The sequence below is a fragment of the Lonchura striata genome, chromosome 15 (assembly GCF_046129695.1).
Source record: "Lonchura striata isolate bLonStr1 chromosome 15, bLonStr1.mat, whole genome shotgun sequence".
Classification (NCBI taxonomy): domain Eukaryota; kingdom Metazoa; phylum Chordata; class Aves; order Passeriformes; family Estrildidae; genus Lonchura; species Lonchura striata.
Genome location: NC_134617.1, coordinates 11,752,713 through 11,824,801, shown reverse-complemented (window position 1 = coordinate 11,824,801; position 72,089 = coordinate 11,752,713).

Genomic DNA, 72,089 nt, shown 5'->3' with positions numbered 1-72,089 from the left:
GATATCTTTGCTTAATTGAAGTAGCTGCCTCACAAGCACTCAGTAGTCAAACTGCATGTCTTATCCTGGTTCATTATGTTAATTAACTTTCTAAGCATTGTAAATGTACCTTCCTCAAAATATGTTTAGAATGAAAGCTGTGAGTTTTTGATTTACTGGTTTTATTTCAGGAGGGGACTTTACAAAGTAAGAGGGATTTGACTTCTGTTTTGTTCACATTTCTGGGGCTACTCTCCAGTTTAAATATCAACTCTGGTTGAAGAGGCATCTATGCATACTCTGGTTGATTACCCCCAACCTATTCTGCCACAGAAATTTTGGAGGAGAGTTGTCTTCTCCTGTCTGCTGCATAGGTGTGCACTTGTTTTACAGTGAGAGGCAGAATATACGTAATTTTCATGCTGGTGGAGAAACTGGATAAGAGAAGAGACCTTTAGCTCTTGTTGCAGCTGAGTGGCTCAAGCAAGCAAGACTGTTTCCCTCTGAGGACACAGCAGACAATCAGAGGGAGCAAGAAGAGCTCAGTTACCAACTGCTGTCAGCTCCATCTAAGGGACCCCAGCAGCCTAACAGTGCCTGACAGAAGTAGCTTACTTTACTGCCTTGTTCCAAGAGATGTCATGCCATCCTATATTTATCCCATGGGCTGGCAGTTCAGTACAGCTTTAGCAAAGAAAATGTTTTCTGGATCTTCTTTTTCTACAGTACCTTGTACAGAAGCATCCTACCCCATTCCTGGGACCCTAAGAATTATCTTAGAACAAGAATATAATAATGCATCTATTAGAATATAACAATACACCTGTTTTCCAGGCTTGCTAAGATGGCTTTATTACCAAACCCATCTGCCTTGCATGAGAAGGCAGTGTGTGGTAGCCTCTTTCAACACTGAGGAATAATTACTTTTTGTTGTTGTGAAAGTAACTTCTCTCTATGATCATATAAAAAAGATAACTGTTGGAATGGCTTAGAAGTTTTTATGCCTTGTAGAACTGATAATATGCTTTACAATACAAACTGAATATAATAATACCGCTTTAGTATTAAACTAATGGATAATTATTGATTTCTTAGTGTTTTTCCTATCTGCAGCTGCTGTGTCTGTAGGGGCTCCTCTGTCTGTATCTGTAACTCTAGAAAATATGACACTAAATATATGTCCAGTAGACAGGAAGATTTGCCAGTGCCATATTGTGTTCATGTCTCAGCTTCCTGGCTCATGTTTACTTCTTTTGACCATAACTTGGTGTGCTTTGGTTCCCTCTCCCACAGAAGGCTCCCTGCTCCAGGAGACCATCCCTGTATGATAACACAGCGTGTTTCCCCCCTTGGCAGGGTTGTGAGGAAGCAGATTGAGCACTTTTTGAATGTGTGGAACTGTTTTAAGGAACGTTATCTTTTTAAGAACCATGACAGTAATTCATACTGTTAATGATTCAATACAGGGAAATAAGTTTCCCAGATTGTAGTTGGAAGGCAAGAGGAAATTGTCTCCTCAAGATCTTTTAATAGCCCAGTTATCAGATTAGCAATCTGTTAGCAGCCTGGACTGTCATGAGCTGGAACCTACGCACAATATGAGTTGTCATTTATTCTTAGAAACAGAAAGAAAATGAACGAAAAAATGAAAAATTTTTGTCTCAAATAGTATTAAAGTTACCTTGTAATACTAGAACTATGCTCCATCATCACCAGGATCCAGGAGGGACATAGATAATTGCACTGCAAGAGGAAAGCTGAAATAAAAGAAGGCTAAATAGAATCCAAACCAAAGAGCCTAACAAAAGAAAGGAATCCTTTGTCATATCATTGAGCTCCTGTAGATAAAACAAAAGAAGTAATATGTACTGTACTTTCAGAGACTTAGGGTCCCCAATACTATCAGAGTGAACACACCAGAGAAGTAGCATGGAATTTTTTTAACTTTATTTGCCTGAGAGCACTTAAAATGCAAGAATCTTGCTACTAGCACAATCCTGTTTTTTAGAACTGTATCTTACTTTCTATGGGTTTTTGTTTTTTTCATTTTGTTTCATTGTTGTTGTGTTTTGTTGTGTGTTATTAATGGTGCCAGAACCCTGACATGTTGATTTTATGTCACATCACGGTGTGACTTGAGTAGAATGTGGGGTTACTGCTTAACTCTGGGGGAATCATTCAAACTATGTCTTCAGCAGGTGAGCCTTGCTGGAATATTGCCAAATATCTGAAATGCTTGGTACAGCAGCTGAAAAGTGTTTGGAATTGGAGACTGTCAGTAGAGTCCCCTGTATTGTTCATTTATTTCTATCTCAAAATTTTCTCTATAAAATGAACAGAGGTTCAGTAACAACTTCTGCCTCTGTCAAAAGTTGACATTGATTCTTGTTTCTAGAAACTCCATCTCACAAGTGCTCTTGTGTTTTATTTAAACTTGTCAGTCTTGGCTACTCCCTGCAGGTCAAAAAAATAAATAAGATTAATTTATAGAATACTTATTTTTCTATTCCTACATATTCATTGTGAACAATCAGTTTATTAAACACTTGCAGAAGTAATATGAAAATATTTTTCAAAGTTCACAGTTTGAAATAAGACACTTTGAGAGTGACTCTCTGATCTGCTGGAAAATCTGTATTAGGTCTATGTTTCTGATAGCTACCAGAATTATTCCATAGGCCGTGTAATTGATCCTTCTTCCCAATTCTTTGAAGATAGGTGAGATTGTTTTATTTCAGAATTGCTTTTTGGCAAAATAAAATCAGTGAGAACTGTAAAAGCTGTAAGAACCTTTTACAAAAAGGTTTTCTTTATCAAAATCTTTTTGTCTGTATGCTGTCACTCCATGTGGCTGTCACAGCAGAAGGAATTTTCTTTAAATATGATGGTGTTGCATTTTGGCTGTGGTGAGATTAGGTGTGCACTGACACAGGTGATCATACAGAGCTCTGTGTGCTAGTGAGCAGTGCCTAGAAAGTCAATTTGCTCTGCTAGTTTACAGCTGAATGGTTTTCCTATATCTCTGGAAACAACTGATATGACAGAATGGGACTGAAATGAAGCAGTGTATATTAATTCCTAAATCTTCTTCATTTCCTCAGCCTCCCATGAGAGGTTTCATATTAGCTCTGTGGTTTTCTAAGCTGTATTTTCACAACTCTCCATACTGCAAAAAACTGCATGAGATGGATTGTTGTGAACAGGGAATGATCTGGACACATCACTGTCCTTTTACCATCAAATGTGACTAAGATAGGTAATTGAAAATCAAGGCAGATGAAAAATTTAAGGATTCTTTTATTTCCTGAGAAACAGAGCTCATATAAATTTTTTTATTAACTTATATTTAAGGCGAATACTCCAAGACAATGTTTCTGAGTTGAAAACTACATGATTCTTCTTTAATTTTTGTTATCTATTGAGCATATTTAAGCCTTCAATATAAATTTGCATGAGCGAATACTTTTAAATGGATGGAGTACTTTGGATTATGGAAAAGCATTGAAATGGTCTGCTCTAAGTTGCCATGCCTGTGATGTCTCTAGCAGGGAAACAAGAGCAAACACCTGACACCCTGGGATGTGGTGATGCAGAATGGTTTGAGTTGGTGCCCAGTGTATTCACCCTTCTCAAGCACTCCATAACATTTTGTTTTCTTGTGCAAAAAGCAAAAATATTCTCCCTTGGATGCTTCATGCAGCACGTTTTTTGATTAGTCTGTTCATTTCTTGTGTAGCTGTTAGATAACTAAGAAAATTCTCTTGGTAGTTATTTTCCAAACTTCTGTGGTATTACAATTCAGTCACCCAGTGACTGAAAAATTCTGGCAGAAGACTCATTTCATTACTGTAGGCTTAGAAGAAATTAAATGAAAGATGTCAGGCTTTCATTGACACATGTAAAATATGCATGAGCCTACTGAATTTAGTAAATATGGAAATTTACCCAAGTCAAAGTGAAATAGCCTGTTTTGATGTTTGTTTCATGGTCTTTAAGTCTATTCGTGTATGGCACTGCATTCCTGATAGCCAGACTGTCATACACACTGTTAAACATAGAGGTCAGGATTATTTGCTTGTAAAAAGTGACTCAGTTAAATTTCCTCTCCTAATGCATTTTTGGTTTGGCATTGTAAAATTCTATTCAATATCAGGAAAACTGCTTTGTTCTCCTGGTTGATACTATCATGATGCCTAATTTTATTTATCTGTAAGCATTTCTCATATTTCCAGGAGATATCTGGCAAAATTTCAGCCCTTCTTTACTGCATTTTAAATGTCAGTGAGGCAGAGACTGAGGTAAGGGACTGAGTTTGGCAATGTGACTGTGTGAGGATCTGTCTCCAGCCAGATTGCAAACTGTTGTTTATGTTCAGTGACTCTGAAAAAGGATGCAGAAACTGCAGTCAGTGGGGAAAACAGAAAAATAAAACCCCAGCAAACAACCTGGAAGCCATTATATGCATTATTGTTAAAAATTGCATTTCTTTAAGAAAGGGTCTTTGGTCTAGAACACTAAGAGGAGAAAGACTGCCGGGAAAAGCCTGCTGCTGTCTCCTGCTCAGTAGCAATGAATGTTAAGTTGTTTCACCCAGTGTATAGTTTGCAGTAACCAGAGCATCTCCTAGGGGCAGCATTTGAACAAAGTCAGTAGTTCTCCCACTCTGAGGCAGCTCAACTGAATGTTACATAGCTCGGAATGTAAACCATATTGTATTTATGAGCTCATGGCATAGATGACAAAGTAGGTGTTGTCAGAAGGTCATTCAGCTGCAAACCAGACAAATAATAAGTGATCAGACCAGACAATTTTACCAGACAACTGTGATTTTATCTACAGATTTGCTGTTCATTTAAATATTTTAAAGTGTTTTTCCTCCAAGTGGATGAGCAAGAAAATAAATGAAGAGTGAAATACAGATGTTCAAATATATATGGCTTATTAATTAGGGATATTGCAACAGCTTTCAGTGGGTCTCAAATGTGCCAATAACAACTTAAAATGAGGATTGTATTTTAAAACAAAATTTCCTGTTCTTTAAACATGACAGTTTTGTTCTACATCATTTAATTCAGTAATCAAAAATCTACATTTTAAAAATCATTGCTCTTCTCACTTCCCATGAGCAGAATGCAAGATTTTCTTTTCCCATTTAAATTTTTTAATAAGCTTTACTGCAAAATGTAACACTGCTCTTTGATTCCAAATGAATGGATCCCTATATTATCTCAACTTTTAATGAGAAGGTACTCTGTGATTTTGACAAGAAAATTTCAGTATGCATGTGAGCTTGAAGAAGAAGGAAAAACAATTAAATGGGAAGGTTAGAGGAATCTCAATAAGTTTGTCATTAAATCTTGAAAAGTGAAACACTGACTAGGTTCCAGCTGCCTGTTTGGCCATAAATGTACCCAACTGTACCAGGGTGTCAAAATGTCCTTTCAAGGCTGGAGGAGGCTGCAATTCCTGAGCAAGGGCAGGGGATGAGTTACCTTCCACTTCCCTCCAGAGGGAGAAGGAAGAAAAACAGGAGCTCACAACACTCGACTTGCATAGGGCTGGTGTCTGACCACTGACACTGAGAGAATTTAACAGCAGTGGCCCTTTTCCCTGGGAAAGAAAACTTACCAGTCCAGGTTCCTGATGTCAGTTTGTAGGGCTCCCTTGGGACTGTCAGAGCAGCTGTGTCTTTGACTTTACTTTCCCAGGGAAAAGGACCGGAGTTTGTACTCAGCACTTCCTGGCCCTGAATGGAAAAATAACTGCAAAAAATCTGAATAGTGAAGGATGTGTCCCAGACCCCAGCTGCCCCCACCTCAAACTTGTGCTGCCCTGACAGTCCCAAGGGAGCCCTACAAACTGACATCAGGAACCTGGGCTGGTGAGTTTTCTTTCCCAGGGAAAAGGGCTGCTGTTTGTGCTCGGGCCTGTGGCTTGTGGTCACCAAGTCATCCCAAACTGCCAAAATTATCCCTTTAAGCAACAGTTCTTTCCAAGAGATGGCCTAGCAATTCCCCTCTCCAAGTGAAATCTGGCCAAGGTGGGACTTGGAAGTGTGATGTGCTGCTGACCAAATTGTGGCTGAGCCCGTCCTGCTGAGAGTGGCCACAAATACCCACCTGCCCTCCCAGCACTGTGCCTGTGGGCAGCAGCAAGAGGTGCAGAAAGCCATGGCACTGGTGTGCCAGCTTGGGATTGCCACTGGGTGTTGGCACTGGTGTGCCAGCTTGGGATTGCCACTGGGTGTTGGCACTGGTGTGCCAGCTTGGGATTGCCACTGGGTGCTGGCACTGGTGTGCCAGCTTGGGATTGCCACTGGGTGTTGGCACTGGTGTGCCCACATGGGATGGCCACTGGACATGGCACTGGTGTGCCAGAATGGGATGGCATTCATCTTTTCTTTTCCAGGCAGGGCTCCCACCTTCCTTGACATACATCTATCTTTCAAACTAAACCAGAAATACATAAAATATATACATGTATATATACATATACATATAAATATATATATATAAATAAATTGTAGAAAAAGCAAAAATCGAAAGAGAAAATAAACCCCCTACTGAATAAGCAACCAACCAAATCAAATTTAACTGCACTAAAGCAACCCCACAGCACTAAAAACCAACCGTATTGAAAATATCCATTAAAAAATTCAACTGTAATGTAAATCAGAGTTTAAAAAATAATTTATATAAAACACAAGAAGGTAAAAAGTCCATTCTGTAAAGCCCAGTCATATAAAAATGCAACCCTATAAAAGCAAATGGTATAAAAATCCAACAATATAAAAACCCAATGTAATATAAAACCAGGGCATAAATCACCAACAATATAAAAACTAACCATACCAAATAGCACCCATATTATTAAAAACATCCATGTAAAAAACACACTGTAAAAGTTTCTATTAAAAATAACAGGTTTAGAAACAACTTTATAGAAGCCAAACATATTTTAATCAAGTGTGCAAAAGCCAATAGTGAGGCGGGAAAAAAAGGGCAAAAAACTGGGGCCAAAAAATAATCTAAATCCATCCATGTAAAAATCCAGCTATACCAACCCCAACTGTATTAAACCAGACTTTCAAAAAAGCTTGCAAAAACCAACTTTCTTAAAACCAAATGTGCAAAAACCAGCTGGGTAGAAAACCAACTGTAGTAAAAACCGCTGTGTTAAAAACAATTGTGTAAATTCCAAATATAAAAACCTGATAATACAGAAGCCCAACCATATGAAAAAGCAGCTGTATGAAAAACTAACAGTATAAAAATGAAGTGTATTATAAAATGAAAGCATAAATAACCAAACACATTAAACAGCCAAAGCATAATGAACCATCTCTACAAAGAAGGCCAACCAAAAACCAATTGCATAAACCCCAAAAGTATAGAACACACTAGTGGTAGAAACACAACTGGATGCCAAAACCCAATTATATTACAGCCTAACTACATCAAAAGCCAACAAAACCAACTACCAACTGTATAAAAGTGATCAGCTGCAATAAACAACCAAGGTAGAAATGCCCAACTGTATTTGAAAGCCAAAATGTAGTAAACAAAGTATTTAAAACCCCAACCCTGTTAAAAAGATACACTGCCATAACAACCACTGCAAAAAAAAGACATTTTTTAATAAGCTGCCTTATATAAGACCCCTACTAAATTAAAACAAATTAAGTGTAGGAAAAAAACTATTTAACTTACAAAAGTTTTAAAATAAGCCACATAAAAAATACAAAAGTCTAACAATATTCAACCATAGGAAGAATTTAAAAATATAAAAAACAACTGTATAGACAGTATAAAATAAAATATTAAACCAGTACAAAATATTAACTCCAGAAAAATCCAAAGTTAAAAAAAAAATGATCTCATGAAGAATCTAATGTATAAACACCCAATTTTTCATATAAAACAGTATTTGAAAAACTATATAAAACTGACTCTAAATTGAATCATTAAAATCTCAAATGTATAGAAAACCAAAAGTATTAAATTAACTTCACCTTATAACTACATTAAATAAACCTTCTTAACTACCCCAAAAGTATAAAACCCCACCAACAACACAGAAAATATGATGTTCTCTGGTGTTCTTCTCCTCTTTCTGTTTTTTCCAGGTCAGAAATGAAATTAAAGGTGTGTTAATTTGACATTCACCTCATGGTTTCAGTATGCTTAAAAATCCATTCACAGCCTGTTGGATTCTTTTAATACTGTCTGTCCTGTTTGGCCTCCCTCTGCTGTTTGATTATTGTTTAATCAATTACAAACTCGTCTTCTGTGTGCAACAAAAAATGCAAAAGCTTGTGTAGAAGAGCAGTTGTATATCTATCAATTAATCTATAGCCCAGACTTCATTTAGTTATGGGACTTGACAAGGTCAAATTTTTATTTAGAATATTAACATGGTAATGTATTTATGGTAGGATGTCAAAACTGACGTGGAGTTTGTGAGGGATTTTTGACTAACTGCTTTATTGGTCTAACACTCTTTTAACGCTTTCAATCCAGCTGAGTTTCATTGATTTACAGAGATCAGAGTGAAATCTGAAGAAGACATTACTAATAAAAACAATTCCAAAATTAAAATTGCATGCAGCTGTATCTTCTAAGAGGATTGTACTGTCAGGCTTTGATCCTGTTCTGAGTCATGGCAGAGAGGCAACTGGCAGAGCTATAATTTTACTGCTGAAAATACTGATCCAATTCATCTATGGGATCATAACAGAATCTGAGTGTATTCCTGCTACTGGTAAATGGATACTCATATACTCATGAGCTGAAGTGGTGTATGATTCTAATCTCTAAAAATATTCTAACATTTAATAAAATATTTCCATATGCACATTCAAACCTCTGAATGTAGGTTTCACATGGATGCTTGTGATGTATCTGGCTTGGGGATTACAAACAGAAATGGTCATTAGGTAGCAGAGTTTGAAAACCCCTTTCTCTCTAAAAAGCAAATTTCTCAAATTGCCTTCAGCTTCCTCAATGACCAAAGAGTCTGTGGAGTCTGTGGAGTTGTGAATCAAAGCAGAAGTCTGTACTGAAACATGCAGTGAGGGTGCTTGGTGGATTAAGGAAGATTCACAGATTCACTAGGCTGTTTTTACAAATAATTTTCTAAATTGCTTTTAAATTGCTTCTGTTCAGGACCAGTTATTTAAGCTGTAGCTGTGGACCTGCAGCAAGGGCTTGCCTGGCCAAGCTGTGGAAGGGTGGTGAGGGGTGAGGGTTTGGCAGATCTGTCTGAGTATTACATTCATGAAAAAATTTCTGTACTGTCAGTTAAAATGAAGGTGGAAATTTAGGGAAAAAATTATCTGTAGTTTGAGAAATATGATACAAGTCAGTCATCACAATGTCATGTGGCAACCTGATACCAGTTTTATAAAGTAACTACTCAGCAGAGCCATACTTTACAAAATAAGATGCTTTTTAAGACAGAAGCAGGACATGTCATTTCAGATGATGTAATGCAATGTAACATTTAATTTAACATTTAATACCCATGTAGTATCATTGCTTCATGTCAGGACACTAACCCTTCGTCTTAATAGACTTGGCAAAGAAAAGTAAAGGTGTCTCCAGCAGCAAGTACTGATTGTGTGGGGAGTAAATTCTGTAGTGACCTGTCATGCAACTCAGTAGTGTCAAATATATAATTTTCCTTAGCAGACTGTGTCAGTGATTTAGGAGCTAGTAGAGCATCAGAAATAAACAGAGACACCTGTCCCTACCTTAGCCCTGCTTTCAGAGTACTGACATAATGGGAATGATTGCACTTGTGTGGGGATTATGTGTTGGGACATAGGCAAAGGTTCACAATACACATTTTATGTTATGTCATGTCACTTTCTTTAAAAACAGTCATGTTTATTTCATTGCTGCATAATTACATTCAGTGAGAGAAATGTCCAACCTCCTTCTCAATGCAGAAATATTTTTTTTTTTTCAAGTCTCAGGCAGACTGTTCCCTGATTACATAAATAGATAAAATGTCTCTTGGGAGAGAAAAGTCACTTTGTCAAACAATAATCTGATGGTGTGTATGTACTCTCCTGCTATAATTTCCATATTACATTTTCTCTCTTTGCTGATCACAATAAGTTCAGTTAGTCATCTCCATGCTATAATACCCTCTTAGTTCCTATAATTCTCCCTAATTCATGTAACTGAGGTCACTGGCAGCTCTAGCTGGTTTTGAATGGGTTTGCCCTTGAGAGGTTACAGAGTCCATGGAGATATTGAAATCCAGCTGGTGTGCTGCTGCTCCTGCTTGAGCAGGGGGTATAGGGTACCTCCAGAGATCACCCCAACCTCAACCATTTTGTGATTCTGTTTTTACATCATGACTTTGTCAGCTTGGGTTCCTCTTAAAGCCTCATGAACTCAACCTGAGATCAAATCTAGTATCCAACTGTAGTTGTGAGACCTTGTTGAAATCTTTACATGTTTCCTTATTTCTAATGGGAGCTGTATTTTCCTCAGGAGTAAAATTTTAGTTTTGAGAAAGAGCTTCTGTGATCCTTTTCTGTACGGAAAAAAAAAAAAAAAATCTACAAAAATTTGGTTAGGAGCAGATTTAGATACCAGGAATACTTGTTGGGGGAGGCAGGGGTTGAACATTGATAGTCCATGTTCAGGGGGCTTCTGACTGTATGGCAGTCTCCTCTTTTCACAAAATGGTTCTCCCCAGTCTTCTCCAGTGTTAGAAGTCAGTTTGGAATAATTCCAGACTTTGAAACCATTATTTTAATTTCCCAGATAATTATTTCCATTTGACATACTCTTTAACCCTTCAGCCATTTTCTAAGCCGTGGTGCTTCACCTGAGGCATAGGAAGGAGCTTTCTCACCTCGCCCCCTAAGCAGAGGAATACCTTGCCCACGTATGTTCATTGTATTTCTATTTGACTCAGGAAGATCATTGACATTTTTTCCATACCATAAGCCACTCAACTGCAACTATTTTCCAAATAAATTTTCTTCTAAAACCATTTTAATGAGCTGAAAAGTAGGGAGTGGGTCTGCTTAGGAGTTAAGACTTTGTAATTACTGAAGGAAGTTAAAGCATTGAGCAGTTTTATCACATTTCCCCAAAGAAGAGGTTTAGTTCTTTCTATTTTGCACTTGACTAAAGTGGGCATATTTTGTGGTGTATCATAATGAGAGACAATTTAATTTATTTTTCCCATTTACTTGTAGTAATGTCATGAGCCTAATGTGTCTCCTTCTATCCTCCCAAAAGCAGTAATTGAGAGCTGACAAATTTTTCTCACCTGGGGGTGGTAGCAGAGCAAATCAGGAGGAGAGCTGTGCAGCACATACAAGACTAGCAATTGTCCAGGTTAGAAAAATGCTATCACTTCCTGTATACGAAAATAAATCTTTTTTCCTGTGGAAGGCATATTATACCTTTAATCTGTATGTGGCTAATGGTTTGCTTTGTATAAAAATGACAATTATTATAATGTGGAATATGAAATTTTGCTAAAGTAACATTTTGCTGTGCACTTTGAATGTAGTATTTTAAGCAAGCCCAAGGCTTTTGGATGCAGTCAGTCTGAGGTACAGTATAGGAGTTCTAGTCTGCAGAAGACATGCTTTAGCAAGATGTGGGCAATGTTTGCTTCCAAAAAGATTCCTCCGAATTAAATTAAATATGATAAAAACTCAATTTACCATGATACATTTTGTCAGTGACTCAGTGATAAGGGCAGCAGCTGCAAGAAGGTAGGAGATGAGCTTTCAGGGAGTGCTGTGTGGGTGTGTGAGGCTGTGTTAGGGGAATGGTTTTATGCACTGAAGCTTCAAAATTAAACAGAACAGTGGTTCTTTGCATAGAAAATGCTGATAATGAAGTGCTGTAAAAATATTTAAAAGTTTATTTATTAGAGACTCTCCAGGTTTATCTAGAGCATAATTCTTTTCTGGATTATAAAAAGAAATTGACAGTGTATTGTTGAGGAAGCAAAGAAAAACACTTTGGAAAATTCATTGAGAATGTTGGGATGTTGTTTTAAATTCAATTTATGTGAAAGACTTCATACTGTTTGTTTTTTACTTTAGGTAAATTTGATGAGAGCTTCTAGTAGTTTGTGTTGATTTGTCATGGCCTGATTTTTTGGTAGTAGAGATGGTCCACAGAGGTGGCTTCTGTGAGAAGCTGCTAAAAGCTTCCAGCATGTGCAACGGGGCCCTGCTGGCTCTGAAGATGGACATGCTGCTGGCCCAAATAGAGAGGTTGGTAACACCTGTGTGACAACATGTTTAAAGAGAAAAATCAAACAGCACACATGCAGTTTTCTCCCAGGGTGGTGGGGCGCTGCCCCCATTGCCACAGGCACCACCATGTCAATGTGTCGCTGTGGCGAGACGCAGCTGTGGCTGCCACCATCGCCTGTGGTGAGCCTTGCCCTGCCTGCCCGCCACACCTGCCCAGCCACGCTGCGGGCAGAGGGGCAGGGGCAGCAGCGCTTCTCTTCCCCGTGCCCTGCAGGGACGAGGCGCCGCGGCCACCACTGCTGCTCCATGGCGGCAGGGCCCGGCCGGGGGTGGGAGCGTGGCCAGCGACTCCCCAGAGAGGAACCGAGACAAAATCGACCTCTCAGTGCTGTGGGATCCTGCAGCAATCTTTGAATTACTGGAACTTGTTTGCGATGGTACCTATGAACAGCAGCTTTTCTTCTAGTCAGAGAAGAGGAGGAAGTGAGGATGTGTGAGGGAAAACAACGTGGCAGCACCAAGGTCAATGCCAAAACAAAGAGGGGAGGAGGTGCTCCAGGTGTTGGAGGCCGTGGTGAAGCCTGTGATGGAGCAAACTGTCCCCCTGTAATGCAGGAAGTCCATGGGGGATGCAGAGACCCACCCACAGCCCATGGGGAAAGTGCTCAGGGCAGAGTGGGAGGATGGCAGAGAAAGCCCCGAATGGAGCGAGGGCTCCTGCTGCCAGAGACAGAGAGAGGGGCCTCGCTTCCAAACCAGAGCAGCCCGTCCTTAGAGGACTGCACCCCGGGGACAAGTGACCCATGCCACAACAGTTTGGGAACACTTGTTTGTCCATGGGAGGGACTCACAGCATAGCAGAGAACAGACTTCACTCCCTGAGCAAACAGAAAATCTTGATGATGAACAGGCTAAAACTTCCATGCCCTGTCTCCCTGTGCTGTTGGTGAGAAAGAGGGAGGGGCTTGGAAGAAAAATGGTGTTTTAAAGGCTTATTTTACTTCTCGTTATCCTCCTCTGATTTTGTTAATAATAAATTTACTTTATACTTTTAAATTTAAACCTGTTTTGCCTAGTCCTTATAAAACTTATAACACTTATAGAGTGTTTTCCTCCTAGTCCTTATCTTAGCTCATGAACCCTTTGGTAATTCTTTTTTTCCCCTCTCCTCTGCCCAGCTCTAGCAGAAGAGGGTAAGCAAATGACTCTTGTGGGTGCCTGGCCTTTGACCAATATCAAACCACAACATATTTCCAGTATAACACCATCACAAGATGTGATTAATTTAATAATTAAATGGTAATTAAAAGTAATAAAAAAGTAATAAAGAGTATACTCTAGAAGAACTATAAGTAGATTTTGCATTTGGAACTGTTTCTTTAAGGAGATCAAGGAGAAATTTCAGCAAGAGCCACTTGAATCATATGCTTAAACCTGTCTGAATTAAGGAGAGAGGGGGATAGCTTTCAAATTAGACATATGCTGAAGTGCTACTCTGATTCTTTAAAAATTCTTTTCAAAATCAGGCCTAAAGCTGACCATACAACAGCAATTGTCACAAAATTGCACAGACAAATAATTCAGATTGTGATTACAATCTGTCATCTCCTGACTGGCATTTAGAGGAAAAAGCAAAAGCATTTATTTCAGCTCTCACTTGGGTAAATTTGATAACTGAATCAGGGAACCAGAATAAATGTGTATCTCCAGTGACATATTCACAAAGTCTGTTTTGGAGTAAAGTAAGCCTTTTTGAAAGCTTGAATGTCATTTTTTCTGGGTATTCACTGAGCTACTTGAAGACATTAAAAGTGAGGGGTATAATAATACTCAAAAATTCATTCATTGCACTGAATATGGGGCTGTCATGTCTTGTTCTCATTCACTGTGAGTCCAAGTCAGGGTTGCCTGGGCTTTCTCAGAATTCTGATACTCTGATGCACTTTCTAAATAAGTGAATTGATCTAGTTTCAGCGGACAAATAACCATCACAGAAATTATCTGCTATAAGGGTAATAGTCATATGACAGATTTTCTGTACAGCGTAAAAAACCCAAATGATCGAATATAGAGACTGAAATGTTCTTTCAGCTGGGAAGAGGTTATGTACAGGTTATCATCCTTCAGGTATGCTGAAACCAGTCCTGGCATAAATACTTTGCAAAGCTGTTCACAGGGACTGTGAATTCACTGTACTGGGTGAGCTACATAAGAGGGAGGGGGACAGTGCACAGCAAACAGCACCACGTACTGCCTAGGCTGATGGCAGCTGGAGTCATACTTTCCTTGAGGAACTGTCTTTGGAAGGAGGGAGAAATATCATATAAAACAGTGAAACTCATTTCTGGACTGAATTCAGATTTTTTTTCTCTCCCTTTAGGAATAAGGTAAAAAAAAAGGTAATAGATGGGTAAGGTCTCCTGTGGGTATTTGAATCTTAGGCAAAGAAGTAAAAGGTTGCATGGAATAGAAACCAGTAACAGTATTTGGACTATTTTCTACCTTGTAATAAAAAAGACTAACTCAAACAATAAAATTTGTTTTATATTGGATTAGAATGAGTTATAAAGTGATTTATTGTTCTCTAGATGGTATTGTTATAGTTCTATTGAGAATGTCTGTAAATGTTCTTTCTCCTGCCATGTCTTTAGTCATGCAATCGTCCAAGTAGTGATACTGAGGACTGGGGACGGGAATGATGGAAGGTGCTGCACAGGTACCACAAGTGTTCTTAACTCTAGTAATTGTGACAGAACCTACTATGAACCAGGCAGTTCCAGAATATTTTCCCAACAGCACTGAGGGCAGCAAGAACTGAAGTCCTTGTACATAATCAGGCTGTTACAGGCAGAAATATTGTCACACGTAGAAGCAGAGTGTAGCTCAGTCTGCTGTGGGGCCTTGGCCAGGATGCCTTGCAGCAGTGCTGCTGAGCACCAGTGCTCTCCCTCTCTCTCTCTTTCTGCTTCCCAGGCACTGTTAATCAAAATAATCTTCTGGTTCAATCTGTGCCAAGCTTTGCAGCCCAAAGGCACTGGAGTAGCTTTTAAACCCCACTTAGCTCTTTGGGGAATCTCCTAATTGCACACATGGTCCTTCTTAAAAATGGCATTTATTTACAGGTCATGCTGTTTTCTTCTGAATGCTCACAAACCATATGTTGGAGAATGAGTATAAGGAAATGTTTTAGGAGTCCAGGACTTCCCATGGGAATATGTCTGAAACTAGATCACACAAAAGTGCATTTCTCCACTTTCTCTTTGTGCTAAGCTCCTCGATTTGCAAACATACCTGGCAGATAATTGCTTACTAACCTGTAGGTCTTCTTCATTGCTGGAATTTCACACTGTGAATTCATCTTTTTGATCAGTGTAAATCCTTGTAATTTCTTGAGGGAGTGGTAACTTTTGAGAAAAAGGGAAAAAGAAATTTATTGTAAGAACAGTTCTCATTGTCACAATATTGTTCTTATTAACACTATTGGTGCAGTTTTGTGCCAGTTTGTTTTGATGGTTCTAAAATCCTCTTGATCTGAGCATGTATATGAAGTATAAGGGAGATTTTCTGAAGAACAATAAGACACTCAATTTTTGTCTAGTACTACAGCTACTGTCTTCATAAATAATACCAATAAATGGTCTATTAGAATCCCCTGTAAAATTCTAATTAAATTTTCCTTCTGAAGTACCAAGGGTGGTCCTGGAAAAAGACTATAATTTATATCAAAAGGGTATCATTTGCATTTTCAACTGTAATGTAAAATTAATTTAATTCCACTTCATTTCTTGATATAATTTTTTGTGACATATAAACTTACTCTTAATTACAAAAGAAAAATATCTAGTAAAAACACACAAGGCAGTTAATCTCATGCTATCATATGGCTGTTTGTCAAAGTTTTCATTAGCTTAATCAATATTTGATGATGCAAAATTATTTTCCTCTGGTTGGTTGGTTTTGCTGCCTTGTGATTTTGCAGAAATAGCCATAGTAGGTGTACAAGATTAATTTCTTGGCACAGGAAATTAATTTCTTTACCAAATTAATGAGTAAATGGAGATTTTTTCCTTGAGGATAAGAGGCAGTAGGGAGATTAGTATGTTTCCCTCATGTGAAAAATAAGGGAAAGTGTAACAAAGCAGTTACAAAAATGCTAGAAAAAGGTCAGATATATTTAAAAGCTTGTGACTTAGTTTTGCTTTCAAGAACTTGTAAAGTGAAAAGGTCCCTCCTCAGACTTTTTATTTAGAATGGGTTAAGATGGGTAAAACTATGTCTTTTTAGGGCACCTGCACTGTGCATGTCACTCATTCTGGCCCTTGCTGCATAAGCCTCAGCCACTCCTATTTGAAGTGAGAGGGCAGTTGTTAGGACAGTATCCTACTTGGGATAGCTGTCACCTTTAGGGTAAAAATTTTTTTGGTGATAGCAGATATAGGCTCAGATTTTGTTAAATTGTGAACAACAGGGTTTCCTCCTGCCAATTGTATGTTGTAGTCAGCTGAAGTGACTTCTCAATGCACAAAGTTCTTGCAGCAGCACGTGAAGGCAAAGGACACACAAGTTCAAATACTGCAGCTCTGGAAAATGTGTAGAAGGAAATTTTTTCACCCTGAAATTTTGACTCAGTCATTAAAATGTGACTCCATAATGTCGTTCAGTCTCGTATCTGGAGCTAAAATGCTGTAGAATCCATGAAAAAGAAGTGCAGCTCTAAGTTAATTGCCAATGAGTCTGTTCAAGAACCATCATGTGGATTTTGTAAAGTGCTTTATGTATTTAGCTTGGCCTATGCTAAACACATTCAAATGGTTTTGAGAAGACATGAAAACTGCAATCAATACCTTTTCCCAATGTTCCCATTTGTGGTTTCATAATAATACTTTCCAAGCAATACATACATTACACCCCAGAGGGTTTGCCTGGGTCAGGGCAGGCAGTATATTAAGCATCATACAAACATGGGCTTGAAAGACTGATATTGAAGAGATTCCAATTTCAGTCTGTGAAAAAGGAGATATCATTGTGTTGTCAACCCAATGGTTAATTTATTTTTGTCACAGTATTTAGTAAATCTGTAAGAGACAGGATGTGAGTTCAGTTGTGCTTTGCTGTCATGATCTGAATCCTCAGTGCTGGTGTATGTTTGCTCATAGTGAATATGGGTTGCAGGAGGATCCCTTGTACAAAGTGAAATTCTGCGTAAATAAAAGCCTACACTTTGTGAGATTCCATATTGCAACTGATTACACCCCCATGTTGTATCTGCTTTGTGGACTCTTAATCCTTATAAAAACTCTAAAAATTGCACAAATAATGTTCACTTTGAGAAAAAGCCATTTTTTTCCTTTTCAAACCTCCTACCCTATGTCAGAGAACACAGTGTAGTCTTATAAAAGTAAATATACGTTAAGTGCCACAGGGATTAATTGTCTTGTTTTTGTTAGTATTTTCCTATACTTTTTTATTTCTATTTTTTTTTCCTTTGTTTGGCAAAACACCAAAATTTGAGGATTTTTCTCAATGAGGCAGAAATAGAATGAGACAGATGCACTGACCATGTGAGTGCAAAGGGGATGATTTTGCTAATGAAAGATAATGTACTTGGGAAAAAAGACTATTTGAACAATGGGAATAGCAAACGTTTTGGCAGTGTTCCCTTGCAAGCCTACCTGTGTCTGTTCAGAGATTTCTTCCCAGGAAGCAACATTACCAGCTGGCCAAGACAGTTATGAAAATAGCATTTAAGATCCTGGGCAACTGGCACATGGAGCCACGTGGTAGGTGGGTTTATGCATTAATCTATCCCCAGTGTTGTAGGAAAAGCTAATAAGTTTATGGTTTCTCTAGATCTTGAGAGCTATTTAATCCTAACTCCACTGAACCCTTTAGCTTCAGCACAACTCAAATGGACAACTCATGCATAGCTTAGAACAGTTTTGTGGAGAAGATATCATTAAGTTCTAATGATTTTCTGACTGTAGGTTTTGAACCTCTGCTGGTCCAAAGTGTAAATGTGAACCTTGTAAATTTATTACCACTTGACCAATCCAGTTAGGAGTTCACTATCAGTTAGGAGTTAGCAAAGTCTAGATTTGCTTTGAAGCAGCAGATAATAACATAAATATAAGCAAGATTATTAGTCTCTTTTAATAGAGATAGTAAATTGTTTCTGATGTATTAGAATTTGTACTAATAGAAACAGTTTTATATCTTGATGTATAAAAAAGGTGTGATATTTCCTAGAAAGTTTGACAACTGAGAACTTGCCATTCACTTGAAAGTCATATCACTCCTTTATTTGTTTATTTGTGGTCATTTTTGTGTAAAGGAATGAGAGATGAATAATTATTATTGAGACAGGCTAAAATTTTTCAATTATTTATTAATCTGCTAAATATATTTTTATAGAAGGGATTTACCATATCCTTCCTAAGAAAGCAAGCACTCTTCTATCTCACATATATTTACAGGGCGCTGAGCACCGGGAGGCAGCAGGGGAACCTCAGCCCCTCCTTCCCCTTCTAGCAGTAGAACAGCTTTGGTAGCTGTTTTGTTTTTTTGGGTTTTTTTTGGTTTTTTATAACATGAGATGACGACTTCTTGATTTTGTCTCTGATATGCATGTATACATCTCTTTGCTTGCCTGCATTCCCATTGACATATATACCTCTGTGTATGCTATTATCACCACTTGAGAATTGCTTTTAAATTGTATGTGTGAGCAACATCCAAGAATGTCTCCAGGTATAAGCACATAAAACATTTACAAATTTACATGCTGGACACACTTATTCTAATATAATGGGACAGGGTATGGAAAAGGGACATAAGATATTTTGAATAAAAGGAAGTAAGACAGATTAGTGAGCATAAAGCTGGAGCAAGAATCAATAAATACCTGGCAAGACCATTCTTAGGTAAGAGATGGAACTTCTTATTAATGTATTTTCTTCCTGCATTTTCTAGAGCATGCTGTGACTTTACAGTGCTAAAGCAAAGGTAATAAGCTTATTGACACTGGGTGCAGTGTAGTCCACACAAAAACATGGATGGTGAATGAGAATTTAAAACAGAAAAAAACCCAAATGTGCAAACTCTCAAGGGATCTCTCACACCCAGCTTTTTTTGCTTTCAGTTAGAGACCAGTGGGCAGCAATTCCAAATGTTACATTTTCACTCTTTCCTTCTCTACCTTTTGTGCCCCCTTTCTCAAAGCATGCCGTTCCCCCTGTAGAATATGACCCTCATGGAGTCACTAAGGAAAGCAATGGTCATGAAAAGCCTATTAAATCTTGGAATCCTCCTGTTGCAAAGAGAATTTGAAGAAACTTGGCCAGCACAGTGGGGATTTGGAACAGTTTGCACAGTTATAAATATCAGCAAAATCAAACAGAAAGGACTGTACAAGTGACAGGAGTAAAACAGATGATAAAAATCGAATCTTGTTCACAAGTATTGAAATCACTCCTTGTTGAGGATTGGCAATAAAATATGGCACCATCTTGTGTCTTTCTGTGCCAGTGCTATGGTGAAGGCTTCAATGAGGACAGCTATCTGGATAAATGCATCACTGCCATATTTCACTGCTTGTCAAGCATGTTTCCAGTAATGTTTTAGAGACTTAGATTCAGCTGGTACCTAGATGCAATTAAGAGCTCCTTCTCTTTTAGGTGCTACAAGCCTCTTCTTTTTCTAGTCATCAAAATATTTCCCTTTCCCATATTATATTCCTTTAACAAAAGCCATCCAAATGTTCTTTTTAATTCAATGCTCAAAGAAACCTTATAGTTTAGTGTAATTGTTGAATTGCCTGTCCTGTTGCTTGTGCTGTTCTAACAATAGATTCATTTTTTTTGTCAGACCTGTGAGGTTTTCATTAGATCAGCTCAAGCTTCTTAGCACGCAAACCTTTCTAGTATTTCTGTCATTCTCATTTTTGTTATCATCTGTGGAGAGGAAGGGAAAATGGGGCCACATTCCAGAATGTAATTTGTGTTAAAACAGAGGTTTCTGAATACAAACAGGATCCAGCTCCCTACAGACAAGCTTGGGGTCTGGATAAATAACACCCTTCTTGAAGCGTAATGTATAAATCTGTCTTTTCTGTCCTTTCGCTGTAATACTTCCAGATAGTGAAACACCTTTTCTCTTTCTAAAGTAGGTCTTGTCTCTCTTTTTTCTGCCCTGTGGAGTTATTCTCCTGTCATTATACCTGACAAGCTGCTCCCAGCTCCCTTGGTTCAAGGCACATCTCTTCCACAGTGCGTTAGCAGGAGCAGCAGAGCATCTGTGTTTGAAGCTGTAGCTCGTGCTGAGCTGTTCCCTTCCCCCCATATCCCACCCTGTGCTCACTCCCCTGTGTGTGCAGGGGCAGGATTTTCCCCAGGGCACACCAAAGGGCACCTCACACAACTCAGAGTTTGCTGTCAGCCCAGTTTGACAATATCAGCATCTCCCAGACATGTAGAGTGGTTTTGATGAATAGTGCACTCACACATTATAAGTTGCTGTTGGAACTTACAGTTTGACTCTGAGAATTCTTGTAAAATCTTAGATTTACTGGAAGTTGTTGGGTTACCTTAATCCATTTAAAAATATCAACATTCTTATAAGAGACCTTTATCCTGTGTCACTAACTTACTGGAAAATATGTCAAGTTTGTTCTTAAAAAAGATCATAGAAAAGAAAATGTTAAGATTTTATTTATAGTGTGTATTTAGATATTTTTACAACATTTTTGCTTATGTATCAGTCTAAACCATAAATAGAAAAATAAAACTTGTTGATTTAAAAGTTTAAGGTCAACACTAGTAAAGTCTGTCAAATGAATAACCACATATTGCTTTATTCTTTCTCAAGTAACTTTTTGAAGTCAAGGAAATTATTCTCCTAACAGAAACTAAGAAAAATAGTCAGTTGCAAATATGTTTGAAATTTCAGGATAAACTTTACTGGAATATGCTGTCCACTTCAGTACTATAAAAGAGCAATTTCTACCTCAAAACAGACACTTGAAATTTTTCTGCCTATTCCTAAATAACTTATTTTGTAAATGTGAACCTTAGCCAAGTGCTCAGATGGCTGCAGAAACTGTGTTCACTCTATTAAACAAGAGGATAGAGCTTTCAGTTTCTTCTTCCCTTCATTTCTTCCCATGATTCTGCCTTTGTAGCTCTACAGAAGAGCTTCCTGTTCACATACTTCCTATAGAAAATGAGAGACTGAAATAAGTGAAAAATAATCAATCCCTTCATCTCAGTTGCACATTGCAGAGTAAAAGGAGCCCTGCTGATGAGGCAACACCCCTGGGTGGCCCCTGCCTGCAGCAGCCCAACCCTTGGCACATGTTCGGAGGGAAAAGTTGAGATCAGCTGGAAACTACAAATTCTCCTCTCTTCAAATTAACTGGACTTGAATGAATTTTCAGATAGACAAAAAGGCCACCAAGGTCAAAAGGGCACATTGAAACATTGCTCTTTGACATAGAACTGGCATACTGGAATCCTTGTCACTATCAATATGAGAGTGAATCAATAAGAAAATTACAGGGGTGATTTTATCTTGAAATATAGGTTTACATAGGTTTTATACTATAGATTTTATTACAGAACAGTGGGCATTTAGGTGTTTCAGTTATACCAGTAATTTCCTGGTTTACTTATTCTTGTATAAGAAGCAATTAAAAGAATTGCTGTTTCTAATCCTTCTAATCTAATTTCATTTTTAATGCAGATAATCAGAGGTGCTCTACATGCCCCTCTCTGGACTCTCAAGCATTAGTATTCTTTTCTAAACTCTTTATTTCTCAAAATGAGTTGCATTTCAGAAGGCAATTTAAAAAAATGCAGCCTGAGATGCTAAAAGTGACACAATGTTCAGCACTGATGTTTTTGCAAAGCGGAGAGCAGAGCTGAGGCTGCTCCCTTTCATAGGATTGTCATTTCCAGTCTGTCTGCTGCCCTAAAATGACACATTTAAAACTGAAGAAGTTGTCAAAAGTTTGTTGAGATTTTTTGAAAATTGCTTAAAAATTGAATCTATCTCAGTAGAAAACCTGCAGCCTGTCTCCATCACTGAAGGATGTGAAAATGTACAGAAATTATTCACTGAAAACATAGGATGGAATGCTGCAAAACACAAAGATATCTAAAGTTGGTCCTGAAGGTATCTGTTATTCTTGTATTTCTTTTTAATTGCAATGATGATTGAACTACTACTGCTTTTCATCTTTGTAAAGTATTAGATCTTTATTGATATCAGTTCCTGGTGCTCTTAATTTTCACATCCTCTGCAGCTGTGGTGCTTCATTGCTGCCTTGTTTCCATGCTGAACTGAGTTCTTGCTGAGGCTTGACTCACTGGAATGATGCAACAAGCTCTGATTGACTTCAGTGAATTGTACAGGTTGATTGAACGATACAGTTCCTTGGGGAAGACACACGCTGTGTTTCAATCTCATTTAAGGAAAATCTTTTGGTTTTCACATCCTTTTTAAAAAACAAGTTGTTCTGCAAAATGAAACTTGTTTTTCAATGCCTCTGTTACCTTGTATCTTACATGACTCTCTGATGTCTAATAAAATGAAAGCATCTGTTTAAATTTTTCAATGTATCAGGCACTCCTCTTGTCTGATGTCAATGCAGATACTTTTGTGCTTGGGAAGGAGTTTTCTTGTATTTCAGCCTTTGGAAAGGAAATTTGAGCATTTTCTCTCCTCTACCTGCTTACCTATTTTAGTAAATCATGAGGAAGTTATTAGCTTTAGGATTTATATTGCTATTTGAAAACAGCTAACAGGATCATAAGAAGGCAACTAATAGACACACACAAAGGCATTATGGTGGCATAAAGTAGGTAGAAAATGCTTTTCAAAGGGAGGAAAATCTGTAATGCCTGGTGTCTCAGATATCAACAGAGAATTTATCCACACAATACTGTTAATACCAGCCAAAGGAGGAAAACCAAGAATTATTTTAAAATACGGAGTTGAGAAATGACAGCAAATCAATAAACTACGATTTTACATATTGAAGTTCTCTGGAGCTCTATCCACTGTGTGGGTGGACTCTGTGGGAAAATCTGTGAGCAGGAATTGTAGAGATGAAGGTTTTTTTGAGTCTCCCAGTGCAATGATTTTTACAGATGAGTACTTCTGAAAGTGCTTTGTAGGAAAAAGGAGTTGCATTAAAGAGACAAATATATATGAGCTATATATAAATGTTTGTGCACAGAAAGAGAAAGGGTGTACCTAGAGAGTTTGGAGACTTTTGGGTGTGAAAGGATCTGGATGCTGTTTTAAATGTCTAACAGCCTTTGGGATGGCTTTTCTTTCCATTGTGTGGTTAACAGAAGGAGGAAAAAGATGAAAAAAGTGGAGGAATTATGGACAGAAGTTGAGCTCTAAAAAGTTAGACTTTTCTTCCATGTCTTCTTTTCAGGTAGTTTCTCAGGAGGAATAAGTATATTTATTTGCATTTCAAAGGCAAAAACCCTGACTTACAGGGTAAATCAACAGCAGAGCTGGGGATAATACAGAGATCTGTTTTGTCTAATGTCCTATCTATTAGCTATCACTGCACATAATATCTCACCACCACGTGTATTAAATGTATGAAAAAAAAGATATTTGAAAGAGGCATGTTAGGAGCTGCTAATAGAATTCTGCTGAAATTTGAAAACTTCTAGAAAGAATGGCTGAAATCAAAGATAGATTGACTCTAAGAGAATCAGAACTTTTTTTTTTCTTTTTCCCCCCCTGGTTAAGTCCTAAATGTTCTGTGTGAAAATACTAATGCTTCTCCAGAACAGCTGCTTTCTATAACCATTAAGTTCCTTTTCTGTTCTACAAACCAGCTCTATCACATACTGTGTCCTTTCATTAGGAATGCAGATCCTGATAATACAAACATTATAGATGTTTTAGACATTGACTCTTTATTATTTCGCTTCTTATGTATTTTCTGATTGTCCCAATCACTGTCTCCAATTTATGCTACTAAAATGATATTTAATTTTTTCTTGAACTACTAATACTGTTTCAGAAGTAGCTTTTAAGAACATTAAAAATACTCAAGTAATGAACATAGTCATAATGTCCTAGGGAACAAAAGACAAGTTATTAGAGCAAGAACAAACAAAGGAAAAAATATTAGCCAGGTAAGGACTTTTTAGAGAGAATAACAACAAAACAATTATAGTATTAGCATGAAGCCAGGAGACAGCCTGTGCTTCCATGCTATCAGCTCTGTGAACTAGACTGTCACAGATATTGAATGTGTTCTGGTCATTCAGTTCAGAAAGTTTGTGAAGACATCAACTAAGTTGTTATCCTGGGTTTGTGAGTTTTTTAATAAGTCTAAATAATCCTTTGCTAATACCTCTGAGTTTCTAGAACAATTCCAAATTTACTTGGTTTTTAAGTATTTTGGGTTTAATTTAGCTGGGCATTCAAGAGAGACTTTTCAATCCTTTAAATATTTCATGAATAGTTATAAAATGTTAATTGATCCAGTTGAAAGCAGAAGAGGAAATATTCAAAATTACTTAGTAGATAACTCAATTCTAGGAGTACTGTTTTCCTGAAAAAAAAAAAAAAAGGAATGACAGGTTACTGAAGTTGTAGCTCCAATACCCCTTGCAATGTCTCTGAGTTCATGCTGGGTACATTCCAGACCCATAAGAAAACCACTCTATGTTCACACAGCTGTTGTCAAACTCAATAACCACTATTCTGCTTCAAATTGTTTTGGAGAAAAGAGAAGGTAGCATTCATGAAGAGCAAATAAAATACAATGAATTGTGGCACTGTTCAGAGCAGGAATAGCAAACACAGGCTGCACAGTCAGGCCACATTTGCCTTGTAATGTCAGCTCTTCACAGCTCTGGTCTGTAAAGCTCTAACTGAATGTACTGCTGCCTACTGCAGGTGGAGGAAACTCTTTGCATAGGATGGAAAAGATGCTGAATCCAAAAATTCCCTTACAACCAGGCATTGCATCCTGCTAATTCAGAGTGAACCTGCAGGAAGTTCCCAAATTTTTATCTCCAACCTTTGTAAATCCAGAGATTTCTTTATTAAATACACTCTCTTTTAGTCATCCATAGACAACCTTTTGCAAGCACCAAGGCAGAATTTACTAAGCTGTAGCAGGCAGTAAAATGGAAGGCAGTGTGAACCCAGGATGTTTTGAGAATAAAATACTTTGAATTGCTGGTGTGGACAGTGAAAAGAGAAGTGCCTTCCAATGAGGTTTGAAGCGGCATTTTTCCTAAAAATAACAAAAGTAAAAGTGAAGAAGATATTGTGTTGCATTAGGGGCTGCCTTACATTGTTTAGATACCTCAGAAGCCTTGGAAAGTCCACTGCAAAAAGGCCAAACACAAAGATGGGGGCTCAGAGAGAAGGACGTGGGAAGATGTAAAACATGATGCAAAATAGGCATTCCTCAGATGAGCTGCTCAGCTCCTTACGACTGATAGAAATTGTAGTTTAAGTACAGCAGCACCAATCTTGCTGTAATAATGGTTACTACTCATAGGGCCTCCTGTTGAGCCCAAGAAGAAAAGCTCCTCCCTGCCTGGTTTGATGGCTGCCCTTCATGCCCCCTTGGCATATATGTAGTGCACAATTGAATATTCACAAATAAGAATCATTTAATGGGCTTTCCTCCTTTCCTTTCAAATGTAGCTTTATGACTGTATTTTTCACAAAACCTCTCCAAGGATCTCTGGCAGAGATTGTAACCTTTTCTAGCCATCACCTCCACTGCTGGTTGTCTTTGTCTCCAATAATGCTAGCTAAGAACACTGGCAGTGGCTGGTAGACACCACTGCAGCCAACTGAAATAACTCTTCCCATTTGGCCAGCAGGCACATTTTAGTTGTGTTCCTCTTAGACTGTTGTTTTGCAGTTTGGTGACATATTGTAGGGGTCAGCATGAGGAAAAACATACATCAATCTTTCACATTTAGCCTTACAAACTGCTCAGCTTTCAGCAACCTCTTCTCAAGAGAACTATGCAACTTGGCAGCTTTGGTTGGTTTTGTCCCTGTTATGAATGGAAATGGCCACAGCATCACCCCTGCTTTGAAATTCCCTAGAGTGCTTATGTTTTTTGTTACAGGGCTTGCAGAGTTAGGTGTAATCACAACACTAAATGCTACAGGGTGACAATTTGCCCCTCAAATCTTTTTCTCTGGGAGCAGGAAGGTTTTGAACAGCCAGATGCCGTGGTTGCAAGTGTGGGAGGATGATGGCAGTTTCTATTCTCACAGACCTCCAGTGTCATATGGCATTTAGCACTACAGTGTTTGTTAAGCCTTTCACTAGTTGCTTTCTACATATTTGCATAAACACTTCAAAATTGCAAAACAGCACTGTTTGCCTTGTTTTTCTCCACATGTTTCTCCTATATCTCCTATATCCTCTTTTTGTCATTGTTTTGGCCTTCAGAATTTTTGATTTTTCATGTCTAAGTTAATCAAAATCACTGAAAACTATTCAAGAGCAGTGGTCGATTTTCAGGTCAATTATCATTGTTAATTTGAGATGAAGTTACATACTCCTGAGCTGTGGGAATCCAGGGCTTCCCTCTGGCTGCCCTGGCAGGTCTGGGACCCTGGTAGGGGTCAGGAACCCCCCTGGACAGAGCCCCCAGAGACACTGGCTGTGATCTCTGTCCATGCAAAAGAGTTTTCAATCTTACAGGATGAATTACAAGCTCTGAGTGTTTGATATAAGTAATAATTAAGTGTGGCACGGTGCAAAAGTAAAATTTTAGGATTCTAGATTAGGGGTTCAAAGGGGACAAGATGGCGGAAACTGGGTGTGCCTTGTCCTTTTTCTCCTTCTTCATGCCCTCCATGTCTCACTGTGGTGTGGGCATTTTTCTGTTGGTTCAGGCTGGGGACACACTGTCCAACGTAGGTGACAGATATTGGCACGTTATTGTCAATCCAGCCCAGGGAGTTTCTGGTATTTAATGTTTGTAACATCCCACTGAGGGCAGAGCCCCACACGCTGCCCTGCAGGACAGAGCTGGGCAGGGCAGCAGAACATGTGAGAGATAAACAGAATAAACAACCTGGAAAACAGCACAGACCAATTATGGCTTCTTCTTTGGCAGTGGGGCTGAAAGACAGAGACTTTCTACAACCTCGGAATTATCAATACCTCAGATTCCAACACTGAACAACTTCCATTTTTTCAGAAGACAGTCCAGGGGGCCAGTGCAGCCTTCATCTCTAGGCAGCTTTACACTGCTCTTCATCCCACTAATTTCCATTCTCTTCCACATAGTAACAAACTCTTTACTCTGTCTGACCTCTCTCTGCCCCCTCAGAGGAATTAATTGCAGGCAGTGGGTCAGTGTCCTGTGCTGTTATCAGTCAGTAACAGGTGAAAGGGAACTGCTTGATAAGGATCCTGCATTACTGAGAGTGAGGAACACCTACGTGATTTCCATGGAAGTACAACATCCTGCCTTTAGACCTCTAGGTTCTGTGGAAATCGATCCTTGCAAAACAAATGAAGCCAACCCTTTTCCTCCTGTGGTTGATTCATGTATTTGCAACAGTTTTGTGCCATACAAACGTGCTGGTCTCAAATATTTTTTGTAGAAGATAATGGAGTTTGCTGATAATTTCCTATTATGAAGTCAGAGTGGATCCCTTTCTCATACAGGAATGGTTTTATGGTTAGCTTTTAGGGAAGGGCAATGCAATCTAACTTTAATGATTAAGTACTTCAAAGAACATAGTACTAAATTAAAAGCTTCCTCACAGTTTATGGGAATAATGGGGATAATGCAAAATACAGCCCATTGAGCTGAATATGAGAAACAAATTCATAGCTATTCCTCTATTTTCACTTTCTTCACTTATTTTAGCTAATCTTCTCAGGCTTCAGTTCAATTTCCAGCAATAATGCTTTTTGTATGTGCTTGTACTTACTAATATTGCTTTTTTTTTACATCAGAATGCCATTCTGCCGTATCTTGATCTATGTGTTGAGATTATTTATATTCATTTGCAGTACCATTTTGGGTCTTACTAGGTTGGCTTGATTTTATTATTATTATATATTTTGAAATGTGGAAGTAATTTATTCATTTGCAAATTCTGAAAATTATTTCAGTAGTGCAGTTCTTACTTGAGAACAGTATGTATAGAAATAGACTGGAATAAAAAAATACACATTTTATGGTTTAAACTGTACAATGAATGCAAGTCATCTGCTTTTAATATTGGAAATCAATGCTTGGCACTTACTCTTGAAAACGATTCATGTATTTTACTGAAAAAAGATCTGGAGACTTTCTAACACATTGTGAAAATTTAATAACGCTTGTTCTTATTGTTGGTTTCCAGGTATTATAACATTAATCTTTAAGCCATAGAACAACTGTATTTTTATATTACACCTTTTCAAATGTCTGGCCGATGTAAGTGAAAAACCTTGGATTTAAACCTTGGTGTGCTCAGAGGCAGATGTGGCTTCTTTGCCCATTGAACATTAGTGTTAAGAAACCAAAGCTTATAGTAATCTTGTTATGGGGCTAAAAAGGAATTTCTGAGGACTGGCAGTCTGGGTATGCTTTTAAGAATCCATCAGTTAGGTTTTTTGGACATCCTGCACCTCATTCATGAAAGTGATTCTGTGCAGGCAGATAAAGAGACAGCAGCAGAGGTCACCCAAACTTTTAGATATAGTTTTGAAAGAAGCTTTAAACTATAGAAAGAAAGGGATGAGAAAGAGAAAGCACTTCCTGGGAAAAAATTCGCAAAAAAAGAAGTTGTTTAGAAAAAGGCAGCCTCATTCTTGAGGTCTTCTGTAGACCATGTTGTAGTTTTCTGTAGACATAGCTCTTTTCCTTAAATTGGATAGTGGCAGTTCTGGTTTTTGCACTTTCCCTCCCTCTCAGACTCAGTAAAATTCCTCTGCACTGGCAGCCTTCAGAATGAGCGGTGTTCAGGAGACAGCTGAAAGCAGTGGCAGATATTTTTCAATATTATATCACTTTAATATTTCTGGTTTTCTGTTTGCTTCCTGCTTTCAGCACCCTTTTACAATGTGGGGAGCTCTTAGCCCATGTCTCAATGTTTATTTCTTCTATGTCTTGAGCAGTGTCTTTCTTGGCTACATAAACAATTTAACTTCAACTTTCACCTGATTTAAAGCAGTGGTTTGAACCCTGCACTTTTAAACTATTTGATGTCTACATAATGGAAACACCTTCTGCTATAATAGATGACCAGTCCTGGGAGATTATTAAAATGCTGGAGTCAAATTTTGCACTTAGGTATAGTTTACCCCTATGTCCATGATATGTTGGAAAACTGTCCTAGCAGAGTTTCAGTTCCTTGTTGACAAAAAGATCTTTTGGTAACAAAAAATGACAATAACTCTGCAAAGCAAAAGGACTTGTGCTGAAAAAGAGCTAGAAAAATAGTAACAGCAGAAATTCTGGCAACAGAATTATTCTGGTGACTCAGGAGTATTAATTAATTTTTGCCATGCAAAAAAAATTTTATGCCATTAAAATTTCCTTAAGTGGAGCACAGTACTTTATTTCTATATTGGTATTACACATCTACTCCAATGTAAGAAAAGTTTTTACTTAGTTCAAGGAAATCCTTAGAAAAATGAGTAGCATGGCTCTTCTTTATGATGACATTTAATTTGTGGGAGATAGCATGGGGCCTGACAGTATAAAATGAGCTTGCAGTATGGGAATGTTCAGATTCTGGATGACCTTCATTTGCAGAAGCAAATCATTCCCTAACTTGTGTTATTCATTGTTTTCCCCTGCTTAGTGGACGATCTCAAATGTTAACTGCATGTAGCCTGCTGCTTTGGAGACCTGTAGGGTCTGCTGAACATCAAACAAATCCTCATGGGTTTCTTTAACTGTATCAAAAACCACTTTGTATTCCTCTCCATTGCAGCATCTGCAAATTACTTAGTGTAAAATATTTCCTTAGGAATGACTTATAATATGACCTGCTATTTCTGTTTCCCCCCATGCTTATACCCTGAATTTTAGTTTCATGGGGGGTCAGTGACGTTTTGAAGCTTGTTGTGACAGTCCCGGTGGACGGCAGAGGTCTGGGCTTCTGCCCATCTAAAGACTTCTGTGAGAATAAGATTTATTATTTATAAAATGTTCCTGTTTCCAAAAGACTACCAGCTGGTAGAACAGCATTAATAATAGGCACACATCTTTTTCCTCTGGCCCTCACTCCTGCACAAAAGGACAGGTCCCTCAGAGACACTCAGACTGCTGCTCCCTGCAGAGGCAGCTCCGTGCCTCAGCCACAGCACTGCTGCTCTGCAGTGAGGGTGGAAACACTTCCTGCAGGGAGTTTTCCTTTGGCCTCCATTCCCAAAATGTGTCACACATGCATCCAACCTCTCTGCTGCATATTCTGGGCATAGTAGTTGTGTGGTCTTAAAACTACATTTTGTGACACTTAAAACATTGACGAAAATTCAGAGTGATTGCTTTGTTTATATTGTATTATATTATGCAATCTCTCCAAAATGTTATAAAAATATGGGTCTAGAAGCCATCTCAAAAGGAATGCCCACTCTTGAACCCTGCTCTGAGTGAAAGTGGTGCATTCAGGTCACAATCCATTTTATACTGAGTTCTTCTAGCCTTTTTTTTACTAATATCCTTATTATATTTATTAGACTGTGCTTATTTACACATGAATATATGAAACCCCTAACTTTGCCTTTTTTCAGTAGACCAGTGACCCTAGACACAATTAAATCTATTTCATATAGTTTATACTTGTCAAATTCATGTCAGCTGCATTTTTTATTCCTTCATTGTTTCTCTTTGTCTCAAAAGTTATTGTTATATTTGTTAGCACATTTCAGATATTGCAGCTGGGATAACTGATGACCAATGTCAAGGAGCCTGCTATTTTTCTCTTCAGGATAAACATTATATCTGACATTTTGTGGCCTTCTGAGCCATCCCACATTCCATATCTATCATCTTGGAAGGTGCAAAGATTGTTTTGATAGTCTCTTATGTACTCTATACTGACATTCATGTCATGTTGATCAGGTGACTATTTATATGTTTTATAAATATTCTTTAGCTGGTTTTTTCCCTGTACTACTCTAATGTCTTAAAATTCAAGTCAGCTTGGTCTCTTCAATAAGGAGTTATGTATGTAAACAGCGAAATTAAGCAACCTTTATGTTACAAATTAGTGGGCTGGTAGAAAAACATCACATTGTTCTTTTTTTTTTTTAAGATATTAAATGCTTTATGTCTGTATATAAAATAAATAAATCATACCTTGTTGCAAAATGGGTTAACACCTTTTAGCATGGTCTTTGTCTGCACCAACCAAAATTTGGTGGACAAGACTTTGGTCCACAAATACTCAGACATTCTCAGACTGCCAGAAATTGTATTAGAAGAAGTAATCACCAGAAGATTCCTCCATGGTGGAGAATGGGAGCACTGGCTCCTCGCTGAGATCAGGGAGGACTGCTTAGCTGCACTTCACGTGCTGCGTTGCACCGACAGGTAATGATTCAGGAATCAAAACATTTTATTATTACTGAGTAGTCTGTGATATTTAGTTGAGACTAAGTTCCTAGACCCAGCCTCTGATTTACAGATCCTTTCTACTTAGCATTTTGGTTTAGTAAAACATTTGGCATACTGTAAATGTGCGTTATTTACTGAGCAGCAGTTGTTGCGTCTTGGCATGGTGACATTTCCATGCATATGTTTTGCTTCTCCTGCCCTGTTTGTGTGCCACTTACAGCAGCCACTTTTGCCACAAACTATTATTGGTGAACAACTCAAAAAGGCAGAGGGAAGAGATTATACTGATGATGTGCAATTAAAAGGAAAAAGTACCATTTCTACATCTCCCACAATTAGGGGTTTTTGTGCTATCTAGAGCAGCTGCATCGTGAGAGGTCTCGGAGCATTTTGCATATATTTTCTGACAGTTTATGCATTTTCCAAGACATAAAAATCACTGAACATTGACTCCTTAGCATAACAGACATTTAGCAGACTTTTTTCTACAGATTTGTTTTCTGCAATGCAGTGTATTTTGGAGTTGATGTATGAAGTGTTTAGGAAGACAGATTATTTCTTATGAATTATCCTGTCTCGACAATGCCAAAAAGAGAAGAAAATGAGCCTTTTATTCTACAAATAAGCTGAACACATATGTCATCGATGCCATAAAGAGAATAAGTGAACTCAGAACAACATACATCTTTATTTTGTTTACTTAAGATAATAATTTAGAACTTCTAAGTTAAAGAGGTTTTCTTACAACTGTTTTCCAGACTAATGTTATAAGATTTTATGTGTGTAGGTTTTTACATTTTTTTTAATTCTGTTTTTTACATATTTTTAGTTAACACAAACTGTATTATCACCTAAATGTTCTTCTTTTTTTGTTTTGCTTGCTTGTTGTTGTTATTTTTTATTTGTATATCAAGGCTCTAGAAGTACTTTGATCAAATTTCCCCAGCTATTTTTGAGTTCAAAGAAGGTTAATACATTTTCTTTCTTTAGAAGATTATTTTCCACTTTTTACTCTGAGATGACTCCTGAATGCTTCAATTTTCATGGAATGTGTGATCCAGCCGTTGATGGGATAAAGCTGAGAGAATTTGGAGCTGAATCTACACATGCTGTGGATTCTGCCAAGAAAGCCAATTTGCTTCTGAGAACATCTAATGCCTTTGAAATCCAAGTTTGCTAGGACTCTACTTTCTTTTTTCATGGGCAGATATTGAGTGTACATTTCTCCATGCAGGTATTGTGATCAAGAGTATCTTGTAAGAACAATATGAGGAATTTCTACCATCCCCTTTGGGCTCTTGGGTCATGCAGGAAATGGGGGGCAGATCTTGGATGGGAAATATAGGCTAATCAGTGCCACATGAATATAATAATTTTCTGTTATAAATTAGATCTGAGATGTACATGGGTTTTCCCACTAGGTACCAGTGTGGATGTGCACACTCAGCTGTGTGCTGGGTTTTTCTCACAGCTGGCACACCCAGCTGAGAAACAGTGATGGCAATTGTGAGTTTACAAGCAGATTCAGGTCTGCTGGAATAAATGCATGTTGTTGGTAGATTTTCCTTTACCAGTACAGTGTTAGGATTTCTTTATTCTTTGTGCTGCTGCCATTGTTCAGTTTGGTTGGAGTTTTTTGCCCCTGTGCTTTCAAGGATTCTCTTACAGCTGCTGCAGTATCTGCTGCAAGGAGGCTGAAGTGCTTAGGCTGCAGTAAAGCCCAGATTTGCATCTCTCTCACTTTTGAGCAAGTGAGTTCCAGAAAAGTAGGTGGAATAATACATGAAAATAGTTATAGAAAGCAGAATCAGCACTAATCAGCTGAGGTGTATTAAGAGATTATGGGTCAGTACTCCAAGGGTGGATCAGTGGCATTGCATTAAAGATAATGAATCTACTGTGAGTTGGGCTGGCTGAAGTTTTGGCTCTAGGTCACACAAAAATTTGATATATAGGTATTCTGCCTGAAGAATTTACACTGCTTTGAAGCTTTATACTGTGAAGGATTTTAGGTGGTTTATCAGTAAGTACTTTTTAACCATAAATATCTGCAGTGGAATGAAAGTCCATGACTCTTCAAGTATCTAAAGTTGCTTTAATATGCTCCACATTTCAGAAAATTCATTTTACTTGGTTTTTTAGAAAGTGTTCTTTTTTGAAAGCAGAAGAATGTGAGTGAGAGAAAACTTGTCAAGATTATGGCAATCTTGACATGTCTTAAATCCATTCAGGCAGTTAACAAGTCAAGGTTTCAGTAGTGGTGGTAGTTTGGCAATATTGCACAATATTCTTGTCTATTCCTGCTTTCTTTGTCAGTTCTGACACTAACATGAAAGATACTATGCAAGTCATGCTATACAAACTTAAATAGCCTCTAATAGCATAATCTGGTTAATAATTAGTTTATTCAGGAAAAAAAAAGGGAGAATTCTGTGAAACCTCATAATTGATTAATTGATTTTGAAGCTATAGCAGAATTTTAAATACCACCAGACTAATCCCTGTATGTTTTTTTTAGGAAAGCATAGATTCACCAGATTGTTTAAGTGTATTTATTATTTTGTGAGAATATTTCAAAAGAGAATTTAGAACACTTTATATGTGGCTGGTCCAGATAGTGTTGTGTTTTTATGGTTGTCTCCAAAAATGACAGAAAAGAATATAGCCGCAGTGGGGCCAGGGCGAGGCTATGAAAAATTGTGGGATCTGTTAAACATTGACAGCCTTTACACGGGCTATATTTATATTATTTTCATTTACAATATAATATATTTATATTATTTTCATTTCTACTAGTCTGCTTAACCTCTATGGAAAGTGTGAGCAGAAGAGAGGGGCAAAGCAGGATGGACTCCATCTTAGTCAGAAAACATCATTTGCTAAACAAGCTTTGACAGCCATAAAATCTTCTGAGATGGAGAAGGTACAGACAAATGGTGGCTTGAATATTATGTAAGGAATGATTCCTCCTTCTATCCCTAGTCTTTGTCAATATATTTTCTGGAGTACTGTCTAGTGAAACTCCAATGCACCCAGTGCAGCACACGGGGAGGATTTGACTCTGTCCAGAGACCAAGAGGAACATGCATGGGACATGTGCTGCAGGAAGGGGACAGCCCTGCTTCCCTGGGCCAGGGAGTCTCAGGAGTCTCCAGTGCTCTGTCAGTCAGACCAGCCATGAGATGTTGTCACTGGGTGGAACACAGACCACCTTGATTTGTGTCTTTCTGCTCTCCAGGATGGTGAAGTTTCTGACTGCAACTTCTGTTTTTACAGCAGCAGAGGTTCCCGAGTCACTCTTACAGATTCATTCCAGAGAGGTTTGGTTTGGGAGCAAAGATTGAATATTGACACCGAGCTCAGTTTCTGCTTGCTCCTGCCTTGCTGAAATTAGGCAGCATTTACTCCAGGGGACTGGCTAGCACAGAGCAGTCTATAAAGCAGAGCACTTTATGGAGGGCCATTAATTATGGCTGCTCGTATTTCCTTTCATCTTGTATAAAGCCATTTTCTTGAGCTAGAACTTAGGCTGGATTTTAAATCTCTTAACCGAAGAACTACTAGCTTTCAATTTTACAACTAAACCCTATAATGCAGTCTGTATCAGAATGCTACTTGCAATGAAATATATGAATCTGTGTTTCACAGAGAGTATCATGGAACAGTTGCTCCATTGTGCAGAGAGAACAGATCTCTTCTTTCTTGTTTGCTAACCATTTCTAATTATATTCATTTCAATGAAATTAATATTAATGGTTCTAGTGTATTTAATAAAGTTTGTTCTTGATTTCTTTTCTCCTTTCAAATTAATTTCTCTTTTCATGTTATTAATTTAAAGAGATTTTGCTTGATGTAAGTTAATTACAATTTTTCCTTTCAGAGGGAAAATATTTTAGATTATAAGTACTATTATTTTAACGAGTACAATGAGGGCATACAACATCCTGAAGATGAGTTTCTTTGTCCTTTTCTGTAAGTGTTGTGGGCAAGCCTCATCTATATTGTAATATTCCAAATCTTCTATCAGCCAAGGTATGAGTTATTAACATATCTGATAAATTTTCATATGCTGATCTGCCATGCACAGGTAATATAGTCATGTCTGCATTAGAGACAGATACAACTTCTTTTTTGGGCTAAGGTTTTTTCAGTTTTTAAGGTAAATGTAAAAATGTCGCTAAATACTAAGGTAAATACAATTACTTTGAATGTCATGGGTGTAAGCAGTAATAAATTTCTTCCATAATATATTTTTTCATATGCAGGATATATCTAAAAATTTCATAAATATATTTCAGCAACAATTTATAATTCCTCAGAGGTCAAACTGATATTTATAGCAGTTTCAACTACTGATACAGAAATAATAAATTCACATGAATGGAGTGAATGTCTTCTTGAAAGACACTTCTGTTTATCACAGGAATACTATGGACATATGGAACACAATATATTAATACAAATGACATGAGTATATACTAAGAAAGTGTCTAGAAATCATCCTAAAAAGTTCTGCCCAAGAAAAAAGGGCTGCTGTGGAAAACAATATTTTCCATTTCTGTATTACGTGATTGCTGACATATTTTCAAAGTATTTGCTCTTCCTTAACATAGTTATTGTACCAAGAAGGACAAAATCAATAGCTTGAACCTGGCAAAATTTCAGAATTTTGAAAATCTTAGAACTGGTTGTACACCAATGTAAATCTACTGTTACTGAGGCTGAGCTTAATTTTATATAACTTCAGAATTTATTAACTACAGGAAGATGATGGAGTTTTTTTGCTGCTTAGTAAGGAGAAACCTTATGCAGTTATTTTACCTGCATATAGCTGTTGGGAAATACAGAGCTATGACACAGATGGGGGGGCAGTAGGGAGGAAAGGAACTATTAAAAGGTGGCTCTATCAAAGCAAATCAGGTGTAGAGAAGGAGGATTTGAGTTTGTTCCAATAGGACTGACCTTAGCTGAGAGTGAGGGTAAGTTCCCCAAATGTGAATAATGGCATTTATTTCAAAGATTAGAATGTTGTGAGCAATCAAAGTATCCCTCAAAACAAATAAAAGGCAGAACACAGAAGCTGGTTGTTTGTTTGGTTGGTTTTAAATTTTTTTTTAAGTAAATAGAACGATCTAGATTATCCCAAAGCATCTTTCCTTTTCCTATGGAATGGAGACCTTTTCTGACACAAACATTTTCTCCTTTGAGAGGTTGAGTCTTCCTGAAATATATAACATATCTCATTCTATTATTGTTGCTGTTACTTTTCTCCCCTTTTTCCAAAAACTGAAGAAAATTATACTTTGATTCATTAAATAGCTGCTTTGTAGCTGCACACTGCAAAAGGATTTTTTTATTAAAAGAACTACAAAGTAGTTGAAGTAAATATTCTTTCTTCTTCTAATTTCACTCTGCTGATGGTTCTATTCATGCCATAAAAAATTATATCTAGGTAGCTGCTGTTTACAATTACCCATTAACTTGGAACCCCAAATCTCCTTTTTTAGCAGAAAATAGCTTTCTTCTTTATTTGCACTCATTAGTTTATTTGTTAAAGACAAAGTGAAGACTGCAATAACGGCAGTATAATTAAAAAGTATTTAAGATTTTGCCTTCTTCATAAATGAAGGGGATTGGTCCTTGCTAAGTTCCCAGATTCTTGTGGAATTTTTGAAGGGAAATTTTGCAGTTAATATATTCCCTCCAGTCCCAACACTTTTTGTTTGTTTGTTTTCTTTTTAAAATATTCTTTTAAAAGTTATTCTATTTTCCTACACAGTTTGTTCACACATTTAGACCTATCAGTAATCAGATCAATTGCATGCTAAGATGTGTAAGAAGTAAACTACCTACACAAATAGGGCCGTTTGCTCACAGGAGAGCTGTGTTAGAAGAGAAACTGAGGCCCAGCTTGCACAGGGGTCCTGGCGCTGGGGTGAGCTCTGGTGGGGCTGAATCCCGGCTGTGCTGGGCACGTTCCTGCTTCCAACACGCAGGGTGGGAAATGCCACTGTGCCCCTGACTGCTCAGCCCCAGCACGGAGATTGGGGCAGTGCCTAAAACCAGTATGGAGAGAAGCTGAACGTGTTTAAGGAGCTTGTTTCAAGCAGGAGGCCTTGTTAACTCCCCAGCAAGGCTCTGGCTCCCCAGCTCCATCCCAGCTGCAGGGAAAGGCTGAGTTCAAAGGTACAGCTCAAATCCAGCCCTCACCCTGTCATGCATTTTACCCTGAGCTGCAGGGAAAAGTGACTTTTTTGTTTTGGCTGCTCTGTCATTCTGATCTTTTGGGGCTGGTGAGAGTAACTGGGGAAAGACTGTGAAATGACCTTGGAAATGACAGGTGTTGCAATCCTCTTTCAATTAACCTCAACCTTTATCAAAATAAAACAAAATCCACTGTTGCCTTTTAAGTGAGGCTTGAAAAAGGAGTTTTGCAGAGATGCTCCTACTCCCCATAGCATTTATCAGGAGGAAATACTGGTATCCACATCTATTATCTATATAGAATACAGACTCACATCTTCCCTTCCAGGAATAGCCTATATCCAGGATGCTGCTGTTATCATTAATTTACTTCAGACATAATAAGCAGCAGAGAATATACTGACATACAGGTTAAGAACACAGAGCTGATGGATTTAGGCACCTACTTTTTTGCAGTATTATGACAGAATAAATTGATTTTATGGCACAAATTTCCAGTACATTCCATGAGCTTATTTTCTTCTTACAGTACTTCCATACTCCTAGGATAGCTGTACACTGCAGGGCTGGCCTTAAAAGCGTGGCAGCAAGTCTCTCAAATCAGACCCCATACACCAACTCCTGTCACACACTCAGCAGTGCTTTCTCACATCCATGGAGCTGTACCAGAACTGCTTCCTGCTCCAGATCCAGCACTGCAGAGCATGTGGCCAGGGTGGCCTGTGAATGAGGCTGCACAAGTGATAACAGGCTGCAGCTGCTGACTTGGCACTTGGCAGACACAGCTCTGGCTAAAGGAACACCAGCTTACATTCCTCCCACACATCTGATCCAAGGTTTCTTTCAGACAAAGAAGCTCTGCACTGCACATCCCAGGAGCTCATGCCCCACAGAGCTGTGTAGGTGAGACGAGGAGCCATTGCTATCCCAGCCTGTAAGGATTTATCTCTCCCAGTTCCAGGAGTGCTCACGGATGGGTCTTGGTCCCCACACAAAGCCAGGCAACAGGTTACAGGGTCAGGACACTTCAGGAATTTCTGGGTGGGGAGGAAGGGGGTGAGATATGCAATCGAGGTAGAAGTAAGATGGGTTAGTGTAGAAAAACCTCAAATTATTTCAGTGCAGAACTGCAGAGGGCAGAGACCAAACATGCATATTACACAGAGGCAGAGATGGGAAGACATTTGAGAGCTACCACTGCCTCTGTTACTTATTCCTGAGTCATCTGGGAGTGCTCAGGTTGTCAGTATGGCTCAAAGCTGGTCCTGGGCTTTTGCCTAAAACCTCAGGCAGCATCCAATGGCACAGGTTAACAGCAGAATTATGTTAAGATTAGAGGTCTCAGGTGAGAACACCTGATGACAGAGTGTCAAGACCTAAATAAGAGATTGGGTTATCTCTGACTTCACAATATGCATATACACATAGAAAGACTCTTGGTTTGCTCTGCAAATTAATGCTTCAATTGCTAGGAGCATGAAGAGTCAGAGGGCTGAGAAACCTCATGAAAAGTTTAATGCCATTGATCCCATGAGGTTTTATCTGCAGATCTCATGTAGGAGATTTTTGGAAGAGGGGGATGGAAGGAACAATTCAAAGAATAAATACATGGGAGAGCAAAACAAGAGCAGAGGAAATCAGTGATAAGATTTTGTGAACAGATGTGTTGTTATTTAATGTGATTTCATTTCACTGAGGAATGATCAAGAAATTAATCAGATTCACTGCAAAGAAAATTGTCATGAGCAGCTCCAGCACTGACAGAGGTCAATAGGGGTAGTATATGATCAGTGTGGGTTTTAACATCTTGCTGTTCCTGTCTGCAGTAGATAAACAATGCTGAACTGGGCAATAGTACTAGCAACACCAGCTTTTAGTAAAAAAAAAACCTGGTCTATAAATTTTGCTAACCACTATCTTGAAGGTTTAGACTGGTGATAATGCAGGCCTTCAAAGATTAAATAAAAATTTTTGAGAAATCCTCCATACAGGTATAACTATGGGTTTTGCAGGGGAAGAGGAGAGAATAGAGGAGAGAATGAAAAATGTAATTTCACTTCTCTATGATTTTTATTATGTTTCCAGGCATTCCAGTGATTTATAGAAACAGAAACAGTCATCACAAATTGGCAAGAGTACAGGGAGAATAAGCCAATGAAAGATGAAATTAATAGCAGTCATAGATGCTTAAGGGATCAATGATGTATTGATGCTATTTCTTTTTCAATGTCACATGCTGTGCTAGTGTATTAGGCCAGATGATATCTAAAGACAATGACCTATAATCTCACTTCCCTCAATGCCTTGCTAATATTTTACTGAAGGTTTTGTGCTGCATCTTAAGATAGAACTTTTCCAGCTGCAGGAAGAAGGTTCAAAGATGCTTTCTGATGCTTCATACAGAGAAAAAGAGGCTGCTGGTTTAATCATTACTCATAATCCTCTTTAACCAGTCAAGCTCACAGCAGCAGTAAGAGAAAGTGACAGAGACCTCGCCTTGGTGAAGGATTATAATTGTCATATTCTGGTGTATGGCCCCTTCCCATACCTAATAACCTGCACCAGGCAGGGACCACGTGCCATGACACCAGAGGAAGGTGCAACAGATTCCAGTTATTAATGTGCTTGACATTAACGGCTCAGGCTTGCTCTGCTCCTTAATGACAGTTTTCCAGATCATTTTTAGTGCAGGAGACTCCACTCATCTTGTCAAGCCTGATATATTGCTTCTGTTGGGTTATTGTGCTTCTTGCCAAAGAACTGTTCCTGGCTTTGGATCCTTTTCCTGTCTAATGGGCTGCATTTGCTGACTGATGCCAGCCCCGTTCAGTCAGCTGGTCTTCTGTCTGATCCTACTCCCCACTTCTGTTGTCAGGTCTTGTTGTTTTTATAATAAATTGCTTTCTTTTCTATTCTGTGTATGATTTTCTCCTTTCTGTTTGTATTTCCTGGCCCTGGGGCCCTCAGATCATTTCTTGCTGCCTGGTTTTGGTGTCTATCACACAGCTGCCCCACAGTTATACTTGCTGGGTTCCCAGTCACTTACGAAGCAAACAGCTGCATGGCCGCCTGTTCCTAAGTTCCAGCTGTCTGATCAGCTGTTCTTGCAGAGTTATCCTTCCCACAGTGTAATCCTATTGTCAGTAGCTGTAGAACCAATTTTTTTTCCTTTTTTTTGCACAGATCTTCTGGATTTGTAATTATATATTTCATTTATCATCTATTTAATCCTTTGAGACTGTTCCAAATATCCGAATATCTCCCTCTTTCTCCTTTCTTGCTTTGTTCATGTTTAATTTCAGTCTGCCTTGATCACACTCCACTTATCCAAGATTCCTTTCTTTCTGATTTCTTATCAGCTGCTCTTTAGCATCTATTTTTACTTTCACAGCTTCTTCTCGTCAAAGATTCTGATGTGTAAGTTGCTATTCCTGCAGCCCCATGTCTACCACCATCCGTTTAATCATCTCTATTGTGTGCTGCTCCTGCTATTCAATCAGCAGTGTTTTTTTTTTTTTTTTTCCTTTTGTGCAGGCCTTCAATGATCTGATCAGTTCTGTCTGTCATATGATTGCCCCTGGTTATCATTCCTACTGGGTAATCATCACAAGGAATTCTGTTCTTGCTCAGGCTTGGATAATTATCTGCTCATGCCAGTTTTGGTGACTTTCTCAAGCCCTCATAGTAGAGTTACACAGTTCTTAGGAGCACATGCTGCAGTAAGGGCATTGCTGGGCTTTGTGGGGTTGGTATCCTGGGGTTAAATATATAAATGGTTATTCTTAGCTAAAACCTTTACAAATAGATGAGTTTATCTGTGCAAAGGAAATAAAGTTTGTATCCTCTCCCTTCTGTCTGCCATATTGTTCCCTTTCACATGTTCCTCTGTTTATCTGGTAAATGAGCTCTTAATCAAGAACATGTCCATCAAGTCTATGTTCTTTTTTTCAACTCATCTTTCCTTCTCTTTACTTATCCAGCCATCACAGCTAGGCTGATCTCTGTTTCACTGCTGTATTATAATATAAAATAAATGAACAAAATTCAACTGATGTAAATTTTCGTAGTTCACTGACTTCAGTGGACCCTGATAATTAAGACAGCTCAAAGTCTCTGGAGAAGACACATGCTGTGACTAAAGAGCACTGTCTCCTTTTGCTGGATGAGAAAAGCAGATTGATTATCTTTGCTTTCCAGAAGAAGATTAGGAATTAGTCTAGAAAAACAAAAGCACATCATAGTTTCACTAGGAGCTATAAAAGATATCAGACATGAAGATTGTATTTCACAATGCTGCATAAATCTGTGGAGCCTATCTTTCCTTCCTTGAGGAATTTTTTCCCCAGATAGGTCTCAGGGGGAATGACCAAGGTCACATTTGGTGCTTTACCTCTCAAGGTGTGACTGCCTGAGTTACAATACTGATTTATTCTTGGAGTGTTTTAATCAAATGCTAAATTTTACCTCAGTTTTTCAGACATAAATCTGTTTTGCCATAACCTCTCTGATCTTGCAGCTCCTTAGGGGTGAAGAAGTCAGAACACTCCCAACCTGGACAAGTATTTAAAGCTATCCATGTAGGAGCAAAATATCTTTTTTTTTTTTTTTTCTTGACAATTGTGATACTTCAGGGAAGGAAACTAGGATTAAGAAACTTACATATGTTAAAATTAATTCTTCTGTTGAAGAACTTGGAGGCATGCAAAAAATTAGAGTTAGCAAGTTTTGCAGCAGAAGGGTGGATGAGCCAGCTGCCTAAAGTACCTTCCAGTCTCATCTGATTGCCTTCACACTGAGTAAACTGTGATATGTGAAGTTTTATAGAAAGTTATTCACTTTTCAGGTAGCCTCCCACATGCTTGTATATTTTTCCAAATCTTTCAGATCCATACATTCTGAAAGATTGGAAGAATGTAGAAATTGGTAGAAAGTCAGTTATGCCATGCAGTTTAGAATTTGGAGAAATATTTGTACTTAGGTGTTTGGGTTGGGATTATTGTAAAAAAAAAAATTCATTTTAGAACTTAGAAAAACACAATTTTTGACAAAACTATTTTAGACAAAAATTTTAGACAAAATTATCTTATAATTTATTGCAAATATAAAATAGGGTGTTGTGCTATCAGTATCTTTTCATATTAAACAGTAGATAAATTTAATTTTCCTAGTATTCATATAGTCCTTCATGGATCCAAGAGTGTTACCCCATGCTTGTCCTATCATTTGACAGCACTGGCTTTATCTGTGACAACTACAGTAAATATTACATCCACCTACACATATAGGCTTCAAATCTATGTCTGGTTGCAAAGCAGACTACAGCCCAAAATCTCCACTGTCTGCACCCATTTCTCTAGGCTATCTCAGTAGTTTATAGGCACTTCTTGGGTACTTCTGGGGAGTTTTCTTATCAGCTCAGCTCTATCTCACACATCTTAAATCTATGTTTAAGTAATCTGACATTAGGCTATGAAGAATTTATGTAAGGTGTAAGTTGAGGGGTTTTTCAAGTTTAATACATTGCAAAGGCCCTAAAGGTATTTTGCTTATGCTCTCCCTGTACAACTGACAACAAGGAACTCTTTCCTGTACAGTTTGCAGATGTGGAAATAATCTTTTTACTGTACACCCTTGATTTTACAGTTGTGATTTTTATATCTCTTTTGGCAAAGATATATATATATACATTATGTTAAATTTAATGGAATTTGATCCAGCTACAAATGACTGTTCATCCAGAATCTGGTAAAACAAACCAGAGTGTGACAAAGGACGTAGGTTATTCACTGAACTCTGAAGTCTGTAGTTTCTTGAGGTATCAGAACTAAATGAAGAACCATATTTTCCAGAGTTAAATGTCTTGAAAGCATTTGGAGTTCCAAAAAAAAGACTCACATAAGTGTTTCTGCTCTGACTGTTCCTGAAGACTCTGGTTCTTTCATTCCTTACCTGTGGTTACAGTGGGGAACCCTCTCAGGGGGCTGCTCTCTGCCCACACTGCCAACAGCCTGAGCATGGAATGCATTCTGCACTATACTCAATTATTATAGATACACTATTCTGAACAAACCCCCTTTTTTTTAGTTTCTTATTTTTGTTTCCTTTTTTTTTTTTTTTTTTTTTAATTTACCTGGATCTATTCATTTTCCATTAGACTAAAAACCAACAAAACTAATGTAGCAGAGAGATAATATTCAAGACTTCAGGCTGCTCGATTAAGCCTGATCTGAAACTCTAAGCTGATCATTAGAACAATGGATTTTTCCCTTGAATTCCCTCAAATCTTTGAAAGATTGATGGACACCATAGAGCTGGCAATATCTTTTCTAACAAATGCTTAGATATTAATTAAGCAGAGAAGAGGAGCAATTTTTATCTGCTTTTAAGAATATTTTTAAGAAAGTATTTATTGCAGAAGCTGTTCACTAGTATGAAGAAGAATAACATGCTATTTATATTTAATAATCAATTTGCAATTGAATAAAGCAATGAGCCAAATACTGATTTCATTTATTCTGTATGAATAGGAGCAGATACAGTTAAGGCAAGATAATAATCATTAAAAAGGTCTTCATTTTGCATTTTGGAGGAAATATTTTTTGGAATTGCCTTTAAATTTGTAAAACAGTTTCTGATTGGGTTAATATGTCTGTGTTAGACCTAAATCTCTGCTTAATTCCCACAAAAGTCACAGTGGAAAGTAATGCTGAGGATTTATAGAGCTCATTAATAATTACAAATACTTAGTAGGGTAAGAAGGTGAAGAGAACTCCACAGGTTTCTTTTAAGACTCTTCATGCTAAATTCCTTCTTAACAACTGGGAAAAAAAGAAACAACTAACTTATGTTTTCTTCCTTCTCTCTCCTTCTCAGCTAATGCAAAGTGAAGCTGTTAATTAACAGTCAGAGTACAATCTTTAGTTACTGGATTAATTACAGAAGACTTGCTGTGGGTTTTAAATTCTCTTGGGGTATTTTTAAATCTGGTGGGCAGTAAAACTGCCATCTGTTTTGTGAACTGATGGTTAGTTCCTACTGAAATCATTAAAATTTTGAAAACTACACTGACTGATATCAAGGTTCATAAATAAGTGGTGCTTTTTAAAAAGAAAAATTTGCTTGTATTCTACTGTTTACATCCAAAACAACATTCAGAGTTCCTCCCACACATGCCATGGGTAAACAGCTAGTCTGGGAAGAAAAAATGCACAACCCATTTATGCAGATCACATAGAATTTCCAGATAATTAAATAAAAGTTACGGATGTGGATCTTAATGTTACAGAAAATTTCCAGCAAATAAGAATCTTTAAATAACACTGTTTTAAAAAAGTCATCAATTTTCATGTGATGCTGGAAAAGTAATTGATCAGAACTGGCTGCTGCTGCTAACTTGGCTTTCTCTTTAGCCTGGGAAGCTCATCTGCATTCAGCTCTGTGTATAAATAAAACCTGATTTTGTAGGGAATACTGTTGAGCACATATTCACCACAACTGCCCTAAGGGCAAAAAATACCCAAAAGCAGATTAATTGTAAATGACTCAGTCCTCTCTTATTCTGAAATAGATGTCTTTTCATTTGTTGTTAAAGCTCTATTGGATGATGTAGTTTTCCATCTGTATTGCTGGCAGGAATCTGACAGACTTGCAGAGGTCCGAATCATTTCCAGGCAGATTTGCGTGCAGCATTTAATTTAGGATTTTCAATCAATAGAATTGTAAAGATCTGGCTGATGTTTCCTTTAAGTACAATTAGTTCAAACCATGTGCTTGTTGGCTTGGAATTTCATTTCATGCACTTTTTAATGATCTCAATATTCTGCTGCTTTTTTCATCTTAGGACTCTTGCCTCAGCTGCTGGCTGTGTCAAACATTTTGGCATATATCATCTTAGGTAACTGTGTACTAATTATCTACTATGCCAGGCAGGTATTGTTTCTTCCTGAAAATTAAAATTTTGTTTATGGCCCAGGAATAAATTACCTTGTTTTTTTAAGGAACAGAATCTTGTGAAGCTCTCCTAAAGTTGAAACGTGTTATATTTCACAGCTGAGTCATTGCAATTGCCTACTGTATTGCTGTCTGACAGTCAGTCAGAAAAAGAAATTTACATTTTACCCATCAAGAAGCAGAAAAAGCAAAAGGGCAAAAGATAATTCTGTAGTCCTGAGGAGCTATGATCATTTTTTATGTTAATGAGAAATTATGAGGAAAACTGCCTGATATCCTATGGACTGAGCAAATCCAGAGAACTGATTGAAGGCGTAATGGCATGCAGGAATTACAGGAATTTAATCGTTTTATCCTGGTTCAGTATTTTGTGAGATAACAGGAAAAGAGCTTAAGAAAAAAAAAATAGGGTAAGAAAAATAGTAAGGGACACTGAGAAAAGCACAATATTTAGTTCTCTAACCATACCAATTTTTAATATATCCGTTTCTTAAAATATGAAGTGTTTATTTGCATCACACTTGAGAAAGTATGCCTTATGTACTGCGAAAGTACAGGAAGAAAACCAGTCATGAACTGCTCAGTACTGCAGCAGTTACTAAATGGCTGTCTTAGATCTTCAGCCCAATATGTTGTTTTGAGATTCCACTTGCAGGAACAACTCAGAATGCAATGTATCTTTTCTGGTGTGCTGTATTTCAGTAGCATTCCTGCAGTGTGAACAGACTTTGCCACCCTCACCAGAGAGCGAGCTCTGGAGCTGTGTTACACCAGCTGGTGCCCACTGACATGACAGAGAACTGCTGCTGAAAACAATCTCACTGCACAAAAAGAGAAACGAAAGTGATTTTTTCCCTTTTATTTATTCTTTTACTGCTTCAAGATTAATTTTGGATCTGACCTTCAAAAGCTTAGATGTCAAAAGCATATGTATTTTAGATTTCATTTGTGCAGAGTAGGGAAGTTGCTCTCAGTACATTTCCACTCGGGAGAGCATTGTAATTTCCCTGATATCAAATCCCCAAAGGTATTGATTACCACTGAATTTGATCCTTCTCATCTTCTGGGTAAAAGTCCAACCTTATTTTTTTCTTAGGCAATTTCATTTGGTATATGGATATGTGCCAATAATATCAGCAGATTGTAAGTGCATTTTCATGAGATTACATTGTTGACTATTAGATAAATACAGACCAACTAAATACTTTTTCTTTTTTAAATTTGTAAGGTAAAAGTTACAGACGTTTAACCTGTGCAGCAAGAGTTAAGATATCCATTTAACACACTTCCGTTTGAATAGAAGACAAAAACTCCTACAGATAATAGTTTGTTATACTTGCCTATGGGACTAATATTAGAGAAAACTTCTCAGGAAAGTAAATTCTCTAACTAAACTCTTATGCTTTTGTTCCTGTCCTGAAGCCATGGAGTTTGCATCGTATCCACAGCCTGTCTGTGTGCCTTATAAAACACTGGATGTACCTTACACAATGGTTATCATGCCTTGCTCCCCCAGTTTAGACTCCCATAACGCTTCTTCAAAGTCTGACTCCAAAGAGCCTTAAAAATACTGCTTATCTTCCCTGAAATCATAAAAGAAACACAAGTACAACTTTCTACCAGGTTTACCAACTTAGAGGATCTAACACATAACACTTCTCCTTCCAGAAAACGCCCACCTTGCTCATGCCTATTTCAGTGGTAGTACACTAATTTTACCATTATTTGCAGATTCCAAATGCTGTTATAATAAGTGTTTGTCCATGCTTCCTCAAATCCTGCTAAAGTATTGATAAACTACTGAGTGTCTCAGTCTAGAGAAGAAGAATTCAGTTGAGGTAGGAACACCTTTGGCACAACAGTTCATGCCATTGCTCTCATCCTCCCAGAGCTGCTCAGATGGGAAGTCACGTTCTCCATAAGGTCAGGGATTCCAGTGTACCTCCTCAAAGAGCTTTCACTGTGCTCGAGTCAAACATCAGACATGTTCTCCAAACATCAGTGAACTTGGAGATCCAGGCAATTATTTAAGACTCCTTTTTTTCAAGTTGCTTTATTGCTTTTTTATTTTTCTTTTCCTTCTATGTTTTATGCTGTGCATTCAGTGGTTACCATCCATTTGCACCCCTGAAGTATGAATCACTGACAGGTTGAACAGAGTATGAAGAGAAGAACTTGGAAGATGTCTTGACTTCCCAGTATTGTAGTGAAGATGACTGCCAAATCCTAGTTCTTTCCTGAGGAGATGTTTGAAAGTTCTTTAATTCCCAAATGGGAGGCTGAAGAAGGTTAGATAACCTCTTCGTTTGAAAACTTTTATTTGCAATCAATACATAACTATGACACAATTTCTCTGTTACCTTATTAAACTTCTGTAACTGATTCCACTCATTTAAAAAATTACAAGTGTTTCTTCTTTCCCTGATGTCTTCTCCGAGCCAATTTTTTGCACTCTTGATTTGTTGATTTTTGCTTTTTAAATCTTTCAGCTCTAATGGTCAGCAACATTACTAAGATTTCCTCAAATTTTAACCTTTGGAATTATTGCTGCACTGTGCCAAAGTATCCTTAGATTAGATAAAATCACTTTGAGCTTTCTTTTGAGAGGTTGATAGTGTTGGAAGGGAGGCATTTTATGGGATTAAATAGAAAATCAATAGGATAAACAACCCTTTTGATTGCATGTTTATTTTTATTTCCTGATTGTATCTCTCTTTCTGAGAATTGCCTGTAGCAGAAAATAGGCAGCTCAAAGACTAGTGTTGCAGTTGTACCCTACAGGTTTTGCTAGGGCAAATTATAGAATAGCATGGAAATCACCATCCCATTCCTAGAGTCCCAAAGTAACTTCTATGTTTGGTTCATTTTTAATTTAATAGTATAAAGTCTAGTAATGAAAAAATACCCAAATAACATTATTTTTAAAATAATTAGACTGAAATAAGTCTGGTATTAGGTTTTGAATATAAACCATTCTAGATAAATCTGTGCCTCTGGATCATTCATAATTGGCTGTTTTGAGAGGTGGATGCTTTCATTTCACCACAAGTTAGAGGGCAGGAAATTTTCTCTGAGGCTTTTGGGAGTCACCTTGAGTAGGAAGAAGTGGTAAAACCTTCGTTCTCCTTCCCTGTAGAGATACGAGAGCAAATAGTGTGACATTTCTTTAAGCCCAGGTTTCTATCAAGTGGGTTTTCTTGGCAACAGAAATTTAATCCTCCCTTATCAGTATCTCTAAATCCCTAATTATTTTCCTAAAATCTTATTCCAGAACTGTGGGCCTGGTTTGTCCTCCAAGGGAACTATTCAGGAATTTCATAACAACTGCAGAACATCTACAGAATAATAATGGCAAGGCCATTTTCTCTACATAGCCCAGACTGTGTGGATTTTAAAGGCATATGGATTGTTTGGATTGGAGAAAATTTATTAGCATGTGACTGCATTTCAGCTCAGAAGTTCTTTAAATATTTTCCAAAACTTTTTTTTTTAACTCAAAAAGATTAGGGTCTGAAGTTTTAAACTTAGTTGTTCTCAGAATAAACCTATGCGAAAATACCAGTAACTCTTATAAATTATAATAAATGATAATGTTCAAGGACAGATTTGTTGTAAAGGTTTCTCTATAATGGTACATAACATAATGAAAAAAAAATATAAAAGGGACTGTTGTGGAAAGTGGTTTACATTGAAAAAGGTGCTAAATTTGAGCTATCCACATACCACAGCAATATGCAACTGATCCAATATTTGAGTTCATTCTTTGGTTATTTCCAAATATATATGAGTTATTTCCATGCTGCTGAGAGTGATGGTATTGTAAGAACCACTCTACAGACTCCATCTGTGGAACTGCATTTTATCCACCCATCTTATGTGTGTCTTGAAGGACAGAAGACTGTAAGTCCTTTGAAAAATCTTTTGAAGATCACAAGCTCAGAATTAATGGGGCAGAAATATAAACCTTGAATATTAAGTCTGAATCTAATATGCTGTATAAATACTGTTTTCACTTAGGGAGTGCATGGAGACCAAAGACAGCAGAGTGACTTAAAATTTCAGTGTTGAGAAGTCAGAAAGATTTTGGAACCAAAGACTAACCAGGTATAAATGGGCCAGGAGTGTATTTCCTCTCTTCAGCTTTAACCAGTTCTCTCAAAGGTACAAAACTCATAATGAACTTGACAGTTGCTGCTGATTCTTACCGTGAGTTATAGAACTAAAATACTCTGTTTTAAATCAAGGTTTTTCTTAGAGGCCATCTCAAGGCTTTTTATGAATGGAAACAGAGGGTTTGAATGTTGTCTTAGGACTTTAATTGTTTTATTGTTTGACTTTTTTCCTATCATATACAGAATATTCTTTTCCTCTGTCTTTCAAGCCATGACTGAATTCTTTCCTTGCTTCCAAGTGTTCAGTGCTGAAGAAGCCAAATAATTCAAAATAAATAATTTAGTAGGCAATGCTTGGCTTACTTTATTTGCCCAGTATATAAAAAGCTCTCTCACTGTTTTTATTTCCTCAATGAAAAATTCTGCAAAATCTGGACTGAGCCAGTGGGTTACTCACAAATTCAGCATATTTATTGTGTGTTACTTTATACTCAAGCTGTTGTAATGGGTCACCTGAGTCACATTGTTCCACTTTTATAGTTTCACTTCCATGATTGGATGCCATAAACTGTATATGTTGCTTTTCCAAAAATGAGTTTTGTTTGGGGACTCATTCTATTATCCACTCAGTGAAATCAGCTGCTCCAAATGCACTGGTGGGGGGCTGTGCCTGTGCCAGGGACTCCATCAGGGGCTCAGGACTGATTAGTTCAGGAATGCACTGATACCTAATCAGCCTTCAGCCCAGGCCTGCTTCTGATGATTCAGCTGAAGCACCCTGGGGACATGGCAGGAAGGAACAACTTGAAAGTTCTCAAATCCCCAACCAAGTGTCACCCAGGACATCCCCAGCAGTGCCACTGCCAGGATCACACCAGGCCCCAAGGAGCAGTGGGACTTGGTGAGCACCTTCCATGGCTGCTCTTTGAATTTGGCTATTACAGGTGTTTCTGCATAAAAAGAAAACAAAACCTTGCTTTGGTTTACATTTTTTTCTGAATTTTGGTGACAAGTTTTTGGTATTCATTGCAAATATCCTATGGGTCAGAAGGAATCCTGAGTTGAACTATGGCTTTTTAAAAGTTATAGAATGCCTTTGAGAAATGTCTGGCTCATTCTACTAACTAAACTAAAAAGTGTTCTGTCTGCAAGAGGAAATAATGTATTTCTTTAAAATCAATCTATTTCTTATTCTTCATGTCGAATCTTATCATCTTTCTAAAAACTGAACTTTTCCATATCCTCCTACACTTATCACTCAGTCTGAACTTACAGTGGGCAGCTGCTCTTAGACTTTGTTGATACATGGACAAAAAAATCATACATTTTCAAAGTCAAAAATCTTGAAGTTTATGTAGTAACTTGTGTAATTAAAATTAAAACCTATTACTAACACTGAATAGAAATAAATGGTAAAATCCAAACATGCAAGAGGCCTATTAAAAAAAAAAAAGCTTTTATACATATTTCTTCTATACCATTGTCAAAACATATTAATAGTGTAATACCTTAGACTATGGCTATTCTTCTTCAAGAAAGAGTCCATGTATGCCTTTTTAAAGGTTATTTCTTCCTGAGCTGGGACAAATCTTTTTTGGATCCTTCCTTTATAAACTGTTGTCTTAATAGGCTGGACCTGAATTCAGAGAACCTAACTTCTGCTTTTGTCTCATTCAGCAGCCTTCAAGTTTCATTGAAATCATTGGAAAACAAAGAAGCAGGCACTTAAACTCTTTCTATCAACTGTTCTTTTTTTCTGTCTTTTTTTTTTCCCCAATGGGATATGCTGATTTAGATAGGAATTTGGAGGGAATCAATACAGTATTTTTATGATACAAAATAATCTTTCTCTTCTGCCTCAGCTTCTCCATTTGTCCAAAAACCAAAATGATCAAGATCTTTGTTTTAAAGTGCTTCAGTATATACAAATGAGGCAGTTACAAGAGTACCAGATATTTTTATTACTTGCTTTAAAAAGAGAGTTTAAAAAAGAATACAAGTATCTTACTTATAGAAAGATCTGATACTATGCTTCTAAACTTAATCCAACTAAATCTTTTTGTATGAGTTGTTATGTAAAAATATATTTTCTGTTTAAAAATGGTTATCCTATTTATTTTCCTTTTCATCTAATGAAATAATCCAAATATGTTTTCCCCAAATATTACTTAATATTTAATAATCTCCTTTTCCTTTACATTCTGCATTGTCTGTAATTCTTGCTTAATATTGGACAAATATTTCCTACTTTTTTCCCATGCATCTGATATCTACAGGAAAGTTTTAAAGTATTGTCCTCTTTTATGAAAACACTAAATTTTCTTTGTTGTAGTTCAGGATGTGTTATTCCTTTTGGGATGCAGGAGTAGTTTTCCTTCTGGATGATGCAGTTTCCATACTTCTTTAGACCTTCATTGACATGAGGTCTACCTCTTTTAATCCTCCATATTTTGTATTTAGAGAACAAGTTTGTAATCATGCCACCCTTTGTAAACAACAATTGGTTCCAATTAGAAGTGGATCCTTAAAAAGATCTAAGGAAATAAAATCACCGCAGTTGCTTTGTACAGTTGTATGCAATGGACCAATGGTTTCCTTAAACTGATTTTAGTAAAGGACATTGTACCAACTTGTATAATATGTGTTAGTACTGACACTGACAAAAGAAAGTATTCTTCATAGTGTGAATCATGCACAGGCTTTTTTGAACTTGAGCAGACCAGTATATATTTGATGAACTACTTTTATTTAAATTTGAGACTCATAGATAATATAAATTATAGAATAAATAAATTAAAAATTTTCCACTGTTTTTTAATAATAATTGAAAATGCATTGTCCAATGACTTAATTTAAAAACATTTACAAATAAATTGAATTTCTCAAAATTTAAAAATTCAATTTTTAATGTATTAAGTTATGAATATGGAAGGTGAATAGACCTGGCAAATGGAATGGATTGATTTTTATTAGGTGTAGTCCCTTTGTGCTTCATACATGCTTCTGAGAGATCATGCACATTCATTTTTTCATTAATTTTGAAACATTAATGGATTTCTTCTGCCTGGAAAACATGGCAAGTAAGCTGAATTATAATATAAATGATGTAATAAATCATATACTAATAGAGCTGTTTATATATGTTTATATATGTATAGAGATATTGCCTTGTCAATGCCTACTTTGATATCTAACCTTTTATTTTGGGAGGTTTCTCTGAATCTTTGCCTTAGGTAGAGAAGGCTGTGCTGCAGTGCTCTTCACTGCTGAAGGACTCTGAGCCGGTGTCCAGACTGTGGAGAGATGCTCAGGCAGAGCAGTTGGGATCTGCATTATTCCTACATTCCTTCCCTGCAGGAAGTATGATGAGTTGTCTTTTTAGTATCTTTTATGAAATATTTATTTTCTGTAATGTTTCCCCAGACTCTGCTGTAATTCCAGGGATAATTTCAATTTTTGGTTTGATTTTTTTTCCTTTCCCCTCCCCCTCCCCCTATACTTTTCCCACTTTTTTCCATGATGCCCTTGTGACCTTCCTGCACTTAGTGTTCTTCCTCATAAATGATGTAAGTGCAGTCCTATACTTACAGTAGGCTTAGCCAGGTACAGATGACTGTACATATGCAATAGCAAGTATCTTGTATCTGACATAGATAAACCCAAATAAATTCTCCATGTTAAAATTCCTCAGGGTAAGAATACATACTGGTTTTTGCCTTCTGTAAGAACAGGGAGTAAAATATTGTTCAGAAAACAGAACATGGGGCATTTGCAAAAGTTTCAAAAGCAATGGTCCTGGCATTCATGGGAGACAGACTTTATTTTTGTTAAAAATCCACTCAAGCTACGGAAGTGAAGTTTATATTCTGAACTCAATCCTCTTCAGTTTTGGAATCTTAGTAATTAACACTTAGAGATCTATAGATTAGGAAAGTACTCTCTGTGCTTTCCCTTGCATCAGTGAAGTGTGAAAATAATTTCCAGATTCAGGTCTTAGATGGGCTTTTCCACCTGGGAGTCAATCCACTGATTGTCTCCAGTGATGACAAAGGGAGTCTGAAGTTAGCATGCATCCTAGCATGCTGATTTTAGTCCTGCATTAAATTTGCTTTCCAAATTGGAGTACAGAACAGCTCATGTCAAAACCACAGACCTGGTTTGTATCTCGCACCTTTAATGATCAGGCTGCTGTTCATCACATGAGTCAGCACAGCTGTTCTGCTTTGAGGGCTGAAGCTGCAATCTCTCTTGGAGCTACAGGAGGACCTCTGACATGATGCCATTCTGCTCTCATTTGGGTTTCTGGTTCTCTGTTTGCCCACCAGTTCAAACTGGGCTTCCCAAGGGCAGCAGCCAGTGCTGGCTGCTCAGCACTGACTGCCAATCATCTACCTGAGTGTTACATGTGGGGAAGAGAGATCTGGTTCTAAATCAAATTGTTATTCAATATTTTCAGTGTTATCTTCCTTTATTCTGGTTCCAATTGGAACTCATTTAAATGAATAAATAACAGAGAAACTGAGCATATAGGTATAAGTCATTAAATGCTTGAAAGTATGAATTTGACAGTGCTGTGTCCTTTGGAAGGATCTGAATTGGTTAGAACATCAAAGTTATTATGCATAAAAGGCATCTTGAAATTGCCTTTTAAGAGATTTTATGTGCTAAAGACACAGTATGGAAAGCTGGATCCTTCAGGAATGACAGAATGTTGTTGGTTCTCAAAGCTTTTACTTCCAAAAGCTACAACACAGATTGGCTTGTTTGGCCACTTAGAGGCAGGAAAAGGACATGGACAAATTAATAGGAATGGTACAAGCAAACTGGAAAAGCTGTAAATTACGAACAATGAAATGCTATTTGTCTGCTCTTTATCTGGGCTTAAAACCAGGGTATATCTATATATTTCATTAGTATTAAATTCCTTTGCAAGAGTAAATTAGTTGCAAGGAAGATAAACTTTGCTCTAAAATACATTGCTCTTATTTGTTTTAGCTGAAACCCATGCACAATTCCACTATGATACATTTCAAAGACTTGCAGAAACACCTTTTTGAGTGCTTTTCCCCTCTGAATGCACAGAAACACTTTATCAGCACTTTCTGGCCATGCATAAAACATTGACATGAAAACACAATAGGATACTCCCTTATTGTAGTTAAGAAACATTTTCCTACCACAAAGGATTACAAATCAGATGAACCAACCAACAAAATACTCCTTTTTTGTTGCCAGAATTCAATTCTGTAAAGGAAACCTCGCTCTATCTGGCTGGATTCAGTCTGGTCTGGGAATAGTAGAATGGTGCAGACCTTACCTGCACTGTGGTTCTGGAAAGCTGGTTTATTCACTATAAATGTACCAAAAACTGGTTCAAGTTGAATAGTAAGTATGTGATATAGAGAAAGAGAAAAGCTGCACTAGTTGGAACTGATCCTCTGAATTGCAGATGATTATTATGATTTTACAAGTTCATTAAACATTTACTGGAAAACAGAAGAAAATCTTATGAAGATCCATTTTCTTTTCCTTTCCCCATACATTTATTCCTGTGTGTGCTGGCTGAATTTTTAACTTTGGACTTGTTCTAGTTAAGTAGCTAAGAAGGATATAATTTGACAAGATTCTGAGATGTATTATATTTGTTAATATCCTGTTAATCACTGTCAATATAAAAACTCTGGGTATTATAGTTTACAAACAGCTGTAGATTAGACCAGAGTAGCAGTACTCAAAATTAATATCACTAAATTCCAGAAACTCAAAATCTTCCCAACCTACTCCATCACACTGTCGTAAAGAAAAGAATATAATCTCTTGAATATTTACAGGCATCTTTCAAAAAAACCTGACAAACAAGCAAACAAAAATCCTTAGCCCTGGTAGCAACACAGGTTTGCAGGAAGTCTGTGAAGTTGAACTATCTTTATGAGCTTTACTGGGTAAACAAACAAATATAAAAATAATTTCTGTGCTTTTAAAAATTATTTTGTGTTAGTTTTTTGCATTGTATGGAGTTGCTTCTGTTGTTTTTTTGGAATAGCCAAAAAATTTCTTAAAGAGAAAGCTGATTCAAGGCTAAGCTTTCAAGTCAGGCAGAGCTGAATCCATGAAGTACATTAATAGATTCTAACATTTTTTTAGGTTCCTGAAATTTAGGATTTGATATTAGGATTTGAAATAATGTCAATCTGAAATATTTGCTTTTCTGCTGTGTTTTTCTATAATCATGACTAATTGTGCTTTTCACAGCTGTCTGCAAGACATTCAAAGAGTTCTTTGATGTAAAAAAGTCCCAGAGAACTGTAGAGCTCAAGAAACGGAGCACAAGTAAATATTCTACATTCTTGGGTGAGTAGTATAATCTACTTGCAAAGTGTTCATTGGCTTGTGTTATGCCTTCTCCACAAGGATACAGAGTGCCAAACAGGAGAAGATCCCAAATTTTGGCCTTCTGTCTTTATAGTCTGACCTCTAAAACATAATCTATCTTTTAATACAACCTATATTTAATTTTTTATTGCTGGGTCAGAAATACTTCCTTTTGACGTGCTTTGTTCCTTTATGGCTGCAAGGGTTTAAAATGTTATTTTTAAGCTTTGGGGACAGGAGTTATGCAGAACTTTTTTGTTATTGCATTTCCTAGCACTTGGAAAAATGTGTTGAGACTTTAGAAATGTGTGTCCTGTGGGATTGTAGTTACTAAAGAGTAGCAAGTCACTTAATAGAAAATATCTGCTAGTCCCTGAGGATCTTTTCCTATTACCTACCTCTAAATGAATGACTAACATAATGGATTAGGCTGTTCACCCTTGATACATGACTGGGAGACTTTATGAACTAGGAGGAATGTATTTTGATTACATTGGTGTCCTTCCCCATCACTGCTGTTGAATTTTCAAATGCTTTGGTACTCATCAGAATCCAGATGGAGAATTCTCTGAATGGTGAGAAGCTCACAGTGTTGTTCCAATTCTCTTTTTGCTTAACCTCCATGTGTCCTCTGCATAATTCTGCCTTTTCCCTGCATCAAATCTCTGACAAGATCAAAAATGGATCTAGTCAGATAGCAAAGGTGTTATCAGCTAAAATGTACAACTGGAATTTTAACAAGACAATTCAAAGGAAAAATTCTAAACATGTATATGCATAAATGAAGATAAATGTATTGGGTTGTCTTAAGGTTTATACCGTATGACTGAATTCATTGATCTTTGTGAGGCTCCTCTATAGTGACTTTGAAAAACTTACCATGCAAACATTGTGTGTGGAGAATATCTTTCCGAGAGACCTGCAAGGATGCATTTGAATATATTCAACCATCTTTTTATTGCATGTTCCATTTAAAGCTGTAAATTATCTTTCAAAGACTGTGAATTTGGCTTAATTATTATGATCTCAAATGCTTAATTATGATTAAGTACCTTAAATTAAAGCTCTAAAACAGCAATAGATGTATTTAAAATGATATACAGATTCCAGTATTGTGCTTCTGCTGAGAACTGCTTGCCCCAGAAGCAAACAGGCAGTTTGGGGCAGCTGCTTGCTCTGATCTCACCTGTGCTGGCTCTGGGGCAGGTTAGAGTAAAATCTTGTCTCACTTGTAACATTTTGTAGCGTGTTCTCTGTAGTAATTTCTGAAGTAATATCCCTGAAACCTTTTTCATAACAACTTAGACACTGAGCCAAGACTGGTAGGGGCCAATTCTGTATCAAGGGAACTTTTTGGCCATCCAGAGAGTTGTGAGCTAACCATGTCTGACTGCATTTTTTCTGCTCCTTTTCTGAGAGTATAAACTGATAACAGATTAATTACCCTACTTTGTTTTCTGTTTCTCCAACCTGTGGAAAATGCCAGGTTTGCAATGCATCACAATCCTTTTTCTTACTCTAGTGTGTCACTGACAGGGTCAGATATACTGTAATGAACAGATATACTGCTATGAACAGATATACTGCAGTGAACAGATATACTGTAATGAAAAGATATACTGTAATAAACAGATATACTGTAATGAACAAGTGTCTTTACAGGCATGAGTCCACTTTGCCAGTAGCTGGGTACCAAGCACAGTGTTACTTCTTTTCTTAGATATGCAGCCTTTAAAGAGAAAACTAATTTATAAACGTGAGAGATTTGCTCAATATAACCATACATGTTTGTTTTCATAAGAAAATAAATGCCAGTGGAAATTTTGGTAATGAAAGTTTCTATGAGAATTGCCTATCTCTTAATTAATTGGTCTATATAAGCTGTATGATAATCCACCTTAACAGGCATAGCACGTGCTGTGGAACTGTCCTTCACAGCCTCTGAACAAAGTCTGAGGGGAAATGAATTGGAAATTAGCTGAAAAGTCTGTTATAGTCACTAAACAAATACTCTGCAGTTAGAGGTTCACATGTTGACTTTAGAAAGACACCAGACAGGTGTCTGAAGTGACAGCCTGAAGTGACATGCAGACTGTACAATAGAAAGAAATGCACATGTCATCTTTAGAAGCAAGAAAAATCACAGTCCAAGAGTTGCAGAGGAACTTCACACTAAGCTGTTAGTGCTCAAAAAAGATAAGTAAATAGTGAGCTCAGTAAATTGCAGGCAGTGTAAGTTGTGCTTCACCAAGAAGGAACAGAGAGAAGATCAAAAGGCATGGGGCCCTGCATGATTAGAACAATTGAAATTGTTCTCTTTCTTCTCCCAGCTTCATGCAGCACTGAGCAAGTCCTGGGCAGTACCTCCTGGGGAGAGCGTCTCTGTTGAGGCAGTGCATTCATTGTCAGATCCTGGGGGCTGTTGTTCTTTAAAATGACTATACAAGAACTAACAGAAACCTTGAATGTACATGTGCATATGTTCTGACAGCACTGCCAGTAATTACAAGATATTATTTTAAAACAGAGAGGGATAGCGCTAAAATAATACAGCTTTTGTTTTCACCAGATATTGGTTTGGTTTTCTTCTTTTTTTTCTAGTCTTCCCCATCAAAAGTATTGTTGACAATCCTAAAACTACCTTTTTGTATTTAGAAAAGCAGGATTTGAGAAAAACCAAGCCTTCTATTTCTTTTATCCCATTATTTTAAGATATTTTAGATTGAATTGTTGGTTTTCCATCAGTCATTTTATTGCAAACTGACAGATATTATTGTAGTTCAATGTCCAGTGTACCAGAAACTATGAAATGTAATCTCCTTGCAAGCAGAGCACCTTATGACTTCTAAACTCACAGCTCTATCTTCAGAAGAGAATAGGCACATAGAGCTGTCTCACTGCAGCTTTATTGAACAGCATAAATGACCTTGGTAATGGAAGTACTGAATTAAAATGTGTTGGCTTTTTGGTCCAAATTATTAGATATTTCAGAATGTAATTTACTGGTCAGATGCTTGAGTTTTTTGTCTTGAAAAAGCAGCATTTCCAGAGGGTAAGTGCTGTTTGTGAAAACCTCACCTTGTTGAGAACCTGGTTTGTTTAAGTTTCATTAGGACAAAAAAAAATGTCTCCTTGTACATATCCTAGCATTAGGAGATCCTGGCTAGATACTGTGAACCTAATTAGAATTCTTCTTCCAGTTTAAGAATATAATGAAAAACAGATAATGAGAATTCCTGTTTTGCATGTCACTGTCCCTCCTTTCAGTCTGTTTTCCATAAATGCATAAAAGAAATGTCAGTAGTTGAGCTTGTCATCCTAGAGAACTGGAACTACCAGCTGATAAAACCCTATGACTTGCATGAGTGTGACATACTTCCAGTACAAAGTCCAAAAGTGCAATTTCACTCAAATTTGCAGAGCTTTAAAAGGGACCAATACAGACCAATAAAGAGCAGCACTTGTACTATCAGCATATTTTAAATACTTGACTATGATCAGAAAGAATCATAGTTAATCAACATATCTGTAAATAGTGTACTTTTATTTGCATGCTTAAATATCATTATAGCAATGTCTTTTATTACATTGAAATAACTTGAGTTTACAGACAGGCTTTCAATGTAATTCTCAGATGTGGTTATGTAGCATTTATCTGCATCCTTAAATGCCTAGCATTTGTAAAAATATGAATGTGTCTTTATTATGTAACTTCAGGGATTTTAGCAAATCTCTAGGAGAAAATTTCTACTCTTTCTGCAAAAAAGAAAGGGAAGTGTCACCTTGATCACTTGTATTGACTCTTCCCTGTAGTTCATCAACCTCCATGTCTTCAAACACAAATTATTTTGGTTATTTAGCTTCCTGTGCTAACAAAAGACCACAGGGTTGGACCATGATGCTCTGTCAAATCAGCAAATGACTGTGGACATAGAGTTTATTAAATTCAATATTAAAGGCAGAGAGGACTTTACTCCATTCTGAGGTATTCAGTTTCAAGAAATAAGACATTTCTTTAAGAGTCTGGAATTGTTCTGACTCTCTCACTAGGTAGCACAGAGCATGTTTGAGTGGAGTGGTACAAGAGAGAGCTGCAGAGTGACTTGACAAAACAAAGGGATTGTTAAGGTGCTTTTGAGTCTTCTCCCAGCAGACCATTACAACCACTGAAGCAGATCAAATGGTTACATAAAACAGTAGAACTAATGGAGTGATTTTATTTGTACTAGAGCAAGTCCACTATTGCATGCCCTTTGATTGCCTCTAAGTATCTGCGTAACTTTATAGGAAAAGACATTTTCTAGCCCTAAAAAAGTCAAGTGCATGTTTCTTTTTTGCACATTTTATATCCAGGTTAATTCCTTTTATGCTTCATTTTATCTTTTGAAAAAATGGAAAGAAAACTGTACCTAATTTTTTTTTTTTTTTTTTTTTAGTTCTAGTGAGTAGGGAAGCAACTTTTGCGAAGGTAGCCTGGGAAATTTTAGTTTCATTTTCCAGAAATAGGCATGGGCATGGCACCCAAGACAGAATTTTGTGTAATTTTGAAACAAGTAGCACATTGACCCTTGGCACAATAATAAGCAGCTGCCCCAAGGACACTAACAAAAGGGGATTCTTGAAATGTGGGGCTACCCTTGGAGTTCTGTACATTTTCAGCAAGGTCAGCAGCCTCCACTCCTGGACTCTGCACCTGATGCTGGTTATAGTGGGGAGCAGATTACTCCAGAGGGCAAGAGCTGTAATCCATTTATATGGGCAGTGCAAAGAGACTTTTCTCACATTCCTGCCTAGAATGCCCCCCAGCACTCAGAGCTCTAGACTGAGGCCACCACCCTATAATTTTCCTCTAGAGGAATGATGCCAGCTGCTCTATCTCACTGTAGTCAGATTGTGCAAGTCAGCTTTACACTTTCCGCGTGAAAATCTGTAATACTCATCACTTGAAACAATTGCAACTCTATGAATATTTCCTCTTTCCATTGAAGTTACTTGAAATTTTGGTCACTAGAGCAGATGTGGTTCTTGAAAGGGCATGGTCAGGCTTCAGAGACTTGGAATTTACCTTGTAAAGATAAATTCCCAGTCCAAGACTTGAATGTCTGGATGCTCATGGCAGATGCTTCCTGCTTACCAATCTGTCAGGAACTGTTTTTTCCAAGATATTCCCTGGACAATATCTGACCTCTTGAGGGGATAATGATGCAGGTGATTTATGGGTTGTTTCTGATGAATACAAATATTCTCCAATTTGTAAGGTGAGGCAGTTAGTGAAAGATCTATATGAATTAATTGAAAGTAAGGGGGTTTAGATCCAGAATCAAAGGTGATAAATGAACAATATTTATTGCAGAGAATAACACTGGGAGGTTTCCATATTGATTTTAATGTAGGTCAATATATTTTCTATATCTATATATCTATAGTTGATGTATATAAATAAAAATATTCTCTCTCTCTTTTGCTTATTATTTCTTTTAATTACATTCTTTATTTTTATGGTAGTAGTAGTAGGTTTGGTTGTTCTTTCAAAATGAGATGTTCTTGTCAGGGCCTGTTAGAACAGTGTTGAGGTTTTTTGTGAGATGAAGGAATATTGCTATTTTATTCTATAATATTAAATTATTTTGGGGACATAAACTATTTTTTATCTCAAGTTTTTGGGAAATAAAATTGTAGATTGATGAATTTTCATTAGTTCATTCATGAGTTTTCATTTCCATGCTAGAGTCTTTAAATATATTAACCCATAAATATTAAGGGAAGAATTTTTATTAATTTTAGTAAAGGGATTAAAAAATTATTGTAAACTTTTGTGAAAGGGAAGCTTATATCATCAGAATGAAAAATGTAACTTTTGGCTGGGAAAGTGTACCTTTATATATACACACCTTGGTGTTTTGAAGCTTAATTTGAACCATAAGCCTAGTTCTGAATTTTGATATATGAAATAGTAGACTTATTCATGTCTAACAGCATTCACTGAAAAAAATTTTATTTGTGGAACTCCCTTCCAAATGCACTGTAGAAAAAGTTTACTTGCAAGTTGAGCATGTGGATATCAGTACAGGTGACAAACACTCCAGAAAACAACATTAATCACCTGAAATACAGGAGACGTTTGTTTCTGTCCTTCAGCTGCTCGGCCTGGAATGTGCTGCTGTGGAAATCACTCCGACAGAAGTCTTGAACTGATAGGGAGTTTGTGTGAACACAGTTACTGCACTGTGCAAGTCTGTTTCAACATCCATCATTTAAATGACAGGCATAAATTTAACTTGTATCCAGCTGCTCTTGTGTTAAATAGTGACCAGATCATAAAGTGATTTTAGAAAGCAGGGCTGCTAATGGATATGCATTTTTAAAATCCACCAGCCAGTGTCAAACATATGAAGAACTACAGCTAGTTCTTTTTATCCCAAGAGTAACTTCCAAGATTTATATTCTTTATTTGACTCAGTGTAATTTGCACATCTCCCTAGAGGAGAGGTAATTCTCAAAATAAATTGTTTCTTCTTTGTGGTTAAGTACATTAGTGATGTTTGACTAGACATCAAAGCTTGGACAGTGTGTTGTTCTCTAATAATGTGAGCTTGGCAATATTTCTACCAGATTGGCATTTTAGCTTATTTCATTACTTTAAAAGGAAAAGCAGAAGAAAAATTGTAGCCTTTATAAAATAAATTTTAAAAACATTCTGAAATTTACAAAAGGCCATCAGATCTTGCACATGCTCTGTTGACTTCTGCTGATCCCTTTTTGACAACACAAAACACCCTTAGCTTACAAAGCATGTAACCATTTAAGTTCCCAAGTTTACTATCCTAAAAAGAGCCTATACCTGCACTTCTTTTCTGAAAAGAAATTAAAGCAGCAAACATTTAAGATAACTGAAAGTACTTATAAATGAAAAGAACATAATTTTCTTGCTAGAAGGTAGTACGCCCTCTCCGTGTTTCTGTGTACTGGCAAAGCTTTACCAACTTGTAAATAGTGTTCTGCCAGTTTTTTGTTTTACCATTTAAGAAGTTGGCTTGGCAATGGAATACAATGGATCATCAATTCAGAGCTCTCCCATCAGCAAGGGAATTCCTTAAAATGCCTAAATACACAGAAAACTTCCTTCACTCTTCACTATACACACTTCAGTAGTTTGTATTTAGGTTCACATTCAGGACTTGTCGATCTCATTCCCTTCTCTGGCAGCTTCTCCTATGAACTGGAAAAGGCCTTGTCTGTGTCACCATGAAAACCCAAACCAGCTGTTAAACCAGCAGACTATGACCACTGCAAAACTTGTCTAAAGAAATTACATCAATTCACATACCAGTTGTGAAAGCAGTATTTAAGCATTTACCAGTGTGGTAATCTAATTCTTCAGGCTGAAAAATATGGGTTTTTCTTCATATTAGCTTTGCTTTTCCTCCAAATATGTGAAAATGAGTGATTAGGTGGAGAACAGAACTACCCAGAGATAATGGTTTCTAGACAGCAGAATATAGCTTAAGCAGCATGGTAACTTCTGAATCACAGATTTCATCTATAAAAATGTTGTTCCTTTATTTTATTCTATTTCAGGCATAAAAAGTAGGAATATATATTTTAAAGTTGTGTATAACAGGTCACAGATGCAGATGGCTTGTACCTAATTTTAGGCTGCATTTTCATTCAGATGAACAGATTCTAATGTTAGAATTTCCATGAGACATGAGGATGTAGATAGAGTTGTCTTGAGAATCAAGTTATTTATAAAGGTGTTGGTCTGCTTTGGATGGAGAATTGCAGAAACATTCTCTTTTCTCCATACTGGTGCCAACACACTAGGAAACAAGATGTTTCAATACCAATGCCACCAATCTCTGTGTCACTGAACACCTGTTTTTACATGGTCTATTTGAAGATTAATTGTCTATTTTGCAAAGAAAGCTTCTTGTTGGGAAAATCCCATCCCAAACGCTGATTTTCCAGATCATTACCCATAATGTAACCACATATACAACACAATGGCTATTGAGAAACCACATTTAAATACTGACATTTCCAAGAAAAAGACAAAAAGTTGCTATGAGTCATTGTCCTTGCTACTGTTGACTGCCTTTAATCCACCCCAGGTAGCACTGATGTACAAATTTTAAGAAAGATGCAGTGAAAGCTAAACATAAACTTCATTAAAAAGTCCAGGATATTTTACCCAAAAAATTCCAGTATCTGGGAGGAAAACCAGGCAAATGATTAATTTGAATTTTTCCATTTTGCAGATGCAGTATATGTATGGGATATCTTGGTTGCAGTATTCTTCATTACTTGGAAAGATTTTTCAGTGCCAGAAGTCTGAGAACATGATGGGACTGACAGAGATAAGAAATGAAGGTATGTTTGGTCAGAGAACTTGTGATGATTTCACAACTTTCACAACAAAGAAAATGCAGTTAATTTCTTGGCTTTGTCCTCTAAACATTTCCCCACATGACAACATTTGCAGCCTCAACCAGCTCCTAAATTAGGAGATTTCTGTGCACATGAAAAAGCCCTAACGAGAGCACATTGGCAGAACACAATCTCTATCTGAATGCTGAAAATCATACAGCTTTGCAAAGCAGGCCTGCACCAAATCAGAGAAGAGCACTTGAAGCATTTTTGTTTGTGCACACTTAACCAAAACTTTTTTTATTTACCTTTGTATCTAGGCCAAGCACAAAAGAAACAAGCTTGTATTATTTGCAATGTACTGTATTACTGTAATCACAGAGCTAGTAATGACCAATTTTTCTTTTGCAAAACTACTTCTACAAGTTGTTTGCCAAAAAACTTAAATTTTTTGCCTAGTCTTTTGCTCTAGATTGTGTAAAATCTATGTTGTGTTGTCATGCCAGCTTAGACTAACACCACAATGTACAGTGGTACTCAGTGGTTTTCTTTATGTGATGCCACATGTATTAAACTCCTTTGATAAATCAGTTGTTGTCCTCTACATTTAATAAAGACATGCAAATACTGAAGGTCCTTTTTTGTGCTTTTCTTCTCAGTGTGCAGGTCTAGATATTTATACAGCATTGTACATATCCATTAAAACACTTTGTCAGAGCCAAGAACTCATTCAAACAGACTCTCATTTGAAAATATACATATTTTGGTAAAACAACAGGTTCAGCAGAGCCTGTTTTTACTGTGGGTTAAACTTGGCCATACCACCCTGAGAATGGCCAGCAAGCTCAGCTGTAGAGCATAAAACTGTTTGTAATATCAGAGTTGTGGGGTTGGGTTGTGGGGTGACCCTGTCCAGCTGCTCACCCAGGCACTCCTTCACTCCTCCTTCTCAAAATCAAGGGGAAACAAAGGAAGGCAAAAAAGCCCCATACCTGCGGCCCCCATACCTGCACAGAGACACCCAAGACATATGCAGGAATAAAGTTAAAAAAATATTTCTGTGACAACATAGCTGTATCACGGGGAGAGAGAGATCAAAGCCTTAGGTAACCCCTGATTTCATCTGTGAGTTACTCATTTCTGTCTCATTTTGTGACAAAGTAAAACACAAGTGTGGTTTTGAATTCTAGCATTATCTTTATACCTCTGTATTGGATTTCATGCTGTAAACTCCTTTTATGAGCGTATTAGGAATCTTGCTGTGTCTAAAGAGTGAAGAAACCATTGCTGTGGCACTCGCATCATAACATTAATCTAGGCTGGATACTTTGTAAGAATTCTATCCCTTCCTGACTCCAAAATGCTCAGTCATTTATTTTAAATAAACTTTGCTGTGAACTTCTGTGCCAAAACAGTGCTGCAGTGTTAAGTGGTGAATATGAGAGATTATAATCTTGGCTACTACATGAGATTGCAATTAAAGTAATCTTCAACTGCTAGTAGCTTTTTCTTAGCAAATAGAAACATGACATTTCAGAGGCTGTTAACTCCCAGTCTTTGCTGCCATGTTCTCTATGTGATGCTCTGCTAAGTCAGAAACAAGGCATGAAAAGTTACACCCACAGGCCTGATGAGAAGGTTAAACTCAACCTCCATGGAGTTCATAAATCAAGGGAAAAATTATATTGAGTTTGGGCCATTATTCAGCACAGAAAATCGGTGTTTATGTTAATTCAGACTCATGAGTGCACCTGCAAACTCCTGAGTTAGAGCAGAACTGCTAGAAGTGAATCTCCTGTTTCAGTCTGTGACCTGCAGTTTGGACATGGATGGCAGCACACAGCAGCCACAGCCTGCTCAAGGTGCAGGGCTGGTTCAGGAGGAGCTTTGCTGTCATAGAGGGCTGTGGAACAGCCCCAGTGTTGTGGAGCAGCATTGGTGGCCCCTTTTGGATTGCAGTGTTGGACTTGATGCCAACGTGTTATTGGAGTAAATCCTGTTTGTAGGATGCAGGCTGAGTCCTCTCTCTGTAAGGGTCAGGACCAAAGAGCACATGGCAATTTAGCTGAGTAGAAGACCCTGGCACAGCTGAAAGTGTCCTGGTGTCCTGGTTTGACATTGGCCAAATGCCAGGCACCCATGAAGTCATTTCTCATCTTCTGCTACAGCTGGGCAGGTGAGTTGAGATAAGGACTGGGAGAAAAACACTCTGAGGATTCAAATGTAAAAATAGAAGGTAAATTTATCATTAACTGAGTCAGAGGAGAATAATGAGAAGCAAAGTAAGCCTGTAAAACACCTTTTTCCCCTCCCAGCACTCTTTATCACCAACAGCACAGGGAGACAGGGTGTGGGGCCAGTTCAACACCAAGATTTTCTGTTTGCTCAGGGAGAGGAGTCTGTTCTCTGCTGTGCTGTGAGTCCCTCCCGCAAACAAGTGTTCCCAAACTGTTGTGGCATGGGTCACTTGTCCACAGGGTGAAGACCTCTAAGGATAGGCTGCTCTACTTGAGAAGCAAGGCCCCTCCTCTCTCCATCTCTGGAAGCAGGAGCCCCTGGCAGCAGCTCCTCATCATCCCTGGAAAAAAATTGCATGTGTGCTGTTTTGATTTTTCTGCCTTAATAAGACACCACAGAGGTGTCACCAGCCTCTCTCACTGGGCCAGCAGCATGTCCATTTTCAGGACCAGCAGGGCCCTGTTGCACATGGTGGAACCTTCCAGCAGCATCTCACAGAAGCCACCTCTGTGGCCCTCCCCTGCTACCAAAAACCCAGCTGTGCCAAATCAGCCCAGATAGGTAATTCATGAAAACTAATTAGGCTCTAACAGCAATTGGGCCAGCAATTGCATTAATTGATACAAAAGGATATAAATAGGAAAGTATTTGTTTTAAGCAAGATACTTTGTAGATCATTAGAGGAAGAGTTAGCTTGCAAGAAAACAGGAATTTAGCAGGTAAGGCTTTTTCTTTATAACAGAATAAAAGCTAAAATAAGGCTCTCTAGCTAGTCATTGCTATATCAGCCTTTTCCTTTTAGCTATTTTATCTGTTTTTGGGCAAAAATGTTTTTACTTTGTAAATTCATTAGAAAGGGAAAAAGTTAGGAGCAAGTAAAGGAAAAAGTAATGTTCATAAGCTCTTGTAGTTTTCTGGAAAGCTGAAATATGAAACCAAAGGAAAAAAATTAGTGGTAGTGTGCACATGACAGAAAGGTTTTAACCCTTCTTTTAGCAAACCAGAATGAAACTAATGGTTTCCATTTTGTTCAATTTAATAATGTGATTTTAATTATTCTATTTTGCTTTTATTCAGCATATTTTATCAAATCTAGTGGGCTAAATTCTCAGTGGTTAAGCAGGAGACTTCTTCCAGTTTCAATCTGACTTTTAAGGAGTAAAATGAAGCTTCTTTCCAATAGAGCCCATTTTCACTGGTCTCTGTTTTTATTAGAGCCAAAATCTAAGGATTTGTGCTTTTTAAAGTTCAGAGGTTACTGTTAATAAGAAATATACAGGGAAATCATCTAATGGCTTTTCCATTCTAAGTCTGCTACTGTTTAGAAATGAGTTGTACTCTTTAGAAATGAAAAATATCTCTGACTTTATTGCAAAAACTTCTTGGAATCCTTAGCATATATGGGAAGAAAGTATTCCAGTTGTCTGAATGTTGTGCTGTTTCATGTGAGATAATTGCAAAGTGTTATTATTACTTCTCTTAATAGTATGTTACTTCCAATAATAGCATACTAAAATAATTGTATTTTGGAACAGAAATAATAGATTCAATAGGCAAATAAATTGTATTTTACTTGTGTTTTAAATGTCTACTTTTGAACTAGACTATATAGAGTCTAGGGTTTTTTTTGTTTTCCCAGTAAGGCAACCAGAACAGTAAATTTGATAATGCAATTTTAAATTGTATCATTTGTACTTTAATATATTATAGGTGGATTCAACTGCTATCCTATCTTGGCAAACACACTGCCTTTACCTTCTGGAGACTTATAAGGTATGAACCAATATGAATATTTTATCAGTCTAAATCTGACTTCTTTCTTTTCTAGTTTAAGTGTTACAAGTGCATTGATTGTTAAGCCCCTCAAATGGACTGTAACACAACCAAGATGGGGGAGAACATTTATAAAACTTCAGCTTGCTGCTGTGTTTATAAAGTACTTCAAAGTAAATGTAAGTGACCTACATACCACAGTAAAGCACCAGTTTAACTGAATTGTATAATGAATAAAAAAAGAAATATATGGCTTTTTAAAGCTGGAATATAAATTACTTAGAAAAGCAGTAGCTTTTAATGATTTAAGTGGTATAAAGATGCATCTGTTGTTGAAATAGCCTGGCTATTCATAGTTTATTAATCTGAGGCGACGGAACACCCACTAAATCAAGTGAGTTTTTTGTAATTTATGAGTGCTCATTGGATGAGTCTCTGAGCTTACAGGTTTGAATACTGGCAAAGCAAACATACATTTGCATGTGTTAAGATTTATACTGGTTATGAAGATTTACTTATGCCACACGTCTTTGCTTGCTACCATGTGCTGAGTGTGTTCCTACACAGGAAGCAGTGCCTTGACTGAAACAAGCAGCAAGCAACGTTCTTTGTTGTAGTAGACACAAAAGGTTCCCTTCCTGTCCCAACTCAAACCCAATTGATAACTCAGATATCAGCTAAATCCAGCAAACTGTCCAGGGTCACTTAATGGAATAGTCAACAGTGGCCTTTGTGCTACTGGCAAGTAAAAGGAAATGGGTGAAGAAAAACATACATAACTTGCTAATGATGAATTTCTGTATCAAGCACTGCTGTTGGATTACAGGGTGTTCCCTCTTTCTTGATTGTTAGAAACAGAAAAGGATTTTAAAACCAGTTGAAATGAAAATGGCTCCCATCTAAAGAGCAAAACAGTGAAAATACCTGGTGCTTGCTTTTCCAGTAGTTAATGACAGAAACCAATTTTTTTTCTCATATACTAAGTTCATGAATCTAATTGGTTTCTATTGTTGTATTGCAAGATGTCTAACCATGTATATAAAGGATGTTACATTTTTGGTCCTGGCTATTATTAGTGGCAACTGTTTGGTTTAGGGAAGTATTTTTAATTTCTTCTCTGATGTCCTGGTACCAATTCCTGGCACCCTGCATTTGTATACTGTGTGTCGTTTCTTTAGATGTTTTTCAGCTTTTCACTCCACAGCATCTTTCTTATGAGATTTCAAGAGAAAAATCAAGATTGTAAGATTTTTTAAGACAAGTAAATTAGCAGCATTATCACCTTGAGATTGTCAGAAAAGGGTTGATCTCATGAAAATGATGATAGGAAAGCTAAGCTTCACTGATTGCTGCGGAGAGCCCTGCAGACAGTGTTAAACAATGCTTCTCTGATAGTTGCTTATTTGATTTGGAGTCATTCACTTCTTTTCTCTGTGGAGGTAAACATGACAGTTCTGCTGTTCTTATTAGCAGGGCAAAAATCTCTGAAAAAATCCACAGTCATATGTAATTTCATTCTATCCTGTCCTTGTGCATTTATTGCTCTGGTTTATATCAGTTTTTGACAGAAGTTATTTTTCCTGGTCTCTAACCTGTTTTATGTATAAAAGTTTCTTACTTTATTCAAATTTTACAAAATAGGCTAGTGTTTAAACAAACTTTTTTAATTCTAATTAGTCAGCATTAGTACCAATTTCTGTTTTAGAATTTGGAATCCATCTAAAACACTCATCCCACCAAAAGGAAATCTGAGAATATGCTTTTTAACACCTTTAAAGCTTATTTTCCTAATTAATTTTTTTGCCTAGCATGTGCTAAATTCTTTATAACTAAGGCATGATTAGTGGTTCTATACTTACCATTCATGCACTTCTTTCCTCAAAAATACCAAACCCAAGGAGCTGCTGCCATTGGAAAAATGGGGTCCCATTCTTTCCTTAATGGATTTTGATGTCTTTAAACTTTACCCATTATGGAATGAATTCTAATTTGTCTTTTTAAAGAAAACAAACAAAACCTCCTACAGCAATTGCTAAAACCTCTTTCATGCACAAACCTTATGTCAGCAACTTTTTCAGAGGTGGCAGTTGCCTTAATATAATGAGACACTTGCTGCATGCTTCTACTCTAAGTGACTTTGAATTGCTGGGATATTGGCAAACCTGTCCAGTAGACACTCAGCTTCTCTTCCTCTGGCTCTACTTCACTTCACTTATGCTGAGTCTTCTGTTTTCTCTTGTCATTTGAGAATCTCCTATTCAGTGAAAGCCTCCTTTTGAGACTAATTAAAAATAAACTAAACGGGTTATTTTCTTTGAAGCAAACACACTATAAAGAATTGCACTGTCCCATTAGCAATAAAGAGATGTCTGTCTTGCCAGCTGAGGTTTTTGCAGCTTAGTGTAGTTATAATATCTAACAACTGTGTATATTGAATATTGCTTTCTTGATATTCTCCAGGCTACTTTTCTTTGCATACACTATTCCATACCTGTAATTACTGCCTTTGTAGTAAGGTGATGAACACATGCTGAAATGAACACATTCTCATTCCTTACATTCATTTAATATAGACTAAAAGAGTAACAACATACAGATTTCAGTCACATTCTGAGTTCTTGATGCCATGATGCTGGGGGCTGTAGAAGCACAGTACTTGCAGGTAGGGTGGGTATAGGTTACTGTCTAGATGTGGTACAGAACCATCGATTTCTTTGCCTTGTGTCCAAATGTCTCATTTTATTTTTCTTTTTTTTTTTTTTGGTGGGGGGTTGTTTGTTTGTTTTATTTGATTTTTTTTTTTTTTTTTTTAATCAGGGAGGCTTGTATTAATTTATTTTACACTAACCAGTGGCAAAAGAAAAAATTGCCATGACTGATGACACGACTGTGCAGGGAGACTCTGCTCAGCTTCCCGTATTGCAAACCAAACTACTTAATTTCCATTATCTCTACTCTGAGAATGCAACTCGTCGTAACAGTGAGGCCAGAGGAGAGCTAGTGTGTGTAGAGGGCTTAATGAAACAAGTCCCCATAATCTTTTGTTCATTACAGTCTTTTTAGTAGTACAATTTGCAGTATATGCCTTTCCTCTGACCATTAGTCTAAAATTACTCACTCCTTTTGACAACATGCAACTCGTGTTTGCTTCTTATGATTCTAAAACACTTTAGAGCCATTCTGAAAAATAATTTGATCAGTTCTCTGTTTCAGCTTCTGAGATGCTCCTGCGCTGTGCCAACTAGTATTTCTTAGCCATAAGAAAAGCTACATGAGGGTA